This window comes from Nicotiana tabacum, chromosome 24, assembly GCF_000715075.1.
Source record: "Nicotiana tabacum cultivar K326 chromosome 24, ASM71507v2, whole genome shotgun sequence".
Lineage (NCBI taxonomy): Eukaryota > Viridiplantae > Streptophyta > Magnoliopsida > Solanales > Solanaceae > Nicotiana > Nicotiana tabacum.
Window position 1 is genome coordinate 60,509,828 of NC_134103.1, and position 72,089 is coordinate 60,581,916.

The following is a 72,089-nucleotide window of genomic DNA, read 5'->3' on the forward strand; positions in this document are numbered from 1 at the left end:
CTCCACTGTTGCTGCTGATTGGGCCCTGATGGCGATGCACTAGCTGAAGACTGAGCAAAGGACTGTGATGGCCCTGACGACCCTCCTCTGAAGGCTGACCTACCGCCACCAGAAGAACCACCAAAGTTGCCTGTAGACCAGGCCTTATTACTACCCTCTAGCTCCATTATGTTCCTTAATGTGTGGGTCTCTGTGGCTTGAGCGAATGCCACCATCTTTCCATAGTTCATATCAGAATTCAAGGCAGTTATAGTGGCCTCATTAATTACCAAGGGACTAAGACCCTGCACAAAGCGGCGCACTCTAGCCTCCATAGTGGGCAACATGTAAATAGCATACTTAGACAGGTACGCGAATCTCATATGGTAATCCCACACACTCAGGCTACCTTGCATCAAGTTCTCAAACTCAGCAGCACGGGCTGCCTTAGTCTCGGCAGGCAAGAAATGATCAATGAAGGCATCGGCAAACTCACCCTACCTTACCGGAGGGCTCCCTTCTTCACAGGACTCCTCCCATAGTTCAAACCAAGAATATGCCACCTCTTTCAGGCGGTAGGAGGCCAATTCCACTGCCTTTGTCTCAGTAGCACGCATAACTCGGAGAGACTTATGCATCTCATCAATGAAGTCCTGGGGATCCTCCTCTGGGTTAGTACCCGTGAACACTGGAGGATCCAACTGGAGAAACATGTTCACCCTGGAACTAGTAGAATCCCCTGGCTGACTGGAAGCAGTGGGTGCAACATTTGATCTTTGGGCCTGGGATGCCACTATCTTAGCCAACATCTGTATGGCTCCCCTAAGATCAACATCAGAAACACCAGAATCGGAAGCTGGAACTGGAGATGGAACTGGAATATCAGTTGGAGGAACCGTTGCACCCTCAGTAGGTGTGGGGACAGGTGCGGTCTGATCAGTTATAGTAGAGTCGGGCAGTGTAGTAACTAAAGGAATATTCTCGCTCCTCGGGTGCTCACCCGCATCATCCATTATAGGATCAACTGCCACTCCTGGGGTGACATTGGCTTTTTGGCCAGTTCTTGCCTTCTTCTTAGGTGCCATGTACTGAAAATTAGAGTAGCTCAGGAGTTAAAGAAGGAACAATCTTACAACCAGCTTTATCGCACGATCGAGAACATGAAAGAAGGGTATTATTCCTAAATGTCCATGTAGCCTCCAACTTATAGATGTGGTCGACAACACACCGATAAGAAGGACTCTACTAGACACGGCTCCGAGATATCCTAGGATACTTTAAAACCTTAGGCTCTAATACCATGTTTGTCACACCCCAAAAACCGAGGAGCGCGACCGACGTTCAACCGAGTGAACCCGACCGAGCAAGCTTGTTTGATTTCCTTCTACCCAACTCATCCATGAATGGAGATAATACATATTTTCATTAATTAGACTACAACGTGATCATGTCTACAATATGAATTCATTACCAATAGTTTTTATCATTTTTAAAGTCTCAATTCCACACATTTTTCATAATCTAAAGTAGAAATAGTAATTCAAATACAACACAACAAGTTTGACTTCCCAGCACCAATATACAACCCACACTATGTCTACGGAGCCTTTATAGATAAAGAAGAGTATTATGATAATGCCGGCAACAAGGCCCCGGCTATACCTCAACCATAATACATAAAGAACAAAAGATACATGACTGCGGGATGAAGTGGGGCTCACCAAGTCAGCTGGGAAGAAGGTGTACTGCTATCACTGATAAATATCTCCTGCTGTGGAACCACCTGCATCCATTTAAAGATGCAGCGCCCCCGGCAAAAGGGACGTTAGTACCGTCGAATAGCACTAGTATGTATAACTAAACACCCTCTCAATAGAACAAATAATACAAACAAGAATATCATAATATCAATGAAATCCTTAATCAACATCAAACCTCAATTTAGGATCAAAACAGTGTTCAAATAAATTTACATATCTCACGTTGGGAGATTTCTAGTGCCGATGTTCCATTATTCACAGTACCATTATTCACAATACCAATATTTATAAAATCAATACCACCGTACTCTCAGCACGGAGTCCGATCACGACCCAGTCGACTAGGCCATCTCATTAGAGACATCAACCACAATTACTCTCAAATCAATACCATTGTCTTTAATACGGAGTCCGATCACGACCCGATCGGCTAGGCTATCCATTAGGGACATCGACCATAATTATAATTTCAAGTACAATTTCCAGCACAATCACCACCATGTGTTCGGCATAGTGTCCGATCACGACCCGATCGGCTAGGCTGTCTTATTCGAGACATCAACCTTTTTGTATCAATCATCGCATTTCGTATTACTTTTATATATTTTCATTTCATTGGCACTAATGGCCATAATTATAAGATCATTCTTGGCACGTTGGCCATATTTAGCACTTCATGCTCACCCCTTTCAATTTCAAATATCACCATCATCAACAACAACAAATACAATTCAAATCAAGGTGTGTGGTACACATGTGAGCAATTTAGAGTCTAAGGCACATAGAGATATTTCACAAAATTTGGCATAATAGCCTTCGTTTGAACTTGACTTGAAGTCAAAACATTATTAATGCACAGCCCATACTTTTAACACATCCTCAATTGATAACATAATATGAATAAAGCATTTGGGGTACTTGTTGAACATAACACCCGTTCGGGCGAAGGCCTCCTGCAGCAACATTGCCGCATCTACGGGATCAGCCAAAACGTCCTCCTCGGGGACAGTAACAGAGCCCTACGGAAGACCAAAATTCAACAAAAAGAGAAGTTATCCAGTTTTCTTACACGCGAGGTAAAAATAAGATTAGTTTGAGAATCAACTTACCATGATATTTGGCATTCCACCCGTATTTGAGGGCCAGTTCATTCCACCGGCAGGTCTTAGGCATAGTAACATCCAAAATCTTCTGGACCCACTGGTCCAAGCTTTCAACCCTTAGTGGTGTCCATCGAGTTGCTGAAATAATGAAAAGAGAAGGATCGGTAACAGCATGAAGAAATATTTAATCACAGAAAAGACAGACGTTGAACTTACGTGTGCGAGTCCATGACTCAGGAAAGGATGGAGTTGTGGTCGGGATGATATCCCTGGTGGCAACTATAATGAACCGCTCCATCCATCCACGATCGTTGTCATCATCCATGCTGGTGAGCAAAGCGTGGTGACCTTGTTTGCTAAAGTCTATCATTCCCCCACGGAAAATCTTGGGGGATTAAAGGTTTATCATTCGAGCCAAGAAAAGCTCTTCCCTCGTCTCCTGGCATAACCGTCGAGATAGGCTACCGTCCGCCACACACTCACCTGTGCCAAGAATACTTGATAGCGGAAGCAAAACTCCAAAATTACGGGGTCAAGTCCCCCGCTCAATGAGAACGCGCCTAAAGTGAAGGGGTACGTGTAAACGTACGTAAAACCCTTCTTAGGGAAGGTTACCCTCTCCGCCAGATCGGGAGCGATGATGTTTAAATCTTGGCAACTACAGTCTTCCTTCACAATAGGAATGCTAGAAGGACAGATGGAAGAAGGGTATACACCAACAGAAGGAAACTTCTCTTCAAAGTCCTTGGTTGTATGAAGCCTTCTGGGGATAATGGTGCTCCCCGTAGGAGGAGGAGCATCCTCGGTGCTTTCCTTGTTCTTTGAAGAGCTGGAGTTCTTGGAAGTGGAGGCCATGGTTAGCAGAAAGAAGTGAGGATTTCTCTAAAGAAGAAGGTTAAAGAAAGATGAAAGCAAGAGAGAGTTGAGTAAGAAAAGTTGAGAGAGTTCGAAACATTATGAAGTGTAAAAGAAAGAGAATGAGACATAGAAGTAAAGGAATAGGCAGCTAAAATCGTGGCCATGATTACCTTGAGAATCGGTGAAAGTATTACCGAATCGTGGAGTGACGCGTGTTCGGGGCATTAAATGTGGAGAGACGTGCATCTAATCAAGTGTCAGAAACTTTTCAGAGGAGATTAGAAAGTTTCCCGCCAAAAAAGGTATCTTCACCAACTTCCCGATGACACAAGAATGTGCCACCGGAAAGCAGGGGGGCTATATGTATAGGAAAAATTAGTTCATATTAAATACTCGTATAATAGAGCAACACATGGAACCGGAGACAGATGAAAAGCGAGATGGGTGGAAATCAATACTGGGGGCAACAGGTTCGGTTGGCACCGGGAAACCCGAAGGGATATTGCTCATAAAGACAAATGAATGCATACCACTCGATAGCATTCAATGAAGAATATTCTGCAGTATTAAATACATAGTCCGTAATAGAAAATATGTCATTCATAGCCTACCGTTACACATTCTTCAATGGCCCCCATAATTGTCATTTAAGAGGAGCTTGATCCTAGGACCTTGTTCCCTAAGTGCAACTATAAATAATAACTTTAACAACCATTGTAGGGGCGAATTTTCTAACAAACTTATATTATATACTATTCAAAAACTCAATAATACTTTATTCCTTGCTTACTAATACTTGTATTACTGCCTTCGGAAGCTCTGCTCCCGGAACCAAAGTTATCTGCTGCTTTATCTCGATTTTTTTTTTTAAATCAACTAGGCAAGGTGCCTAGGGTAGAGAGAGAGAGAGAGAGAGAGAGAGAGAGAGAGAGAGAGAGAGAGAGAGAGAGAGAGAGAGAGAGAGAAATTACAAGTGTCATAAGTTTTACGTGGTGTAGGAACATAAACATTGAGACTACATAGCTCTTATTATCATAGTTGAGTAGTGATCTTAACCATGATATTACATATTGAACTATGAACAAGCTATTAATAAAAACTAGCCATAATAACATAGTATCGAGATTAATCCCAGCTATGCATGTGTCATGGCCACTGATATAACAATGCATGTATTTCATTGCCCACAATTTCCTCTTCAATCCAGATATGATTAGATTATCATAGTTCTGCGCTTTCATGTAACTTGCCAATATGCTACAATGGAAATATTTTATTTCCACTTCTCTAGTGCCATCTTTATGGTGTTGCTTACACTGTTGAATTCCTTGATTACTGGTTTGAATCCAGCCATCAGCCGAGGAGCTAAAGACATCCATAATGTGTGCTTTGTCTTGGTGAATACCTGCATATTCAAGAAATACTGCAAAACTACACGCAACATACATCAATTCCACTGAACAAAAATGGATGATGACAGCCTTTTTGAACAAAATTGCACGAGATCTTCATTGATTCCTTATAGAGAAAATCTGGGCAGTGCTTCTCTTTGTAGTGTCAGTTTTATCTTCACATCAATTGAGCTGAACTGCAGCTTGTTGGATTGAATACTAGGGTAGTTAAATGTAAAATCTAACCTTCGAAAGTTGAAGGTAACAGTAACTAATTCAGCTCCTAGCCTCTTGGTAATCATCCTTGCTTGTATGTTTTTGCCTATCCTTGGTTCCCTCCAATGGAATGAGTATCTAGTACTAATACCACCAGTTGAAGATTATTCAAAAGATAAGGCACGGAAACTGTAATTTTTCCTGCAAAAAAATAAAAAGAGTTCGTGTAAAACAGAATCATTATCCTCTCCTCTGTACAGATTCGAGGATGATAATGATCATGACTGCTTCCTCTTCTCCTTGTACGCATATCATCCATTCCTCCTACTTCTTCGTAACATTCACTCTCAAATAAGGACATTGTAATTTATCATCATTCACCAATCTTCGTCCTTGTACCTCCAATTGTGAGAAACAGTCAGCCTCAAAATTACCTCTATCTAGTGCGTAATTAGCTAAATAGTCAGCCAGTTTATTTCCCTCTCTCATAATATGCAATATCCTTATGTTGTATCTCCCCATAATATCTTTGATCTCCTCTACATGTATTGTAATTATCCATGGCACATTCTAAATTCCCTCCACCACATTCTTCAACAGTATGGAATCAGTTTGCAGTATAATGTGTGTGTAACCATGGTGCACACAGAACTTCAGTGCTTCTAAAATAGCCACAGCTTCAGATTCAGTGTTAGTACCCTCACGGATCTCATTTCCTTTGCATGCAGGACATCACCATATTCATCTCTCAACACAAAACCAAAAGAACTCTTTCCCGGATTTTTCCTTTATCTCGAATTCAACGCAAGTCTTGTATTTTATTTAATTTATTTATCATTTTGAGATCAAATCGATTCGCTTGTTTATAAACCACGTTACAAATTCAAATGTACCGTTTTACGGGTAAACATGTGTCATCAAGACCTTGATGGAATTTTGAGTCATGACAACTGTTCAACAACTCGATCACTTCTACAAGACCTTCGTATAATTGTGAGTTTAAAAGGCTCAGCAAGATCACGCACTCGCCCTCTCATCTTACCCATAGGACATGTCTTTCGAAATCATTGGTAATGCATAAAAGTAATATAAAGAAGGTACAAGCAATATACAAGTATGAAATTGAATAGATATCATAAACCCAGATACACACCTAAAGTCTAACTGCTGCTGAAATCTGTAAAGCTATTGATAACTGCTATGGTGCATTGGGTCCGCTCACCCATATACTTTACTCATCTTCGGAGTGTTGGTTGCATGTTAGACCCGCCTCTTGTGGTGCATTAACCACCCATCTTACCCGGTACTAGCTCAGTAGTATAGAAACATATAGTTGTTAGCTAACAAGTGAGAAGTCGTGCCCAAACTATGTGTGCTAATAACTAAGTAATAAAGAATGTTAAACAGCTAAATAATACCACGAATATCTCACGAAACTGCAAAAAGTATGTCTGAAGCTCCAACCTCAATCTCGACCAATAAACACCATTAAACCACCAACATTATTATAAACGGTGTATAAGCAATGTATATATATCGTATACTAGAGGGAGGGGGGGGATTGTCGCCTAAAATGGAGAGAGTGAAACAAGTTTGGTCTTATGGTTTAGCTAAAATTTGATATTAAATTGCTCAAAAAATTTAAACTAGATAAATTGAAGAAAATGATGCTATTTTTCGTGTTCGAACTAAAAGGAGGAGACCAAATGAAGGAAGCTTGAAAACAGGGGCCTTTTATACGAAAACTTGGCCAAATTTTATGCTTTTTTATTTTTAGAAATTTAAAAAGTTCTAAATTGAGTGATAAAAATTAATGGACTCACTTCAATTATCTTTGATTTATCTTAGCTAAACAATAAGCAAATAGAAACCTAAAAGCGCTTCTAAGATGCAATTACTATTGTTTGGAGCCAGAATGTGTAAATTCTATCTTTCAAGTCTACATAATACTCGAAAATAAAATAGGAATCTCCAATTCAAAATGCATGGCATTTACAAGATAGCTTAAACTAATATTTAACTATTATATGCAACTTTCTACTTACTGGATATGTTAATTATACTTACCTTTTCCAGTATATTTGTCCTCGGGTCTTGAAACGAAATAGCAATAGATTTACCTCGTTTCCGCATTTTCTGGAGACAAAAGCACATATTCAAGAGAAAAATTCACCATGCACCCAACATTTTCCTCTCCTTTAACACAGTTTCGGACAAATTAGTTTGAGCAAATCTCAGGCTAAGCAGAAATAAGAGATCTGTCGGGCACACGAATCAAATTGATATAGAAGGTTGTGATATTCCTTGATTTTTATAAAATTTTCAGGCCCTTTATCGATTAATAGAAGTCTTAACATTCAAACTCGTTTGAGCACCACAATGCATGTACAAACTTGGAATGTAGCAACACATATATATTTAGCTTTCCACCAAGCACTGCTTTGTTGGATAATAGACAAAATTGAGAGGCCATCAGTTAACAGGACATACACAGTGTGATGTGGTCGGGGAAACCAGTAACGCCAACTAACTGGAACTGGAAATCTCCATGCTTACAAGTTCAGTATTTAACGTAACGATTATAGGGAAAAGGGTAGCAAACATTTGCCAAGAGCTGAAATGGCTAAGCTTTTCCCAGGTATGATTGCTCTGACTGGTATGCAGTCCTTTCAACAGCCATCCACCACTCATCTTCTTCACATGTTCTATCCTGCTTTCAGTGACGAAAATTAAAAGAAGGTAGTAAGACTCATCTAGTTCGTGCAACAGAGGAAAAGACAGAAAAATAAATTAACAATGCACATCAGTTTTATTCCATTAGAGGCCCATTTTAACCAGCCAATTCAATCCTCTAGAGTTGCATCACATATTGATAAATGCCCATCACTAGCAAGTTAACTCGCAAAGTCTTAGTTCTGTTCTGACCCAAGCACGACTAACATTTGCGAACTGAACGGCACTATTGACTATTTATATAAAAATAAAAAATAAATAAAAAGAGAAAGGGAACTAAAAGAACGGGAGAAAATCCCAACCCTTTGCCTTGTTCAACTACTGAGCTTCAGTATCACCTAAAGTTGGGGGGTTTTGCTCAATTAGATCCTATCGTATCAATTTTCCCTGAGAACTGGAACTGGAAATCTCCATGATGAGAAGTCACACCTGTGGAAGCTACTGTTCCTAGAAATAAAAAATGTATATCTAAAAATAAAATCCACAACATGAAGTTGGAAGGTGAAGATAAACAACCTCAGTAAGATCCAATGTTTTTTGTACGTTCTCAACGCTGTCTGCAACTCTTATGGCTTCAAGCCACCATTCTTTCTTGCAGCTGCTGAAAATGCTTTCGTCACTGTTTACAGTTGGCTGCTCCCAATCCAAATTATGTCCAGGCAGATTGACGGAAATGGATGAATGAGGTATAACATTATCCGGGACAGGTCGCAAGGGAGATCGGTAGCCTTTTAACATCAATAAAGGCGACTAGTCAGTCTTTTTTTAGCCAAAAGGTTTAACTGATGAAGGAAACAAGAATATCATTTACCTCTGCAATCAGGATCGTGGCACTTCTGGTAATAAACAGCCCTTCTCAGATCAACTACGTATATAACTGACACCACGTGCAAAAAGCATAACAGAACCATAAGGGGGAACAACATTAAAAAAAATGTCAATGCATAGAATCTATCTAAACTAATCTGTAAGAGATAATCAGAGGACAACTATATCCGATGTTACCAATAATGAAAATGGAAACATGTCCTGCAAGGTGCCCTTGGATGAGAAATAGAAATAGCAGAGAATGACAGCTCAAAAAGATGTGACTACTACCAAAAGTTTTTCCTTGCAAAAGTAAAGTTTGTGATGCATTACCATGATTGCTTTTATGTTGTCTGCCAATTCTTTCACAGTATCTATTTCTAGACATGCTGTAGACCATCAATGCATACTCAGAGAACCAGTACCAACTTCGGATTTTTCCTGGAAAGAATGTAATAGAGAAAGTAAGCAGTAATCCTTAGTTTTGCACTTTAACACATGTGAACTACTAAAGCTTTTAAGCATTGACAAATACAAAACTAGAACTACAACACTAGCTTTGACACCCAGACATCAAAACAATGAAGACAGTCATGGCCCAGTAAGGCCGCCAGGTAGTTCGCAGCAATTACTATGCCTCAATCTAAAGCTAGTTGGTGTCGGCTATATGAACCCTCACTTTCCGTATTGCTCCTTTGAACACGTTTCATTCTAATGTTCAATACTTTAGTTACTCTACTTGAGGTTCTCTTTATTTTCGAATGACATAAAAATATGTAACAAGATATAAAATCTCTAAGCAGAAGTTGGACTTAGTAAGTTTACAAACATGACTAAGCTTCATCCCATTACCAACTAGTTGGTCTTGCCTGTATGAATATTCTTCTTCCATTGTGTTCTTCTTTTCGCTAAATCTATACAGATTCCAAGAGATTGTAGGTTCTTTGAGTCAACTTTTTTTTTAGGTCTTTCGAAAAAACTTTATTCTATATGATTCCAAGAGATTGTAGGTTCTTCAAGTCAATTTTCTTTGTTTGTAGGTCTTTTGAGACAATTTTCTTCTATGTGATATTAGAGCTACCTTGTCCACCAGATTAACGCCTTCAATCATCCTGATTTCTCCCCTATGGATCAGTATCCAGATATCCACATAGAACATGACCAAACCATGTCAAACGGCCCTCTGTCATTTTATCCTCTATCAGAGACTTTACTTGTATGTGATCATTTATAATCACCTTAATGCCTTCAATCATCCTGATTTCTCCCCTATGGATCAGTATCCAGAGATCTACATAGAACATGACCAAACCATCTCAAACGGCCCTCTGTCATTTTATCCTCTATCAGAGGCTTTACTTGTATGCGATCATTTATAATCACCTTAAAATTTGTATTTCTGCAACACTCATCTTATGGATATGTTAGAGTCTTAGACCGTGAAAGCCCAACATTCACTCCCATATAACGTTATTGGTCTTACAACAGTTTTATATAACTTGTCTTTGGTAAGTATCCTCCTAATGCATAACACTTCGGAAATGCTTCACCATCTCAACCATCCTATTTTAATGTAAACCAAAGACATGTTTTAGATGATACAAATCATACATAAATGTTAATACGAGGAACTACGCATTTCCTATATAATAAGGTTCCATGGACTTCTCGCAACGTCGCGGGCAGTGTACCGCCTACGTAACCGCGATCCGAACATTTCACCGGATCATTCAATCATTCGGAGCAACGAGTGGTGCGTACAAAGAGCAGGGACGTAGTCAACTCGAGCTGATAACTTATGCTTAGTAGGAATTCCTCGCTGAACACCAACAATTGTGATGATCTATCTCCATCACAATTAGGGGTGTTCATGGTTCGGTTTGGTTCGGTTTTTCCCTAAAAAGAAACCAAACCAACTAAGTCGGTTCTTCAAATATTGAAACCAAACCAAACCAATTAAGTCGATTTTTTGGTTTTTTCGGTTATTTATCGGTTTTTTTCTTAAATATGAGACATACACTACCAAACACATATTCCGAAGACTACATTTTCAACGTAACGCTATCAAACCAATTGCTCTATGAGAAATCTATCATTTACCAAGATATATTGATGATAATTGAATCAACTAGTGATGAATAATTTAAGTACTCAATTAAAAATCGATTATTTTTAACATGAAATAAATTCTTGTACTTAGCAAAAGAAAACTACCAATCAAACTAGAATGTAAAGGCAAAGAATTAGATTATTATAATAGCAAAAAACTAGACTAAAAATATAAACGACTAATATGTACCATAAAATTTTAGAAACTTTATATAAAAATATGCATATATATAGGTGTAATAATAAATTTAAATAACTACTTCTATAGTCGGTTTGGTTCGGGGTTTTTCGGTTATTTTTTGATTAAAACCAAAACCAAACTAAATTTGATCGGTTTTTAAAATTCAAAACCAAAACCAAACCAAACCTAAAAAGTATCGGTTTTTTTGGTCGGTTTGGTTCGGTTTCGGTTTGGTTCGGTTTTTCGGATTTTTATGAACACCCCTAATCACAATGAAATGTCAAAGATTACCCGAGCTTGTCGGCCTAGGCTATAAATTCGTTGAATACATCAGTATAGCGCGCGTGCGGCCTAGGACATCTAAGGGCATCACAAACCTGTTATTGCCTCAAACTTCCGCGCTTAAAATGACAGTCTCTCTAAGAAGCTAGCCGCAAAGGGCTACCTCCACATAACTAGTTAGCAGGCTAAGGCTTTGTTTGATAACGAAATTAACCAGACAAATCATTTCACCAACTAAGAACGCCCACGCACCACCACTACCCATAGAATCAAGAAAGAGCTCTCAATCTGTCAATCCTTACTATATCTGGACCTGGTAAGTTTTTCTGTGTTGAGTCAAATTAAGCCACAAGCTCTATTCCCGCCCTTCCGCTAATTCTTTAAGTTTTAGCCTTGCGACCGTACTCTCACCGGAACCCAAAAACATTGATTTCTCGTAAGATGTTGGCGGAGTCCTAAAAGCAACATCAAACGATCCTTGATCGACATTGTTTATGGTTAAGACTCGGACAGTATCTGATTGTCTTCGAGCCCCCAATTTTCATTCTTGATTAACGTAAACATCTTTATCAAATGATTTTGCAGTTGTTCGTCTTTCATAAATCTAAGAATTTCACCTTTGACTATGAAATATGAATGCCTCAGACTATCACGGTTAATCATTGCTCTGATCCCGCAAGTCAGTGTAATAGGACCGAAATCCTATAATGTTATCCATGCTAATGTATATAAAGGGTAAGCTCGCTTTGGGCATCTCTAATTTCTTCAAATTAACAACGCTTCAGGCACGACCCGACCAATAAAAGCCAGAAGCGCATCACCAGCAAAAGGGACGAGACGACCAGTGTACACCTAGGGAGGACCGACCAGCCCATCCCGAAGTCCAACTACGAACTTTTTAATTGCAACTTAAATATACGCAGCTGCTGGCATCAGACTTGCCCTCCAATGGATCCTTGTTGAGAGATTTGGGTTGTACTCGTTCCAGTTACCAGACTCAAAAAAAGCCAGATATTGTTATTTATCGTCACTACCTTCTCGTGTCAGGATTGGGTAATTTGCGCACCTACTGCGGATGTGATAGTCATTTCTCAGGCACCCTCTCTGGAATTAAATCCTAATTCTCCGTTACCCATCACCACCATGGTAGGTATTAGGGGCTTGGCTCATTGACTCGACAAATAATTAAATCCCTAAAAAGTTTTAAGTGTTAACGAAGGCCAAGTCAAGTCTACACTTGATTGTCGCACAGTGGGCGAACCTCGGGCAGAAACTCGGGCGTAGAAAATCGACCTTGTGACAACTGGTATCAAAGCACACATTACGGGGGCAGACTTAGTCGGATGACGGGCGACACGAACGTAGAACTTTTGCAAAGGGTGGTACAGTTGTAAAACTTTTTGGGCAGGCCCTTGAAACAGGCGAAGATGCTTCAGTTCTTGCGAGAATGGCACGTTTAGAGGCAGATCATGCGGCGAGGCATGAGGCTGCCATGGCAGAAATGGAAATGATTTACAAGGAAAAGGAAGAACTGCGTAGGGAAGTACTCCTACTTCGAATGGCATTGCAAAACAATGTCCCTAGAGGTGAGGAGCTTGAAAGAGTAAAGATGCCAGAACCAAAGGCGTACAACGGCATGCGGAGCGCGCCAAAGAGTTGGTAAACTTCCTTTGGGATATGAAAAATTATTTCCAGGCAGCAAAGGTGTCGGACAATGAGAAGGTGTCAGTCACAACTATGTATTTCGGCGACGATGCCATAGTTTGATGGCAGATAATGGCTGCGGAAGTGGAAAGTGCAGGACTGCCACGAATTGAAACGTGGGAAATGTTGAAGAAGGAATTAAAATCCAATTCCTTCCAAGCAACTCGTCATGGATGGCAAGGGAGGGCTGCGACGGTTGAAGCAAAGCGGCAATGCAAGGACGTATGTCAAGGAGTTTACTTCCTTGATGCTCAATATAGGCAATATGGCAGAAGAAGACAAGTTGCACTATTTCATGAACGAGCTGAAGTCGTGGGCGCAAAGAGAGTTGAGAAGGAAGAATGTCCAAATTCTCTTCTCTTCTTTGCTATGGCGATGGCAGATGGGTTGGCGATGACCCTAAGGAAAATTTGCGACGGTTGAAGCAAAGCGGCACTGCGAGGACGTATGTCAAGGAGTTTACTTCCTTGATGCTCAATATAGGCAATGTGGCAGAAGAAGACAAGTTGCAATATTTCATAAGCGAGCTGAAGTCGTGGGCGCAAAGAGAGTTGAGAAGGCAGAATGTCCAAATTCTCTTCTCTTCTCTGCTATAGCGATGGCAAATGGGTTGGCGACGACCCTAAGGAAAATTCACATTCCAAGTTCAAGGACAAAGTGAAAGAATGGAAGAAAAACGGGAAGGGCCATACTGCCGTAGTGAAGGGAATACCAGGAAAGGAAGGCAAGTGAAGACTTCCTATGGTATGGCGAAGGGTGGCAAGTCCAAATGCTGCTTTACATGCAGTGGGCCACACTTGAAGAGAGACTACCCATTACAAACACGGGCGAATGCTCTACTTGCTGCGGAGTTGAACAAAGAGAAGAACGCAGGATCGGGAGTAAATGCCACAGCAGCGGTAGGAGAAGGAGAACCAGAAATTGGGGCATTTTGTGTACCTCATCAAAATACTAGTCCCAAGGTGAATGTGTCCTCGACGAGGACGGCGAGTTTGAAAGGGTGTGGGTGGTTTGTCAGGGGCTTGGTTCTTTAACTCGGCACATGGCATGGTGGCGGCAAGGGGTTGGCATGATTGACCTTGTCATAGGCCTATGTGCAGGATGAATCAATCATGTACGCAATGTAGGTGGTATTGCCTAAGTTGCAAAAAACAACATGGGCAGACTGGTGCGCCATGGCATGGCATGGGCGCCGGGCGGCTAGGGCAGTGGCACACTAGCTTGTGGCATGTGCCAAGGTAGGATTAAGTGTGGGCAAATCAAGGCAGGCTAATGGCAAAGGCTAGAAAGTACAAGCAACGGCAAGGCAAGATGAAAGCTAAGGAATGGCACAGGGGAAACAAGAGTTGGCACGACAAAGTGAAATGCGGGCAAAACATGTGCGGGTGGCAGTAGCATCGGACGTGTGCGGCTAAATCATGGCAGCAATTTGCGGGCATGGCATTAGGGCTGAGCAATGTCAAAGGACCAAGACTGGTGCAATACCAGCCTTGGGCGCGCGCAGCAGCTCAGCACAAAACGTACATGCACTACACATGGAGCAGTTGGGCGATTGTAATTGCTTGTGACCAGATTCCTAAAGTCTTGCAGTACCTTTGTAATTTCAAATTTGAATGCCTAGGCAGTTGGGGATGTCAACTACACATTAGTTCTTATTGGCCTTGAGCCCGACAAGTGTCGTAAGCCTATTTATTGTAAACCAAAGGCTTGCACATGTGCTATAAATGTATTGCCTCGGCCTTAGATGAAATCAGATGGTGAAAGATTGTAATTTCACTAAGGAACACTAAGAAGAAACGTGAGGGTTTCGAGAGAGTGTTTTGTGATTATGCCTAGTCGAAGTTGAAGATGAGTTGTGGCCGACTTGTGGTTATAACAAGTGAGGCGTCCTTTGTATATTTTGATATTATTGCAAAGGTCGGGAATTTTCCCATATCTGATTGTGTCTTTACTTTGTTGTGCTAAAAATAATCCGTCCTTAAAAGGTTTAAATGTTGACAAAGGCTGAGTCAAGTCTACACTTGACTGCCGCACAGTGGGCGAACCACGGGTAGAAACTCGGGCATAAAAAATCGACCCTGTGACAGTAGGCCATTATTTTACCACCGAAAGTTGATTGGGAAAAATTTGAATGATGCATCGCTGGCACGATAGTCGTGCGATACGTCGAGTTATCATGAATCATTGCAGCAAAGGAATCCTCGCAGCAACAGGCAGAGCCCGCGTCAACCTTCTATCTAATGAATGCATCCCTTCCAAACTTCGGGTTTTATTGCATGTATTAACTCTAGAAACTACAGTTATTCGAGTAGTAGATACCATCAAACAAACAATAGCTGATTTAATGAGTCATTCATTGTTTCAGTGTCTGAATTAATTCATACTTACTGTCATGGGCGGCTTTCCAGCCATGCCCCATGACCCCTTGGACGCGCCCCGTGGCGTCCTGGCCAGCCTCCCAACGCCCGTCGCCACGGTCGGCCCCGTGGTCTCGGCAGCTCCAAGTGACAAGCGCGCATGTGCCTCTGTCGCCCCACCGATAACCATCGCCAGCGCCCAGCCACAGGCAAAAGCCAATAGCGCCGCGCGCGCAGACAATGCCGCGCGCGCAGACCCTGATGCTAAAGACAAAGTTGCTGCCAACGGACTTGCTGCTGCTTTGTAGAAGACTAAGTCCTTTTCATTGTAAATATAGAGTAGTTTTGCTGCATTTTCTTTAAGTGTGATTTTCCAGCTTTCATAGGTCTAGTCATGTAACTTTGGTTTATTTTTTTAAGCATTATTAAGGGGGACCAAGCAATCAAAACTTTCAAGCAAGCAAACAATTCTCTGTACTGGTGTCTCTCCCCCCGACACCGTCTTGTTTTCTGTAATAGCTTTCATTCAATGCAATCAAGCTTTCTTTCATTCTCAATTCTCTTTTCTGCTCTCTTTCAATTGCTCATGACATTGGTTTTCCCGTACGGCACTGACAATCTAGTCTAGCGTACGGAGGGGACCTCAGTTGGCGGACAGCAACCGTACTGACATCGGTTGCCTAGCCTTACGTCGCCCTTCCAAGGAACTTCAGGAAGGCGCCGCGTAACATTACACATGCATGACCTAATGTTTGAGACAAGCATATGATGACTGGCAGGATCAACCAGGTAGCATTCCCCATCTCCTAACAAACATTATCAACTATCAAGTGGCTATACTCTTTGTATAACTTATCCATGAACCAATTGACCCATCGAAATACATAACTGAAAAATGTAACCAGTATTGTGATAACAGTCTAAATCAGTAGCCACCCAAAATATTGGTAGGTGCCTAGGAAACACCCCATGAATGCTCTCTCCCTATCTACTAAGAAAAAAGACAAGAAAGGGAGGGGGGTCCAGTCACAATTTGCTGGGTATTTTTGCAAAACCTTTACATGAAGGGATGGGCAGCTAAATACGTAATATACTAATACATTTATAGAACTTCCTGGTAGGAAGAAATATGGAGATAATTGCAATGGGTACTTACAATATGTACACATAGGACAACGTAAAACACAAGATATAAAAAGAAACAAACTATTCATGTGCAACACAATCATTTATTCAACAAAAGCACGCATGCTAGCGGTAAAAAAGAAAAGGGCTAGAGGGAGAAAAGAAATTCAAGTCATCCATGGTTGTCTGCTCTAAAGAAGCTGAATATTTGGGTGCCACCTGGTATATTTCCGATTGAAGCAACAGACTCTACAAACATATCCAAAGATGGGAATGGTGATTTTCCCATCAAATAAGTTCTTGAAGGATCACTTGTGAAGTCCAGTGAAACGCCAGAATGCAGTTGGAAACTCTCGGTACTCTGCATATGAGACAATATTGAGCCCTTTAGAGTGGAAGGAATCAGAGCTTTCCCCTAAATTATGGCAGCAGTTGCAACCCAAGATCTGACTACTGCCTCGGGTGTCAGGATAGAGTTCATATTAGTAGTCAATGAACTTATTTCTTTATTTCAAAAAAATAAAAATCCAGGAGGGGCTAAAATAAAGTCCAAAACACGAAAAACGTATTCTGAAGTGAGGAAAACTAAGTGCTACTAGTAGTACGTAAGTGGAGCTACCTCCGTATCAAATTGAAGGGCCTTCACGCAATCTAGATCCATTTTGCAGATCAGTAGCTTCTCACAATCAGCATCTATCTTGCAAATCAAGGATGCCATAAATACTTCTTCCTTAGTCTGTCATATATTGAAAAGTCTCTGGGTTAAACTACAAGCACATATCACATGTAAAGCATACTAAACGGTTTTCATAGATGGTTTTTAACAACCGTGGACATACTTCCCATTTCCTTGTCTAGAATATTTTGCACCAACATATATTGAAATGTAACTCGTTGTAGAACTATAGGGAGCAGCAGATGCAGAGTGCATCACATATTAATCATTTTTGTCTCTTGGAGATGGACACACTGACGCGTCACATTCAGGGGAAATGACATGGTGCATGTTATTTGCAGAAGACATAATACTGATTGACGATACGCGAGGCGGAGTTGACACTAGGCTGGAGGTTTGGAGACAAACTCTAGAGTCTAAAGATTTCAAGTTGAGTAGGACTAAGACAGAATACTTGGAGTGCAAGTTCAGTGACGGGACCAATGAAGCGGACGTGGACGTGAGACTTGATACACAAGTCATCCCTAAGAGAGATAGTTTCAAGTACCTTGGGTCTATTATCCAAGGGAATGGGGAGATTGACGAGGATGTTACACGCCGTATTGGAGCAGGGTGGGTGAAATGGAGGCTCGCATCCAGTATTTTATGTGAAAATGTGCCACCTAAACTTAAAGGTAAGTTCTACATAGTGGTTTTTAGATCAATTATGTTGTACGGGGCAGAGTGTTGGCCAGTCAAGAACTCTCATGTCCAGTAGATGAAAGTAGCACAGATGAAGATGTTGTGATGGATGTGCGGGCATACCAGGATGGATAAGATTAGGAATGAAGAAATTCGGGCCAGGGTAGGAGTAGCCCAGGTGGAAGACAAGATGCGGGAAGCGAGGCTTAGATGGTTTGGGTATGTGAAGAGTAGAAGCACAGATGCCCCAGTAAGGAGGTGTGAGAGGCAAGCCTTGGTGGGCCGAGAAGAGGTAAAGATAGGCCAAAAAAGTATTAGGGTACAAGGCAGGATATGGCGTTGCTTCAACTTATAGAGGATATGACCCTTGACAGGAAAGTGTGGAGGACGAGAATTAAGGTAGAAAGCTAGTAAGTAGTTGAGAATGTTTCTTTCCCATACCAGTAGTATTAGTGTCAGTTTGTATTCTATTATTGTTAGATTCAATTACTACATTGTGTTTCTTTCGCTTCGTTTTCTTATTATCTTGGTGTTGTTACTGCTTGTTACTACTAATTTCTTTTCATCTTTTCTTGAGTCAAGGGTCTACCGGAAACAGCCTCTCTACCTTCAAAGTAGGGGTAAGACATGCGTACACACTACCCTCCCCAGACCCCACTTGTGGGACTATACCATATCTTTTATTGTTGTTGTTGTGCTTCTCGAATCATGAAAAACCACTTTTAGAAGCCAGCTTTAGCCGGCTTTTAGAGCAAGTATTATATTATGTGTACAACTGGTTTAAGCAAGACTGCACTCTATGAATTCACTTTAAAACTCCTACATTTCCAATTTAGATGACACTCTTTCAATTTTGGATGTTCCAACATTTTCGACACCATTCTTATAATAATCTTGATCTACATAACTTTCACAAATTAAGAATTCAAATTCAATTAACTACTCAAATTTTAAAATTTCATCTCGTTCCACTACCATTAATATAAATATACAAGTTAAAGTAACATCTTAAACTCATACCCTATCAAATATCACCATACAAATTGGAACAGAGTAAAATTTAGCACTTTTAGAGGTAAAGAGGGCAACAACCTCCAATATGTCATAACAAATAATAACCCTCTGCCTAACTTTATACTGGTCTCCTCCCACCCTGATGCAATATAGCAGGAGAAGATATTCCCCAAATAGAGAGAGGAATATAAAGATTTAATCATTTATGTGGTGCTGTTTGAGTACACTACACTGTAATGTTAAAAAGTTTTGTGTTCTTTCATTGATTTGTGTTTTCCTTTCATTTTTTATTTTTTATTTTGAGTACCAGACACTATAGTACATAAGAGACCAGGACTCACTGTAATGACTTTCAGGTTCCTTTTTTTCTTTTTCTTTTTTGATAAGTAAAATTGGAATGATTTTTAGGTCATCTTTTCCGATGACTTAACAGCTTATAATACATAATCTTTGTTATGTAAGGAACTTTCTGCAGGTTTCTGGTTCATCTATAAAGTAAAGGTTTGGCTTCTCCAATCATATAAATTGCTTGGTAGAAAAATAAAAGATTCATTTAGTCCTGGAACAAAGGCAGCTAAACTGAAAAGTTCAAAGGAAAATTGACTTTATTGTCAATATAAGTAGCAGCCATCCCTAAGAAAACCCAAGAAATCAGCCAACCTAGACGTAGTGGATGTCAGTAAAAAGTTTTATTCAATAAGAGATGACTCATTGGAGATCTCCACTGAAGTAGCTCGAGTCATATCCCTCTGAACTCTTCTCCATTATTCCAACAGATATTAGGTATAGGTTATTACATATGCGAACACTTCAGGATCAATCAGTTAAACTGCTGACGGACACATCTATGGCAATCTTTTTGCAATAGAAGCCAAAAACATCAGTTCTCTTGTATGATGTCCCATGCAATGAACCTACCTGATCAACCATCTTATTCTGCAACCTATCTACCTTTACTTGTTAAAAGTTAAAACGGCAAAGACCTTATAACTTGTGTGCTCTCATGTACTTCATAGAAAAGCAGAGCTTGTTTTATTTGACAAATTTATTGGAAAATGGTCAGCAACTAAAGCTCCAGAAATAGACAGTGAGATGCGAGATTATTGAATTATGCTATTTCCATTGAAGGTTAAAATCAGCTTGTTTAGAGGATTTCGATGATATGGCTTCTAATTAGATTCATAACTTTTGTTAAATTACCTGTAGAAAAATGTTAGTGGAATGCTTCTAAGCAGTAAGCAAGTGGAGCAATGACATGTACATGAAGCACAATATCAAAATAAGATGCTAATATGATCCTAGTAGTTATGTGGTTTAACTTTACCTGCATTTAAGTTTAAATGCTATAGATCTTTTCTCAACATCATTTAATACCAAAAATCTTTTTTGTAGCTAAAATCTGAGATTAATCGTACAGTACAAGTTACCACTCACCTGGTTAATTGACTAAATCATTCACGCAGAAGACAAATTGTCCACCTAATAACATAATCAACCTAGTAATGAACACCATCAGAGTAAAGAGTTACATACCATGTCCTTACATTTAAAACGTCCACTTGGCAGAAGCACCGAACTCTTCCCTGCTTTAGATGACAGGGCTAGGCGAAAGCAGCGATTTCTAGAGTAGACAGCTTTATCCACAAACAGTTGACATGGATTATCAATTGAACTTGAATCCTTTGAGACAAAAAGCTTTTTAAATCTTCCATCACTTTCACTTAAGCTACTGATCCTTGAGCATATCTGACAATAGGCCACAAGAACTGATAATTGATTCAGCATTCAAGAAGAGAATAACAAAAAATTTAATGACCAATAATTTGTAGTATTCTTTTGAAAAAGATATGAATAATGCAAATGCTGTTAGACATAAGAATTAATTAAAGAAAAAGTGGGATCCAAGTTGAGCACCTAAAGTTTGACCTGCACACAATGACAAATTGAAATTAAACAGGGCCAAAGCAGGATGAAGCCGATGAGTATAATACCTCTGTAACAAATGCACCTGCATGCAAGTTGTCCTTGAAAGCAGCCTTTGGAAATCGAATAATTAAATGACGAGAAAATTTTTCTGCCAGCAAAGCGCTACGTCAATATCAATTATGATAACATAGAAAATTCGTAGTACCATATTACTAATATGTTAACAAAGAAGTTTTCTGCATCAGATCCTGTGATAATTCTCCCATATGCTACTATTTACTGCAGTTCCTAACCACATCGTGTGCCTCATTTGATCCACCAAAGTAACTTCATCCACAAAATAATCAGATTTGTCTAAAACTGCTTCCTCTTTTAAATGCAGATTTGTTTTAGTAATATGTTTGTGCATCAACTAGAAGATCCTGGGATATAGAAAATCAGTATGAGATCTAATGAAAATGTGATCCACAAAAAGAGAACATTTTCCTGTGGATATCATATCAAGTTGGGAAATAAGCAAGGAAAGAGTTCCAAAGTTTCACAAAGTAAGGTGTGCTGAAGACAGTTATTCTTCAATATGAACATCTTAAACCCACTTCAGAGGTATTAATCTGTCACCAAATAGTGATGCCGGTATTAAAGCAAGTCAGAGTAAGGCGAAAGCAAGACGAGAAATATTACAGTGACATATAGGTGCATCACAACCCATCCTGATGTTCCACCTTAGTCAAAAAAGTTCTCGTTGCCATATTGCCAAGTGGGATCCTAATTTCACATGCATAAAAATGAGTTGAATTAATTATTTATAACTTCACCAGGCTTTCATGCCAGATATTCTAGCTTATTACCACTGAAATGAGTGGAAAAACATGTTTCCCACCAAGCACTAGGCTATTGTCAGAAAAGTACTTTGCAACAGTGCGAGTCCATCGGCTGATCGTTCACCACCTACATATCATATCGACAACATACTGCACGCAGCTGAAATACTAGATAGAACAGTCCACTAACATTCTACCTTCATTGGAGGAATCGAGCTCCACAACCCAGTCATCATTTCCTTCAAGACAGTAATTTTCCTTGACTGCATCAAAGATGACCTGTATCAGAAGGTCCACCATTTCATCTCCATTTTTATCTGCATTTTCTCTCTTGTTGAACTCCAGATCAAAGTAGAGGTGGCATGGCAATCCCTGAAAATAGGACATAACAGTTGACAACAGTCAACAGCAGCATTCTTTTTTTATTGATCAGATAAAAAAAATAGAAGTGGCAGTAGAGGTGGCATGGCAATCCCTGAAAGTAGGACATAACAGTTGACAACAGAAGCAGTTCTTTCTTTATTGATCAGATAATACACACACACACGCGCGCGCGCGCGCGGATACACACACACATACAATCTAAGATACTGTTGTCCCAAGTTATATTTGAATATACAAGTGCTTGTAATTCCTCATGTGACAAAATCAAGGGAAGCTCAAAAGTTTCGGGGATGACTTTTCACTAAGCCATTCCACAGTGGTGATAAATTACAAAAGATTACCTCCTGAATTACTTCATAGTGGTGCCGAAATTTAGGATTCATAGTTTCGTACCTAATCAAAATTATAAACACAAATGAGTTTTAGGACATGGAGGAGGTATAATCTTTTGCCATATTTTAAAGCAGATACAGCTGAAAACTTACCTTCTCCAGAACTCTTTATATGTGGAAACAAGGAATCTCCTTTGACCATTCACATGATCCTGATAACTGAAAACACGAGCATTTGATTGCTCTTTGGCATACTTCATCGCTTCATCTTGCCTTGGAAATGTGGCCCATATATCTTGTCTAGTTAAACACAGGGAATAATATAATTTATAAAATAAAATAAAAAACTTTTTAGCAAAACACTTACCATCACTAATGGGTAAAAGAGGTAAAAGAATCATTTGCAATTACCTTAATTTATTTTGCTCGTTAAGATCTACACAGATTTCATTCAAGAGGCGCAATAGACGAGCTGGTCTTTTTGGAGGAACTCCATGAGGAGAACCATAAAACACAAGGGGAGAGAACTGCCATCCCTTCTTAACACTTCGTATCTTTGCTGTTGATGAACCCAACTACAAGAAGAATCTTAAAATTTCAGTTAATAGTTCCACCCCACCGTGTTATATGGCATAGAATGTGCTTGAAAACTAAAATACAATTTAAGGAAACTATGTGAAATAAGAAACTGAAGCTCATTATCAATGGGAAAGAAAAAGGAGCCTTGAAAGTTCAGAAAAGAAAAAAGAAGAAAAAAAGAAGCAGTATGTACATTCTGTAGGCAGAGCTCAACATCTGTAGCATTTTGGAGGCTCTTTCCCTTTGATCTTGACGAAAATATATCCGAAGGGGTTGATGACTTTTCCCGTGTATCATCTTGCTTCACAGTCAGCTTTCCCTTTTTCCTTTCACTAATCGCTGATTCTAAAATTTGCATAAGAAAAATTGACAACCACAAAATAGAGAAATATCAAAATTAGCATTCACTTAAAATGTGGTCAAAATAGCAAGGAAAGGCATAGTAGCATCCCACTTTCAGATATCCTAAATACCACAAGGAAACCAGACTAAGCAGCACATATTTAAAAAATTAAGCTTTGAGGATTTCATTATTTTTGCTGCTGAACTAAAGCAGTTCAAATTGCTATTCTACGTGCTTTTAAGCCTCATTTGCAAATAGAGCATAATCAAAGTCAAAGTCTTGTAAACCATTTTAACAAGCAACAACAGACATACAATCCAGAATTAGTCCCAAAAATAATTGTAAAGACAGATCGTATGCGGTTCCAACACAACCCTTTGGCTAAGTCGTGCAATTGTAAATCAAAAAAGAAGAAATTTCACTACAATTTATTGCAAAAGAAAATATAAAAACTTTTGACGAACTATGACAACGAAAATTTCAAAGCAGTCAAACTTTTTTTTTTGCATAAAAATAGCGGTTTAGACCTCTGGAGAAGGAAACAATATACTCTCCTAAGAGAAAAGAAAAGTTTGGAATAGTTGAAGTGTAATTGGTACTAGAATAAAAGGGAATAGAAGAGGGATTACGAGGGGGAGAGATGCCGCATTTGAAGCATTCAAATAAACGATCGACGTCGTCCATCCGATTATTTCACCGTAGGGCTGCGGCGGCCGAGAGACCATTCGTCTCTCAGGAGTGTCGGTATTTCCTTTGAGCGGGAATTGGGTTCTTCACAAGTTATTTAGAAAGTACCAAAATACCTTAAACCACCCCTAAACTTCCTCACATTATTAGTGTCCTTCCCCAACAATGCCCCGTCCTAATTACCCACTACACTTAACTATATGAATTCAGAAACCCCCAATCTGCTGCCTGCACGGATATTCATTGTTCGGTTTGGATCGATTTTTCCAGAAATTAAACTAATTAAGTCGGTTCTTAAAATGTTGGAACCAAACCAATTAAGTCGGTTTTTTAGCGATTCGATTTTTGTCAGTTTTTATCGATTTTTCAGTTTTTTCGGTTATTTGTCGGATTTTTTCTTAAATATGAGACATACACTATCAAACACATATTTCGGCGACTACATTTTCAACGTAACACTATCAAACCAATTGCTCTTTGAGAAATCTATCATTTACCATGATATATTGATGATAATTGAATCAAATAGTGATGAATAGTTTAAGTACTCAATTAAAAATTAATTATTTTTAACATGAAATAATTCTTGTACTTAGCAAAATCAAACTACCAATCAAACTAGAATGTAAAGGAAAAGAATTAGATTATTGTAATAGCAAAAAACTAGACTTAAAATACAAAACGACTAATATGTACCATAACATTTTAGAAACTTTATATAAAAATATACATATATATAGGTGTAATAATAATTATAAATTGCTACTTCTATAGTCGGTTTGGTTTGGTTTTTTTTGGTTATTTTTTTTTTATTAAAACCAAAACTAAACCAAATTTGATCGGTTTTTAAAATTCAAAACCAAAACCAAACCAAACCTAAAAAGTATCGGTTTTTTGGTCGGTTTGGTCGGTTTTCAGTTTGGTTCGATTTTTCGGGTTATTATGAACACCCCTAGCTACATGGCATAGCAAGTGGTATTAAGTGCATTATGGTGCGTGAGAGAGCTCTCAAACAGCAAAAACAGGCCCCCGAATAACATCCCAACGGCTACCATCCCTCTTTTTCCTATTTATAACATCCTCTATTGAAGCCAAACTCAAGTTCATATAATTCCCTATAATTCTTGATTTTCTTCTTTATTGGTTAAATTACTTAGTCCCATTTTCAGATTTCTGTCCTATTTTTCTCCACCATACCCCACATTAAAGATGAATACACTTTGTAGATGTAGGTCTCCAGCATGTATAAAATTTTCTTGGTCAAATGTTAATCGCGGCAGGAGATTTCTTGGATGCAGAAACTATAAAGTATGAATATAGTGAGATTAATGCTATTTAGAAGGTTCAATTTTAATATATTTTTATTGGGTTTATTATATATTTTTTTTCTTGTCTCTAATTTTCGTCCATTGTCACAGGTTAAAGGTCGAGTAGCTTGTAAATTTTTCGAATGGTATGACCCAGAATTTCCAGAACAAGCAAATGTTGTTATTTTGGGTTTGTTGAATAAGAGAAATAAACAAGAGCAAGAGTTGAAGTGGAGAAAAACTTTGAAGATTTGTCTATGTATCAGTGTGCTATGTAACTTGATGTTGTATTTTGGTTGGGGTCCAATTTAATACTTTCATTTTTTATCTTTAAATTGCAAGAAACACATTGTTTCAATATTAGACTATAGACCTACGTTTTCAAAAAATTGTGTAGCAATCTTATTCGGTGAAATTGGTAGAATAAAAAACTGAAAATCAAGAGAACATAGTACGTAGCACTTGGGTGGGATTAAAACAAAAGATAAGGACAAACTATACACAAAAGACCACACTGTCTCAACTTCAACAACTACTTTAACATGACCACTTTCTTCTTGTTTGCTTTGGTCTTCAACTGAAAACATAAATCCATACAGTTACACTTGAGAAAGACAGAGGGATGAGCAACTAACATCCAAGCAATAATTATACCCTTACTGGAAGTTTAGACATTGCAAGAGTCATTTAACAAAAAATAATTGGACAGCATCACAAGTGCTTATAAGATACTACAAACACCAACACAAAATGATTGTAAATCACTACCAGCACCAACACAAAGTGCTTACAAAATACTACTAGCAACACCACCAAAGCTTCTATAGAATACTGCCAATACTAACACAAAAATTAGCTTAGCTAAGTTAATCTTAGAAATTTATGTTGTTATCTTCGAAGGAGAAGTTTCCGTTTGTGATCTTGTTTGAATTTCAACAGCCTTTGATCTTGTTTAGACTCCGTATATAGCACTTTGTATTTGGAGTTCTCTTTGAGTAATAGCTTGCTTTCCTTTCCACTCCAAAGACTTGCTGGACTTATATCCAATATCACCTGTAACTTCTGCAGAATTTATCACTGCAGTTGTGAAAATTACCCTGTTGCTAGACATATCTTGCTACAATTAAAAGAGATATTTTATGACTGCTAAAGCATAACTAAAGATAGTAGCAATAATAAAGTTAGAGTAAGAAGTAGAAACACTTACATTAACACAACTATAACCAGTCTTAGACACAAATACACCTTGTCCTTTAACCTTCGGCCTCTTATACTTAGTTCTACTTCCCTTAATACCTTCCCTGTTTGTAGATCCCTCTTGAGTATCAATAACACTTCTCTTCCGTGTACTTCCGGTTGATGATTGTTGGGAAACATTACACTAAAAGGTAATAAGTTAAGTAAAAAATCTATCCAACAATTCAATGTAAAGTAATATAGATAAGTTTTACCTCTGATGTTATTGTTGGGGATGTTGGCCTGGAGGGACAACTTCTTTTATTATGTGCACTAGACTTGAAAATAGAGCATGTCATTTCTATTCCCATTTTGGATAACTTACCAGCCTTTTTAAGTTATCCTTCCTCTTTTCTTCTATTTCTCTTTGGCCTACCAGGCATTTTTTGAACTGCAGGTGGCCCAATCTTTGGATTTGAGGTAACTAGCCACATTATTATACTGGGACAGGTTGTATAAAGTTTGAATAAGCCTGCAGATAGGTCTCCTTTTTGTACCATGTTGCAATTGACTCAGATGCATCAATCCTCCTGTTGTGCATTGTTGTTATGGCATGTGCACATGGAATGCCTTTCAGTTGCCATGACCTGCAGCTACAATATCCTCTCTACATGTAAATAATAAAATTAATTTTACCTTCCTTAATTTCAAATCCATTGTCTCCATTCCAATACAGGTGAATCTTACACTTCATTGACTTCTCCACATTAGTGTTGAATACCTTCATTGCCATTGGAGATATCATGTCTACCCAAGTTTCAGCAAATGCCCTCATCTTAGGTACTCTAATCATGACCTTGACTTTAATTTCTTCTAGCATTGACACAATTGTCTTGTGTCTAGCTCCCAATATCCAAGCATTGAAACTTCCCGACATATTATTGTCCACACTGTCACATTTGGAGAATTCTTGGAAGTAGAATTTGCACCATCTTTCTTTATTATATGAAATAAGATCTTCAACAATATTGTGACCTAATGTATTTAACTCATCTAGCTTGGTTTTAAGCTCGGCCTCAAATGTTGCTCTAACACAACTCTAAAACTTCTTTCTTCTCTCAATACCCCTCCACTTCTTTGACCAATTTGATAGAATATGTCTTGCACATATTCTGTGCTCACAAGCTGGGAATACTTCTTCAGCGACACTAACCAAGCCTTGCAAAAAAAAAACAGATATAATCAATAGCTGCAGAAAAAAGATTCTCAAAAAAATCAACAGAATCATACTGAAATAGAAAGTGCCATACCTTTTGCATGTCACTGATTATAGTGACCTGAGTTCCATCTCCAAGTTGTAGGTCATCTTGTAAGATCCTCATAAACCATCTCTGTGTATCCTTTTTCTCAGTCCCAACAATAACCCATGCAATTGAAAATATTTGATTGTTTTCATCTTTAGCAATTGCTACCATTAACTAGCCTTTCGATATTCCTTTTAGAAAATAACCATCCAGCCCTATACACTTCCTACAACCCTCCGTGAACCCCTTCTTCATAGCAGCAAAGCATATATAGAAGCTTACAAACTCTTTTTTCCATATTCTTGTTCAGTAACCTTAACAACACATGTGCTGCCGGGATTTGTCTGTAGCAGCACATCCCTGTAGTCAAATAACCTGCCAAACTCAGCAACATGATCTCCCATAACCTCTTTCAACATAATTTTTTTTGTCTTTAAACAAATAGCCTTGCCCACATACACATTAAAATCTTCCATCATAAGATCTTGTATTTCCCACCCGTTAATGGTAGGTTGTAAAATGATCCCCTCCTTATAATGCTTGGCCATATATTTGGAATTGCAAAGAAAATTAATATTGGTCTTATGGCATTTATGCCCTGGATTATATGTCTTGCTGTAAAATTTGAGCTTCTACCTTCCTTGCTAGCAAATATCATCCAAGGACAACCAGGCTTGCACTTCACCCTAACTCTACTTGGTTCATTCTTGTATTTGTCCAACTGAACCCCTTTCTTTACAGCATACTCGGTTAAAGCCTCTCTAAACTTACTCACATTTTCAAATACTTGACCAATTTGCCAAATAACCGTCTCACAATCTGGATTATATATTACTCTATTGCTTTTTCTCCTTTCCCTCAAGTTCCCTCCTCCTACTTCAACATCATTGACAGCTTCACCATCAGATTCACTAGCAAAACTATCTGCATCTAATGAGTCATAATATGGCTCATCATCATCACCTCTCAATTTATCTTTTAATTTTTTTAACTTTATCAATATCTTCATAACCTTCGTCAAGAATAGCCTCACCTATAAACCCATCTGATTTTTCTTTCTTTTAATTTTCCCCCTTTTTATTGTAAGCCTTCAGATCTTATTTCACAATCCTAAGTTCTTCATGTATATCACTTCCATAGTCATCGAAAAGTTCAAATTCAGATTTAGATGAAGTATTGGAATTTTCTACTTCACCATTGACAGCATCTTCTCCTTGTATATCATCATTGACAACATTGAAAACATCTTCTCCTAGATCTAGATCTATAGTTGGTGTTGCAGTAATTATTGGTGGTTGGGGATTAAAAATAGGGTCACATTCCCTGCTGCCCTTATTTTATTTATTCACTACCACCTCCTCCCCCACTTGTCACATGTTGATTAATAGGCCCCACATCCCCAAAGTTATCTACTGCATTATCTCGATTTTTTAAAAATCAACTAGGCTTATATATATATATATATATATATATATATATATATATATATATATATATATATATATATAGAGAGAGAGAGAGAGAGAGAGAGAGAGAGAGAGAGAGAGAGAAAATTACAAGTGTCATAAGTTTTACGTGGTGTAGGAACATAAACATTGAGACTACATAGCTCCTATTACCATAGTTGAGTAGTGATCTTAACCATGATATTACATATTGAACTATGCACAAGCTATTAATAAAAACTAGCCATAATAAGATCGTATCGAGATTAATCCCAGCTATGCATGTGTCATGGCCACTGATATAACAATGCATGTATTCCATTGCCCGCAATTTCCTCTTCAATCCAGATATGATTAGATTATCATAGTTCTGCGCTTTCATGTAACTTGCCAATATGCTACAATGGAAATATTTTATTTCCACTTCTCTAGTGCCATCTTTATGGTGTTGCTTACACTGTTGAATTCCTTGATTACTGGTTTGAATCCAGCCATCAGCCGAGGAGCTAAAGACATCCATAATGTGTGCTTTGTCTTGGTGAATACCCGCATATTCAAGAAATACTGCAAAACTACACGCAACATACATCGATTCCACTGAACAAAAATGGATGATGACAGCCTTTTTGAACAAAATTGCGCGTGATCTTCATTGATTCCTTATAGAGAAAATCTGGGCAGTGCTTCTCTTTGTAGTGTCAGTTTTATCTTCACATCAATGGAGCTGAACTGCAGCTTGTTGGATTGAATACTAGGGTAGTTAAATGTAAAATCTAACCTTCGAAAGTTGAAGGTAACAGTAAGTAATTCAGCTCCTAGCCTCTTGGTAATCATCCTTGCTTGTATGTTTTTGCCTATCCTTGGTTCCCTCAAATGGAATGAGTATCTAGTACTAATACCACCAGTTGAAGGTTATTCAAAAGATAAGGCATGGAAACTGTAATTTTTCCTGCAAAAAAATAAAAAGAGTTAGTGTAAAACAGAATCATTATCCTCTCCTCTGTATAGATTCGAGGATGATGATCATGACTGCTTCTTCTTCTCCTTGTACGCCTATCATCCATTCCTCCTATTTCTTTGTAACATTCACTCTCAAATAAGGACATTGTAATTTATCATCATTCACCAATCTTCGTCCTTGTACCTCCAATTGTGAGAAACAGTCAGCCTCAAAATTACCTATATCTAGTACGTAATTAGCTAAATAGTCAGCCAGTTTATTTCCCTCTCATAATATGCAATATCCTTATGTTGTATCTCCCAATAATATCTTTGATCTCCTCTACATGTGTTGTAATTATCCATGGCACAGTCCAAATTCCCTCCACCACATTCTTCAACAGTATGGAATCAGTTTGCAGTATAATGTGTGTGTAACCATGGTGCACACAGTACTTCAGTGCTTCTAAAATAGCCACAGCTTCAGATTCAGTATTAGTACCCTCACGGATCTCCTTTCCTTTGCATGCAGGACATCACCATATTCATCTCTCAACACAAAACCAAAAGAACTCTTTCCTGGATTTCCCCTTTATCTCGAATTCAACGCAAGTCTTGTATTTTATTTAATTTATTTATCATTTTGAGATCAAATCGATTCGCTTGTCTATAAACCACGTTACAAATTCAAATGTACCGTTTTACGGGTAAACATGTGTCATCACGACCTTGATAGAATTTTAAGTCATGACAATTGTTCAACAACTCGATCACTTCTAGAAGACCTTCGTATAATTGTGAGTTTAAAAGGCTCAGCAAGATCACACACTCGCCCTCTCATCTTACCCATAGGACATGTCTTTAGAAATCATTGGTAATGCATAAAAGTAATATAAAGAATAACAGGTACAAGCAATATACAAGTATGAAATTGAATAGATATCATAAACCCAGGTACACACCTAAAGTCTAATTACTGCTGAAATCTGTAAAGCTATTGATAACTGCTATGGTGCATTGGGTCCGCTCACCCATATACTTTACTCATCTTCGGAGTGTTGGTTGCATGTTAGACCCGCCTCTTGTGGTGCATCAACCACCCATCTTACCTAGTACTAGCTCAGTAGTATAGAAATATAGAGCTGTTAGCTAACAAGTGAGAAGTCCTGCCCAGACTATGTGTGCTAATAACTAAGTAATAAAAAATGTTAAACAGCTAAATAATACCACGAATATCTCACGAAACTGCAAAAAGTATGTCTGAAGCTCCAACCTCAATCTCGACCAATAAACACCATTAAACCACCAACATTATTATAAACGGTGTATAAGCAATGTATATATATCGTATACTAGAGGGAGGGGGGGGATTGTCGCCTATTGCCTAAATTGGAGAGAGTGAAACAAGTTTGGTCTTATGGTTTAGCTAAAATTTGATATTAAATTGCTCAAAAAATTTAAACTAGATAATTTGAAGAAAATGATGCTATTTTTCGTGTTCGAACTAAAAGGAGGAGACCAAATGAAGGAAGCTTGAAAACAGGGGCCTTTTATACGAAAATTTGGCCAAATTTTATGCTTTTTTATTTTTAGAAATTTAAAAAGTTCTAAATTGAGTGATGAAAATTAATGGACTCACTTCAATTATCTTTGATTTATCTTAGCTAAACAATAAGCAAATAGAAACCTAAAAGCGCTTCTAAGATGCAATTACTATTGTTTGGAGCCAGAATGTGTAAATTCTATCTTTCAAGTCTACATAATACTCGAAAATAAAATAAGAATCTCCAATTCAAAATGCATGGCATTTACAAGATAGCTTAAACTAATATTTAACTATTATATGCAACTTTCTACTTACTGGATATGTTAATTATACTTACCTTTTCCAGTATATTTGTCCTCGGGTCTTGAAACGAAATAGCAATAGATTTACCTCGTTTCCGCATTTTCTGGAGACAAAAGCACATATTCAAGAGAAAAATTCACCATGCACCCAACATTTTCCTCTCCTTTAACACAGTTTCGGACAAATTAGTTTGAGCAAATCTCAGACTAAACAGAAATAAGAGATCTGTCGGGCACACGAATCAAATTGATATAGAAGGTTGTGATATTCCTTGATTTTTATAAAATTTTCAGGCCTTTATCGATTAATAGAAGTCTTAACATTCAAACTCGTTTGAGCACCACAATGCATGTACAAACTTGGAATGTAGCAACACATATATATTTAGCTTTCCACCAAGCACTGCTTTGCTGGATAATAGACAAAATTGAGAGGCCATCAGTTAACAGGACATACACAGTGTGATGTGGTCGGGGAAACCAGTAACGCCAACTAACTGGAACTGGAAATCTCCATGATGAGAAGTCACACCTGTGGAAGCTACTGTTCCTAGAAATAAAAAATGTATATCTAAAAATAAAATCCACAACATGAAGTTGGAAGGTGAAGATAAACAACCTCAGTAAGATTCAATGTTTTTTGTACGTTCTCAACGCTGTCTGCAACTCTTATGGCTTCAAGCTACCATTCTTTCTTGCAGCTGCTGAAAATGCTTTCGTCACTGTTTACAGTTGGCTGCTCCCAATCCAAATTATGTCCAGGAAGATTGACGGAAATGGATGAATGAGGTATAACATTATCCGGGACAGGTCGCAAGGGAGATCGGTAGCCTTTTAACATCAATAAAGGCGACTGGTCAGTCTTTTTTTAGCCAAAAGGTTTAACTGATGAAGGAAACAAGAATATCATTTACCTCTGCAATCAGGATCGTGGAACTTCTGGTAATAAACAGCCCTTCTCAGATCAACTACGTATATAACTGACACCACATGCAAAAAGCATAACAGAACCATAAGGGGGAACAACATTAAGAAAAAAGTCAATGCATAGAATCTATCTAAACTAATCTGTAATAGATAATCAGAGGACAACTATATCCGATGTTACCAATAATGAAAATGGAAACATGTCCTGCAAGGTGCCCTTGGATGAGAAATAGAAATAGCAGAGAATGACAGCTCAAAAAGATGTGACTACTACCAAAAGTTTTTCCTTGCAAAAGTAAAGTTTGTGATGCATTACCATGATTGCTTTTATGTTGTCTGCCAATTCTTTCACAGTATCTCTTTCTAGACATGCTGTAGACCATTAATGCATACTCAGAGAACCAGTACCAACTTCGGATTTTTCCTGGAAATAATGTAATAGAGAAAGTAAGCAGTAATCCTTAGTTTTGCACTTTAACACATGTGAACTACTAAAGCTTTTAAGCATTGACAAATACAAAACTAGAACTACAACACTAGCTTTGACACCCAGACATCAAAACAATGAAGACAGTCATGGCCCAGTAAGGCCGCCAGGTAGTTCGCAGCAATTACTATGCCTCGATCTAAAGCTAGTTGGTGTCGGCTATATGAACCCTCACTTTCCGTATTGCTCCTTTGAACACGTTTCATTCTAATGTTCAATACTTTAGTTACTCTACTTGAGGTTCTCTTTATTTTCGAATGACATAAAAATATGTAACAAGATATAAAATCTCTAAGCAAAAGTTGGACTTAGTAAGTTTACAAACATGACTAAGCTTCATCCCATTACCAACTAGTTGGTCTTGCCTGTATGAATATTCTTCTTCCATTGTGTTCTTCTTTTCGCTAAATCTATACAGATTCCAAGAGATTGTAGGTTCTTTGAGTCAACTTTTTTTTAGGTCTTTCGAAAAAACTTTATTCTATATGATTCCAAGAGATTGTAGGTTCTTCAAGTCAATTTTCTTTGTTTGTAGGTCTTTTGATTTAATTTTCTTCTATGTGATATTAGAGCTACCTTGTCCACCAGATTCCCGACATCAACTAAGGGTCGGGATCGATAAAGGAACAAGGATAAATTAAAAGATAATTTGATGCGGATCGGCGATCTTCCAAGGGCTGATTCTTGCCCTACGAGAGGGCCGAAGGGTGCGACAACAAAGGGTTCCGGTGAGCGGATAGGTTCGCTCCTGATAAAAGAACTGACCGCAGCCAGAACAAGAGATAGTTGCAGGACAACGAGGTATCGAGTTCCCGAGATTGCACTTATCCCAGGCTGTCACAGTATAATTTTAATGTTAGCATACTGGAGCTGGTATCGGCAATGAGAAACATCAAGGAAGCACGGTTCCCGGGGCCAATGAGATCCGATCCCAACCAGGGGGATCCTAATTTGTGGTGCGAATATCATCAGACTAATGGCCAACGAACTGGGAAGTGCCAACATCTGCGCGGGGAGGTGCCAACGCTGTTGAAGAACGACCATCTCAGGGAATTCCTAAGCGACAAGGCCAAGAACAATTACAGCCGCAGTCAAGATAATGCAGAACCCTCAAGGATAAGAGAAGACCCTCCTCGACTAACTATCAACATGATTTTCGGGGGGAACGAGATCAACGGTGTAACATTCTCGGCCGCCAAGAAGACAAAGGTATCAGTGACTCATAGCAAGAGACTCCGGGAAGTCACCGAAGACGACATCACCTTTACGGAAGAGGATGCCGATGGACTTCTTCTGCTGCACAACGACGCCCTGGTAATTTCTTTTAATGTTCTAGATTTCAAAATTAAACGTGTTTTGGTTGACCCGGGAAGTTCAGCTAACATCATTCAATGGAGAGTGTTGGAACAAGCCAAGCTAACCGGAAGCATCGATCCGGCAACAAAGCTCCTCGCCGGGTTCAACTTAGCAAGTGTGACAACCCGAGGGGAGATCTTGCTGCCCACAAACACCGAAGGGATCATGAAGACTACCTTATTTGAAGTAGTGGACTACGACATGGGCTACACCATAATTCTTGGCAGACCATGGCTACATGAGATTAAGGCCGTACCATCGACATATCACCAACTGCTGAAATTCCCAACTCCAGAGGGAACCAAACAAATAAGTGGAGATCAACCGGTAGCAAGAGAAATGAACGCAATATCGATTTTTAGCAGTAAAGGGAAGGAACTCGACACATAGTAATTACAGGAACCGACGCCTGCTCCCGAACCGAATGAAGATAACATAGGGGAGGAGTCATCGGAATCCCACCATGTACCAAGATATTTTCAGGTATCAGAAGAAATAAAAGCGACCAAGTCCACGACAGAAGAACTCGAACAAGTGGCTTTGTCCGAGAAATTACTTGAGAGAAAATTCTACTTAGGGACAGGACTCAACCCCGAGCTCAGGTCAGGATTTATTGATTTTCTTAAAACTAACATTGATTATTTCGCATGGTCGCACGCGGATATGACAGGTATCCCGCTAGAGGTGGTCATGCACAAGCTAAGCCTGGACTCAAGCATCCCACTGGTACGGCAGAAGAAGCGCCCAATAGCCGAGGTCAGAAACAAATTTGTTAAAGAAGAAGTAACCCGATTACTTGACATCGGTTTAATCCGGGAGGTAAAGTATCCTGACTGGATAAGTAATGTAGTCATAGTTCCGAAAAAGAATAATAAATTTCGAATGTGCATAGATTATAAAGATTTGAATAAGGCGTGCCCGAAAGACTCATTTTCATTGCCATACATTGATCAAATGGTTGATGCAACGGACGGACATGAGTTAATGAGTTTCCTCTTTGCCTATTCCGGGTACAATCAAATTAAGATGAACCCGGAGGATCAGGAAAAATCTTCGTTCATAACGAACTTTGGCAAATATTGCTACAATGTGATTCCCTTCGGGCTTAAAAACGCCGGAGCCACTTACTGGAGGCTCGTGAATAAGATGTTCGAAAAATAAATAGGTAAAGCAATGGAAGTATACATAGATGATATGATGGTCAAGTCTTTGTATGCAGGTGACCATTTAAAACACATCCAGGACTGTGACATGTAATGAGATAACGCAACATAAGGAAAGTGATGCGGAAGATTTGGAAGATGATATAATACCTGAGGAAATTGTCAAAGAAGTAGAGAATTTTGAGAACAAACCAAAGTCCAATTTGGAAGAAATTGAGGCAGTTAGCTCAACCCCAAAAAATGCGCGTTCGAAGTTAGCTCCGGTAAAGTTTTGTGTTTCCTGGTGTCATAGAGAGGGATCGAGGTAAATCCCGATAAGATCAAAGCCATCGAGGACATCCCAGACCAGCTGACAAGCGTGAAGGAAGTCCAAAGGCTAACTGAAAGATTAGCCGCTCTAAGCAGGTTCATTTATCGGTCTTCGGAAAAATATCATCACTTCTTCTCACTTCTGAAGAAGAAGAACAACTTCGAATGGACTCCAGAATGCCAACTAGCCTTAAAAGATATGAAACGTTACCTATCAAGACCTCCGCTACTATCAAAACCAGAGGAAGGCGAATAGTTCCTGATATACTTAACGGTTTTGGAGGTAACGGTAAGTTCCATTCTAGTTTGGGAGGACGCAGGTACGCAATCTTCTATCTATTATGTCAGCAAAATTTTGTCGGGAGCGGAAACTTGTTATTCGCACCTCAAAAAACTGGCCTTAGCTCTCATAATCGTCTCTCGAAAGCTTAGGCCTTATATTCAGTGCCACCCGATAACCGTGGTGACAACTTTTCCCCTGCGAAATGTCCTTCGCAAACTTGAGTTGTCAGGTTAACTAGCCAAATGGGCAATTGAAATTAGTGAATTTAATATTGAATATAAGACTAGGGCTGCGATCAAGTCACAAGTTTTGGCCAACTTTGTGGCCAATTTCAGTCCCGGGTTGCTACCTCTGGCTGCAAAAGAGGCGGTGATGGTGTCAGAAATGACATCAGGAGTTTGGACCTAGTTCACAGATAGAGTTTCCAACGTGAAAAGGTCTGGGCTCGGGGCAGTCTTAATCACTCCCTTGGGAGAGACCCTGAGGCAGGCCTAAAAACTGTTCCCTTGACTAACAATGAAGCCGAGTATGAGGCTTTGATTGCAGGACTTGAACTGGCCCGGGGGCTAGACTCCGAGATCACTGAAATCAAATGGGGGACAGATATAGTCGGGCTGCTGCCACCGGACCCCGGGAAGGTAATATTTCTTTTAATTTTAACTGATTACTTCACTAAATGGGTTGAAGTAGGTCCTTAACAAAAGATCAGTGAACGCGAAGTGGTCGATTTCCTGTGGGAAAACATAATTTGTCGGTTTGGAATACCGAAGGAGATTGTGTGCAAGAATAGACCACAATTCATAGGCTCCAAAGTCACAAAATTTCTTGAAGACCTAAAAATTAAAAGAATCACATCTTCACCATACCATCTGAGTGCAAATGGGCAGGTGGAATCAACCAATAAGGTAATTATTCAAAATCTCAAAAAGAGGTTGGAAACAACCAAGGGAAAATGGCTTGAAGAGTTACCGAGAGTGTTGTGGGCATACCGAATGACGGCCAAGTAAAGCACGGGGGAGTCACCTTTCTTTCTCGTATACGGCGTAGAGGCTCTGATCCCAATGGAAGTAGGAGAACCAACCTTGCGATGCTTCCGAGTGGATTAAAAAGCAAATAATAAGACATTGTTGGTTAAACTGGAGCTACTTGATGAACACAGGGACTTGGCGTATATAAGAATGGTGGATCAGAAACAAAGGATGGAAAAAATACTATAACCAGAGGGCCAATCTCCGCTATTTTAAAGTGAGAGACTTGGTTTTGAGGAAAATGACTCAGAACACCCGGGAGCTCAATGCAGGAAAGTTGGGTCCAACATGGGAAGGTCCCTACCGAGTTTCAAATGTCACCGGAAAAGGGTCATACGAACTAGAGAACCAAGACGGAGTTAAATTACCGAGCAACTGGAACGTGACTCACCTCAAAAGGTATTACTGCTGATGGTACATAGAGTATGTTTTTCAAAAATGAGGGAATCCCCTTGGTGCTAAAGTTTTGCTTTGAGCCTATCAACCTCGGTCAAAAAACCAACCCACTCGGATCTCATGGCGCTGAGGCTAAGATCGAGATCACGGATCGTAGTTATGTGAACCTTATTTTGATCCATGATCTTCTTGTACCTATCTTCTATCTGGGCACGCTTCTCCTCGGCGGCAACAACATCTTTAGCTTTGGAGTTCAAAGTTGCCTCAAGTTATTCACTCACTCAATGGAGGCAGACTCACGCTCGACAACAGCAAACACGTCATCTTGAACTTCAGACCACTTAGCCTTAGCCTATTGGAATTGAACATTTATTTGAGAAGCTTCTTGACTAAGGGCCACTACCTCCTGCTCGCTAAGATGTAGCCAGACCTCAAGATCACTTGCCTCAGTAGCTTTCGCTTCTACTATCGGGAGGCGCGCGACGAGTTGGTTCCTCTCGACAAAAAGTTGATCCCGCTCTGACATAAGTCCTTCTTTGTCAAGGAACAATCTCTGAAGGCCCTCGAAAGCGAGGAAGTTGGCATGTAAAACAAATATCGAAGTTAGTAACCCTGTTTTTATAGACAAATAAAAAAGTAGTAAAAAGAACAAGTAAAATATCGCTGCTGCATTGTGCATGGCGTTATGTAACATACACTCCCCTGAAAGAGAGTGTATCTTCTTCTTATCTTTCCTTGAAGCCAGTAGCTTCAGATAATTGGCGAGTTCCACCGGCCTGGACAGAAGATGGCACTCCTTTGACAGCGAGAGAGAGAGACACCCCTCTTCCTTTGGGGATCTGCAGAAGGGGGTGAATAGTTTGCCTCAAATTCTGGTGGTCAGGGGGCTGGGGAGGTGGGACATCCTCCTCTCGGGCATCTGTGGCCGGTGGGGGAGATGTAGCAGTTGCTAGTGAGGAAGGAACAGTTGGTGTAAATGGAGATGAGGCTGATGGTGTTGTAGGTCGAGAAGCAATTGTGGTAGAGGTAGTGATGTTTGTTGGTTGCTCACCAACCGAAGGCAGAAGAGGCTCGGTACTCGACCTCATAGTACCGGAAGCAGTAACTAGGACCAGAAAGGGAGAATCAACATTCTCCACTAAGTCAAATTCTCCCTAGAGCGCTTGGACATCGCCCTCGGTTGGGGTTCTAAGCTCTCCGAATTGAGCATTCTATTGAGCTGATGAAGATCGTTGTTTCCTTTGAAGGGAAGACTCTTCATCATTGGCCTTCCCTTCATAAACAATGACCACAATGGATGCGGTTGGCTCGGGCGTGGTCTTCTTTATTTTTTTTTTTTTTTACCCCTGGCTGAGGAAGAACGCCGCCTTTATGGTTGCTTGTTCTCTGGTTGGGGACTCCGAGAAGAAGCACCTGTATCGGAAGCGGACTCGAGGGCACCAGTTCAGGTGAGAGCCTCCTGTAACAACCTTGCAGCCTCAGCCGAATCGACCAAAACATCCTCTTCAGGGATGGAAACAGAACCCTGCGGGAGACCTGAATCAAACAAAAGGCAGGATTAACAGATTTTCTTATGTACAAAGGTGGAACGAAGGAAGAGTCAGTTTACCGTGGTTCTTGGCCCTCCACCCGTACTTGGGGGCCAACTATTTCCGCCGGCGGGTCTCTGGCGTAGTGATATCCAGAATCTTCTGAACCCATCGGTCCAGGCCTTCAACCCTTGTTGGTGTCGACCGAGTAGCTAAAATAACGAGAGAAAAAGGGTTAATAATAACACAGGACAATCTTTTTCTGAGAAAGAGGTAGATTTTGAACTTACATGAATGATTCCAGGATTCGGGGAAAGATGGAGTTGTGGCGAGGATGATATCCCTAGTAGCAATAACGATAAATGGCTTCATCCATCCACAATCATTTTCATCATCCATGCTGGTAAGCAAAGCATGGTGGCCACGCTTGCTGAAGTTTATTACTCCTCCATGAAAGATTTTGGGGGAGTAGAGGTTCATCATATGAGCCAAGGTAAGGGGTTCCTTCGTTTCTAGGCACAACCGCCGCATACATGCCAACGTTCGCCACACCGAAGGGCTCACCTGAGCCAAACAGACATGGTACCGGTGGCACAATTCCAAAATCACGGGGTCAAGTCCCCTGCTCAAAGAAAACAGACCCAAAGTTAAGAAATATATGTAAACATACATAAAACCCTTCTTAGTGAAGGTCACTCGCTCCACCAGGTCAGGAGCAATGATATTTAAGGCATGGCAATCACAATCTTTTTTCATAGCAGGAATACTGGAAGGGCAAATAGAGGAGGGGTATTTACCAACAGCCCAAGTTCGAGGGTTTGAAGTGGGGAACTTCTCTTCGAATCTTTGGCAGTGTTTAGATGTTTAGGGATGATGGTGCTCACCGCGGGAGGATCAACATCAACATCAACCTCCTTATCTTTATTCCTCTTCGGGCCTCTACCGAAGAGAAGACCAGAGTTATTGAAAGAATTAGCATAAGAAGCCATAGCGATAAGAAGATGATAAGAGTTTTTTGAAGAAGATCAAAGAGAGGTGAAAGCAGAAGGAAGTTAAGTGCAAAGAACTTAAGGAAGCTTACGAAGTTGTTATAAGTAAAAGAAGAGGAATGATGCGTATAAAGTAAAGGTATAGGCGGCTAAAATCATGGTCATGATTACCTCGAGAACGGGAAATAATATTTCTGAGTCGTGGAGTAACACGTGTTCGGGGTATTAAATGCGAGGAGACGTGTGTCTTATCAAGTATCAGAAACTTTTTAGAAGGGTTCAGAAAATTCCCGCCAAGAAAGAAATCTTTACCAACTTCCTAATGATACAAAGATGTGTCACCGGAAAGCAGGGGACTATCTGTATAGGGTAAAATTAGTTTATATTAAATGCTTGAATGATTACATGACACGTGAAATCGGAGGTATACGGAAGATGAAGCGAGTGGGAATCAAGACCGAAGACAACAACTTTGGTTGGTATCGGGTAGATCCCAAAGAAAACGCAGTCAACAGAGGCAAACTGATGTTTGTCATCGGATGAAATTTAATGAAAAATATTCCTCAGTATTAAATATGTAGCCGTTGCAGAGAATGTTGGCATTCATGGCCTGCCATTACATATTCATCAATGAACCCATTATTGTCATTTAAGAGAGGCTTGATTCTAGAATCTTGTTTTCAGGGTATAGCTATAAATAGGAGTTTCAATAACCATTGTAGACACAAAATCTCTGGCAAAACTTATGCTACACATTATTCTCAAGCTAAATAATACTTTATTTTCTCTCTAATATTATTCTTATCACTGTCTTCGGAAGCCTTTGTAACGACCCGAACGATCGTTTTGAGTATTTTAGCCCTGATCTCATATTTATTGCCTCCTCTATGTTGTATTATGGTTATGTGACTTGCCAGGGTGTCTGGTTTTGGTTCGGGGTGAGTTTTGGAGTGAAATGGGATACATAGTTCCTAAGTTGGAGCTTTAAGTTGAAATAGTTGACCGTAGTTTGACTTTTGTGTAGACAACTCCGGAATGGAGTTTTGATGGTTCTAATAGCTCTGTATGGCGATTTGGACTTAGGAGCGTGTCCGGATGGTTATTTGGAGGTCCGTTGGTCGTTTCGGCTTGAATTGGCGAAAGTTAAAAAGTTAAAGGTTTGGAAGGTTGGAAAGTTTGATTGGCAGTTGACTTTATTGATATCACGGTCAGATTCCGATTCCGATTTTGGAAGTTGGAATAGGTCTGTCATATCATTTATGACTTGTGTGCAAAATTTGAAGTCAATCGGAGTTGTTTTGGTATGAATCGGCATTAGTTTTGGAATTCGAAAGTTCATAGTCTCAATAGGCTTGAATTGGGTTGCGATTTGTAGAATCGATGTTGTTTGATGTGATTTTTGGCCTCGAGTAGGTCCGTTATGTGTTTTGAAACTTGTTGGTATATTCGGACGGGGTCTCGGGGGCTTCGGGTGTGATTCAGATTGAATCCGTATCAAATTTAGACTTAGTCTCTTTGCTGAAGTTCCAGCCTTCTGATGTCATCGCACCTGTGGAGGGATTTGCCGCAGGTGTGGACTCGCAGGTGTGAGTGGTGAAGTGAAGAAGCGGAGAGGGGAAGCCCAGGTCTGGGCTCGCAGGTATGAACACTTGGGCACTGGTGCGCCTCCGCAGGCGCGGACTTGCTTTTGCAGAAGCGGAATTTAGAGGGAGGCCTTGGGCAGGACCGCAAGTTCAGTCATTTTCTCCGCAGAAATAGGCTCGCTGGTGCGAGCAATTGTCCGCAGAAGCGGAACCTTAGGGTTTAAGTTGGAACCGCACCTGCAATGGATTTTCCGCAGGTGTGGCGTCACCTATGCGACTGAGTGACCGCAAATGCGGATTCACTGGGCAAAAAAGGCCTAAGTTCGAGGGTTTGATTTCATTATCGATTTTGGACCTAGAGAGCTCGGTTTGTGGCGATGTTTTGGGAGATTTTCAAGAAAATATTTGGGGTAAGAGATTCTAACTTGGTTTTTGTTATATTACACAAATCCATTGTTATTTTCATCATTTAATTAGTGATTTGAGTTGAAAATTTTGGGAAAATTGTGAAAACTTCTTAGGCTAAATTTTGGGGATTTGAAAGGCGATTTAAGGTCGGATTTGAGTAATTCTTATATGTTTGGACTCGTTATCGAATGGGTGTTCGGATTTTGTAATTTTGGTTGGATTCCAAGACGCAGGCCCGGGTTGACCTTTTGAGTTGACTTTTTATTTCTTTATAAAGATCGTAACTTTATTGTTCAAAATAGTTTCCTATAGTTTATATTTATGGTATGAAGTTATTTTGGCTAGATTTGAGCCGTTTGGAGTTGGATAATCGAGGGAAGGGCTTACTAGTGGTTTGAGTTAGCGTGTTTGGAGGTAAGTGTGTTGTCTAACTTTGTGTGGGGGAATTACCCCTTAGGATTGATGATGGTTTGCGTCAATTGTGATATGTGTGTCACGCCCCGACCTCGGGAAGCGCAACCGGCGCTCAACCGAGATACCCTGATTGAGCAAGCTTGCACAATGCCGTCTACCCGACTCACCCAAAAATAAAGAGAAGATACATTTCATTAATTAGACAATAAGGTCACGCGAACAACACCATTTCATTACCATTGGTTACTCCATTTATAAGCCTCAAAATACATTAAACATTCATAGTTTGAAGTGTAACATGTGATACAAATACAACATTTTTAGTTTGACTTTTCCAACACCAATATACAACCTACACCGTGTCTACGAAGCGTCTAACAGAAACCAAAGAGTGTTATGACAGTGCCGACGACAAGGCCCCATCTATTATGTACAAAGGACAAAAGATACAGGACACCCGAAATGAAGTGGGGCTCACCAAACCAGCTGAGGAGAGGGTGTACTGCTATCACTGCACAATGCCGCCCGTTGTGGAACCACCTGCATCCATAAAGATGTAGCGCCCCCGGCAAAAGGGACGTTAGTACATATGGAATTGTACTAGTATGAAAACTAAACACCCCCTCAATAGAATGAGTAACAGTACAATGATAAAGAAATATGAAATCAATGAGGGCCTCATCAATATTAAAGTAGCAAGTGAGAAGAAAGAATAAATTTCAAGCAAGTTTCAATATTTTAAATTGGGAGATCTTTAGTACCGATACACCACTGTGCTTTTAGCACGGAGTCCGATTTCAGCCCGATCGGCTAAGCTGTCTCACCCTGAGACGTCCACTCACAATACCACCATGTGCGCAGCATGGCATCCGATCTCAGCCCGATCGGCTTAGCCGTCTCACCACAATGCCGTGTGGGTCAACGTCACCTCACATTCCGCTATCAATCATCTCATCCCACTTAAGGAGATTTATCTCAACACATCAATCTCATCCCATATTCGGGGAAAACTCGCACCACCTCACACGGGGATTTTACCTCTCACTCACTCCTACACCGGCACGATTAGTTTCGGGATTAGGTCATTTCAACCTACCCTTCCTCAGTGACTAAATGATACTCCTATGGCATTTATTATTTAAATAATTTACAGCTCATTTCAATGTCTTTTACACTTCTCTTCATTTCATTGGCACTAGTGGCCTCTATTGTAATTTCATTCTCGGCACGCTGGCCGTCTTTTTTTAATATCTCATGCTCACTTCTTTTGATTTCAAACACCATCAAGGATTATCAACAACAAGGCATTTCTATTCAAGACTTTAAGTACACATGTGAGCAAATAAGGGTCTTAGGCACAATGAGATTTCTTACACAATTCGACACGAGCATTAGAATCACGTCTTGAAGTTATAGCATGTTAACACACAACCCATACTTAGATCACATTCCCGAAGGATAACACAATAAGATAAAAGCATTCAGAATAGTCAAATTCATAATGATCAACTCAGGGCTTACAAGAACATCATGGGATTCAATTCTAAGAGAGAAGTTTAGCCAATATAACTCACCTTGAGCGTCCTTAAATTACTACAATGTTCCGAAAATCTTAGCAACTTCGATTTATTTGGAAATATAACAAAATTGAACACAAATTAGGAAGGATTTCATGGTTCCAGCTCATTTGAGCATTTTATTAAGCACTAGGTGTACATTAAGGTTTCAAGGTCCTCTTATGGCGGATTCCTTCATCCCACCACCCAATTGAGATCAACAATCTTCCCACAAACCTTGATAGTACATGCATGCATAATGAACAACTCCCATACCCAAGAATTGCTTTTCTCATTACCTATTTTCAGTTAAATCCCGAAATTGAGGGCTAGGGAGTAGAATCTTACCTATAGGATGAAGACCTAGTGAGTTTTCCTTGTTAATACTCCAAGCCTTGAGCAAGAATTGATGAACAATTAGTTTAGGAACCCCCTCTCACTCTAGAGCACTTCCTCACTCTCAAAATATCAGATTTTTACTTAACAAATGGCCCTTAATGTCTATATATCGAAATAGGGTCGGATTATAAAAACTAGAAAATGGACCGTTAGAACACAGCTCTACTATAACAGAGTGGACCGCAGAATGGATATGCGGTCCGCAAAATGGTCTGCAGAAGTGATGTCAAGAACTGGGCTGTTCAGGTCAGGTCTGCGGCAGGTCTGCTGAATCTGCAATGGATTGTACGGCCCGCGAAAGCATTATGCGGTCGCATATTGGACCGCAAAACGATCCTCCAAAATTGGCCATTTTTCTCTTTCACTCTGCGGCCCGAAGAGTGATTTTGCGGTCGCATAGTGGATCACAGAAATGCCCTGCTCTGCCAAAAATTTTCTTCAACTCTCTAATGCATTGTTCAACCCAAAAAGTCCGTATTATCAACACATAAGCTACCTTGGCATCACAAAAACCCGGGTTCTAAGTGAAATTTTTACGAGGCCTTACAATGTGAAAGCCGTGTATGCAAGGTGACGAGTGTGTATACGGTCTAAATGTGGTAATTGTCCGATTTTAGCTATGTAGATTCATTTCATGCCTTTAATTGAGTTACCGTAAAATGTTATATCCATCATCATTAGTCTATCTTCACATGCTCTACTTGTCTTATCTCTTACTAGTTAATTGCTCTACATGTTTAGTTGAAGTTCTTATTTTCTCTATTTCTTATTCATTATTTAACCGTTAAATTCTTTACTTGAAGTTGTTATTCTTGGAATATCTTGTTGTTGAAATTGGTATTGAGTTATAAGGGCCGTGATTCACATTGAGGCAAAGTGTTAAGTTGTGAAATACTATTCTTGTTGAGTTATTCATTTTTGGTTGTTATTGTTGAGACTCTTGTGTATATTGTGGTTGAGCCATGGGCTATTTATTGTGAAAACACTGTTATTGTTGATTTCTTTGGTAGGTTGTGATATTGGGAACTTGAGGTGTACTTTGTTATACGTTGTGATATTGATACGTATGCGGTGGTATAAGGTCTTGAGGTTGAAATGCATGTAGTGAGATAAGGTGGGCTTGATACGTATGTTGCTAGTAGGGGAACTACTTGAAGCCACGCGATGTGATAAGTTGGGCTAAAACGCAAGAAGCTATTTCGGGAAAAATGATTTTCAAAACTAAATACAAGGCTCCCGTGGTGATATAAGGAAATATTGTGAAATGCTTTGTGATTTGAGACTATGAGGCGGAACCTCGGTATGGATTCTTGTTGATACTTTTCTATTACTTCACTTGTGTTTTGTTGCTTTGTTCCGTGTCATAACATTCTTTGTTTTCTTCCGTGATGCATTATTTGCCTTAGTTCAGTGCAGCTATTTTCGGTGTATTTCTTTATTGTCTCATTTATATTGTTATCATTATTGCACTATTATATACCTATTCAGTTTCTTATTTATTCCAGTAGGGCCTTGACCTGACCTCGTCACTACTCTACCGAGGTTAGGATTGGGACTTACTGGGTACCGTTGTGGTGTACTCATGCTACACTTCTGCACATCCTTTTGTGCAGATCCAGGTACCTCCTACCAGCCCAGGCACCAATGAGACAAGCCTAGTTCGGAGACTTCAAGGTATACCTACCGGCGTCTGCAGGCCTCGGAGTCACCCTCTAGCTAGACTATTTTCTTTTCTTATCCTTTTATAGACACTGATGTATAGGGATGTTCCGCACCATCTTATAGAGCTTGTGACTTGTATTCACCAGATCTTGGGAAGTTGTGTTCTGTTGTGTTACAGAGTTTCTTTATATGATAGTGGTTTAGTTATTTGAAGGTTCTTTATAAATTCTCAGTTAATATTGCATGTATGTTAGGCTTACCTAGTCTTAGAGACTAGGTGCCATCACGACATCATACGGAGGAAAATTGGGGTCGTGACAGCCTTGCTCCTAAAACCAGACTGCATACTATTTCTTTCGATTTGAACGCTAAGTCTTATATTTTCATTTAATTTATTTATCATTTTGGGATCAAATCGGTTCGCTTGTCTATAATCCACGTAACAAATTCAACTGTATCATTTTACGGGTAAACAACTCTACAATTCTCAAGAGGTGCTAAGAATTGCGAGTAATTACATGGTGTAATTACAAGGTTATTTTTTGATTCTTTTTTCTTTTTTTATTTCTATTCTCTTTTTCTTTTTAATTAATTTTTTATTATTTTAACTTTTTAAATTATTTCTTTTCAAATATTATTCTTTTTACATTATTTATCTTCTATTTGGAGGCTAGAGGTGTACCTGTTGCCTACGTTAGGTTGATTAAGGATATGTATGATGGAGTAAAGACCCGAGTGAGGACGGTGGGTGGGGACTCAGACCATTTTCTGATTATGATGGGGTTGCATCAGGGGTCGGTACTAGCCCTTTTTTGTTTCCTCTAGCATGGACGTACTGACGCGCCACATCCAAGGGGAGGTGCCATGGTGCATGCTATTTGCAGATGATATTATATTGATTGATGAGACGCGAGAAGGTGTGAACGCGTAATTAGAGGTATGGAGGCAGACCCCTGAATCTAAATGTTTCAAGTTGAGCAGGACCAAGACGGAATACTTGGAGTGTAAGTTCAGTGGCGAGACTCAAGGAGGGGAAGGGGAGGTGAGGCTGGACTCGCAGGTCATCCCTAGGAGATGGAGTTTTAAGTACCTTGAGTCTATTATTCAGGGGGATGGGGAGATTGATGAAGATATCACACATCGCATTGGGGCAGGATGGATAAAATGGAGACTCGCTTCCGGTGTTTTGTGTTACAAGAAGGTGCCGCCAAAATTTAAGGGTAAGTTCTACAGAGTGGTAGTCAAACCAACGATATTGTATGGAGCTGAGTGTTGGCCAGCCAAGATCGCTCATGTCTAGAAGATGAAGGTAGCAGAGATGAGAATGTTGAGATAGATGTGCGGGCACACCAGGTTAGATAGGATAAGAAATGAGGTTATTCGCGACAAGGTGGGCGTGGCCCCTATTGAGGACAAGATGCGAAAAGCGCGACTTAGATGGTTTGGTCATGTGAGGAGGAGAAGCATAGACGCCTCAGTGAGGAGGTGTGAGAGATTGACATTGGAGGTCCTACGGAGAGGTAGAGGTAGGCCAAAGAAGAGGTGGGGAGATATGATTAGGCAAGACATGATGCAACTTCAGCTGACCGAGGACATGACCCTTGATAGGAAGGTATGACGGTCGAGGATTAGGGTAGTAGAGTAGATAGTTTAGAGTGTTCATAATAGTAGTATTGGCACGTAGTCTCGCTTTCTATTGGTAGTAGGTTTTTATGACTAACCATTGTTTTCTTTCATTTTTGATCACCTTACTATCTTGTTGTTTTTATTTTGCTTTTATATGGCTTTTTGGTACTGTCCCTTCTTGTCTATATTTTTATTAATGTGGTGCTTATGCTTTCCTGAGCCGAGGGTCTATTGAAAACAACCTCTCTATCCTCACAAGGTAGGGGTAAGGTCTACGTATACACTACCCTCCCCAGACCCCACGGTGTGGGATAATATTGGGTATGTTGTTGTTGTTGTTTTCTTTTATTTCCTTATTTCTTATTTCCAAACCTTTACTTCACGTGTTTCTATATAATTTCTCATATTTTATTTCTTTATTAATTATTTTTTATATTTTTTTATTACACTTAGCTATATTATTATTCTAATTTGTCTAACAAATTATACCTCATAATCTTAGAAAGAATAAGTCATCTACAAACTTGACTTATAATGAGTGATGTCATTAAAGTTGAACTTTGTTATTGGATGGGGTTATATGCAAACTTAATTATATAAAATAATAGAATATTTTTTAAGATTTAAATAATATTCTCATTTTTAACCTTTATTTTTATTTAATTTTACGTAATTGATCATATTTTTTATTTTCTTCATTTAGCATAATTATGCTATTATATATTATAATTTTGAAACTACACCTCCTAATATTAGAAATAACGAGTCATTAATAAACTTGACATATAACGAGTGATGTCATTAAAGTGGAATCTGATTGTTGAATGAGTTATAGAGTTATATTTTCCTTTCTTATGAATTATATTTGCTTAAATTATGTTGAAACTTATTTTATGTTATGTTATAATTTTACATAAGAGTATTACATTAATTATTTTTTTTGGATTTTAATTTTATGTTGTATTTTCGGTTCCATTTTTATTTGCTTTAGTAGTATTTACTTATTAATTCAGATTGCATGCCATTCATTTTTCAGTTTGAATAGACAGATTATGTTTTTGTAAAATATTTGAGTAATATTATGGTATTTATATATATACTATATTAAAAGCACGAAGCCCCTTATCGAAATGTGGCTCGCCTTTTTTATCCTTTAAAAGAAGATCTCACACTAGACAAAAATGGTCATTTAATTATTTACCTAAAATTTAGTACTTTAAAGTTTACTAAAATTTTAACTACAAATCTTTCCTTATTTAAGTTATGTGAGGACTCCCAATACATAGGAATCTAAAATTAATAAAATTTTAGTTATACAAAATCTTTCCCAAATAAGATATATTCTTCATATGAATATTAATTTGCACGTTTATCTACTTTGACGAATGATTTTTCTTCTCTATTAATTAGATGCTTTTGAAAGCTCTTGATTTTGAGTTGATTTGGTCCCCTTTTTCCTCTTGTACACCATCATTCTTTTTTTTTTTTTTAATTTATAAATTCTACTTTTGTAGTGCTATAAACAGAAATTCGGTTACAATTGACCAAATAACTTAGCTAATGTATTTTAATTAAGCTTTGTATCATAATAAATTACTCATGTATTATAGGTGAAAATTATTACTAACGACGATATAAATATATTTGGAATATATACCCAAATAAAAAAAATTATCTTAGGATATTTTTCTAATATTTGAAAGGAGATGTTTGCACGTATATATGCAGAAACTAGATACTTATGTAATTTTTAAAAAATGTATATGCATTAGTATGGGGTTGTAATGACCCGATCAGTCGTTTTGAGAATTAACGTCCAGTTCGATGGTTTCAGGCCTCGAACAGTTTTGTATTATGTGTTATGACTTGCTTGTGTAGTCGAGTTCGGATTTCAGATGATTTGGGATCAATTTGAAAAAAGGATTCTTGTTTTAGAAGTTTAAGCGGTAAAAGTTGACCGGAGTTTGACTTTTGTGTAAATGACTCTGAAATGACATTTTGATGATTTCAATAGCTTTGTATGATGATTTTGGACTTAGGCGTGCGTCCGGATTTGGATTTGGAGGTCCGTAGGATAATTTGAAGCATTTTGGCGAAAATTGGAAAGTTAAAGTTTTGGAAGGTTGAGAGGTTTGACCGGGAGTTGACTTGATTGATATCGGGCTCGAATTGCGATTCTGAGAATTTAATTAGCTCCGTTATATCATTTGGGACTTGCATGCAATATTTAGCGTCATTCCGGGTTGTTTTGATATGTTTCGGCGCGAATTGTAGAAGTTGAAAGTTCATATGTTCATTAAGTTCGATTTGAGGTGCGATTCGTAGTTTTGTCGTTGTTTGATGTTATTTGGGACCTCGAGTAGGTCCGCGTTATATTTTGGGACTAGTTGGTATGTTTGGACGGGGTCCCGGATGTGACGATCCGACCGGTCGTTTTGAGCTATAGCACGTCTTTTGGTGATTTGAGACCTTGAGTTGCTTCACTTAAGGTATTATGACTTGTACGTGTGGTCAGAATTGAATTTCGGGAAGTTCGGGATTTATTTGGAAAGAAATTTTAATTTCGGAAGCTTTAAGTTGGAAGAATTGACTAAGATTTGACTTTTAAGTAAACGACCTCGGAATCGGGATTCGAAGGTTCCAATAGGTTTGTATGATGATTTCAGACTTGGACATATATTCGGGTTGAGTATCGGGTGGTCCGGGAGTATTTCGGCACCTATTATGGAAAGTCGGCATTTTGAAAGTTTAAGAATTTCTTAAGTTTGACTTGAAGTAGATTTTAATGTTATCGATGTCCTTTTGGTGTTCTGAGCCTTGGAATAGCTTTGTTATGTCATTTGTGACTCGTGTGCAAAATTTGAAGTCATTCCGAATTGATTTAATACGTTACGACACAGGATATAGGATTTGGAAATTTGAAAATTTATAAGTTTGATTCGATGCGCGATTCATGATTCTGATGTTGTTTGACGTGGTTTAAGGCTTTGACTAAGTTCGTATTGTATTTTGGGATGTGTTGGAATATTTGGTTAAGGTCCCGAGGGCCTCGGGTGGATACCGGATGGTTTACGGATCAATTTTTGGACTTAAGGAAGCTGGAGGATTCTGGTTGCTGGTGCAATAGCCTCTGCGGAAGCTTCATCACAGAAGCGGCATCGCAGAAGCGAGGCAGTGGACCGCAGAAGCGGCTAGAAGGGAGATAGGAAGAGGCCGCAGGTACGAAGAAATTCCCGCACTTGCGTAACCGCAGAAGCAGCCCAGGGGTCGCAGAAGCGGTAAGGAGTGAGGCAGGCTGGAGGCGCAGGTGCGAGGTTTGTGCCGCACCTGCGAGACCGCATAAGCAGATTCTTAGTCGCAGGTGCGACTCCGCAGAAGCGAAGTCAAGGGGGCTGAAGGGAAACCGCAGAAGCGGTATTTTGGATGCACCTGCGGAACCACAGAAGTGGTCAAGTGACCGCATGTGCGAAAGGCCGCTGGGCAGTGTGTTCTTTAAAAGAACGGGATTTGGCCCATTTTCTTTCATTTTCCACTTGGTTAGGGCGATTTTGGAGAGCTTCAAGGGGAGATTTTCGTCAAGCAACACAAGGTAAGTGATTCCCACCTATTACAAGTTAAATACATGATTTTTATAAGGATTTAAACATGGAAATTAGTAGAAATTATGGGATTTTTGGTAGAAAACATAGAATTTGGTATTTTTGGATTTTGACCACGAAATTGGACATGGAATTGAGAATAAATTATATATTTGAGTTCGTGGTGTTATGGGTAAGGTTTATCTTCAAGAATTTTCGAAATCCTAGCACGTGGGCCCTACGGTTCATTTTATCGACTTTTCGAGCAGAGTTAGAAATTGTTTAAATTGATTAATTATGGGTATTAGAATGTATTTTGATTGGTTTGCACCTTGTGTGAGTAGTTTCGGATCAACGGGCTTTGGTTTGAGGTGTTAGAGAGGCCTTGGAGCCGGTTATGGAACTTCAGAGCGAGATAAGTCTCCTGTCTAACCTTGTGAGGGGGAAACTACCCATAGGTGATAATTATTGTTATGTGCAACTAGTTGTGGGTGCTACGTACGCACGAGGTGACGAGAGTCCGTACGTAGCTAAAACATGTTTATGGCCGGGTAGACTTAGGATCTTATTTTGTAGTATTTGAATTATTTGAACTCATATTGCTGGCTTAATTAATTGAAGTTATAAATGAAATTGATTTTAGAAATAAATATATGTACACTAGGCCAAGCCTTAAAACTTTGAGTTGTGGGCGAATTATTTGAGAAATGGTAAAAATTATATTCATTTGATGCTCGTGTGTTGTATTGTAAACACGTGTCTCGTAATTCAGTGATTTCTTCCCTTTTCTTGTGGAGCGGGCCGAACGCCTCGGCAGTATATAGATGCATTTATGGATCATGCCGCACATCCCTCGACAATGTACACATTATTCTGGATCGGGCCGAACGACCTTGGCAGAATCATGCGTTATATCGCTATTAGTCTGAATATTCACGAGCTAAACTTTCTAGTGATGCCCGGCATTTTATGGTATTTCTTATTTATTTTTTATTGATACTTGGTATGTTCTGGGATATTAAGGAAGAATACATGATCGAGAAATTTATGCTTTAAAAGAAATAAATTGGAAAATTATGAGATTGTAGATTTACTTCACTATAGCTGTACACTTCATATATGTTATGAAATATTATACTATTATATTATTTGGACCTCTAGTAAGTGTCGATGTCGATCCCTCGTCACTACTTCTCCGGGGTTAGGCTAGATACTTACTGGGTACGCGTTGATTTACGTACTCTTGCTGCACTTTTGCACTAAATGTGCAGGATCTGACAAGTTCATTGATGATCACCTTGGCGCGTAGGCGCACCTGTTGAGGGGACTTTATGTGAGTTGCATTCCGGGCTACACATCGCAGTCCACCGAGCCTCCATTGTACCATTTATTTTATTTTGTCTTATTACATTCGGGACAGATATTGTATTATTATTATATTTCTTAGAAAATGCTCATGCACTTCTGACACCAGGTTTCGGGGGTTCCTACGGTTTGTTAGTTGTGTAAATATTATCACTTACTATGTAAAAATCTATTTCGTACGATTTGATTAAAGGAAATTTTTTGATTTCAATTACTAAAATGAGTAAGTAAGTTGTTAGATTACCGTTGGCTTGCCAGACGGCGGTGTTAGGCGCCTTCACGACCTTTAGGGGATTTTGGGTCGTGATACCGGGGGCCTCGGGTGTGTTTCGGAGGGGCTATGGGCCATTCCCTCCTATTTTGGAATGCTGTTGCTGGTGTCTGATGTCCTTCTATGCGATCACGTAGGTGCAGCCGTGATCGCGAAGGCTGTTTGGTAGCTGGTACTTTTTCCTCTTCGTGTTCGCATGATTTTGTCCGCGATCGCATTCATGTGGGTGTTTCTTTGTGTCATGAGCCCAAAATCCAACTAGTCGTGATGGCATCTAACATAATTATTTGGTAAGCCAACTAATAACTATCCAAATTAATGAGATTGATTAAGAGAAGAAATGATAATACAACTGCTTTTATACAAGAATTTCTCAAGGACTGGTAGTACAAATCATGAGCTTCGAAGATTTAGATTTTTACAAGACTGAACTGAAATAATTACAACATCTGTTTGAAATGTAAATGAACAGAATTCGAATCTAATGCTACCAAGGGCATGTGATAGCCATAGCTGGAACGCAGGTACATCTTAAGATCCAGCTCCCACCGTACTTAGCAACATTAGCATCCAACATCTGCACGCAAGGTGCATAAGTATAGTTTGAGTACAACCGACCCCATGTACTCAATAAGTAACAAACCTAACCTTAGGTTGAAAGTAGTGACGAGCTGGGACATGGGTCAAAGTCCAACTCCAATAACCATCAACAGTTTATAACAATCATAATAAAAATAGTGCAAAAAAAAAAATAACCCAGATGTATGATGGTCAACTCGTTCATAGTTACGGAAAAATAGGCATGATTTTCAAATAAAACAGTAAAACCCAAATCTTTTACCGAAAGCACCAAAATATGAGTAAGTTTGTAAAACCGTGATTTCCTTCCCAAAAGTTTTCAGCAGGTAAATGTTTCATTATCAAATGGCATGAGAAAAGTACATCTCTATGCCTACATTTCAATGTGTATGAGAAGTCATGAATGACGTGATACCGTACTCGCACTCGCTCTCGGCACTCCCACTCAGTAGGTACCTGCGCTCACTATGGATAAGCAGACTCTAGAGGGGCAATTCCTGCCCAAGCGCTATAATAAGCCAATCATGGTATGAATCAAATAAATATGCTGCGACGTGCAACCCGATCCTATAAATATCCTCACAATCAGGCCCTCGGCCTCACTCAGTCATCAATCTCTTTAGTCTCTCGGGCTTACAAGAAACATAATAATCAACCCAAACAGTGATTATATGATGTATAAATAAAGGACAACAGAGACTAAGATATGATATGCAAATAATAGCTGTGATTGCGTATAAATTTTCAATTAAGAAATTAATTCAACATGTAACATGACCTCTGTGGGTCCCAACAGTGCCATCATGTGGCCTAAGCATGATTTCTAAAATGGATCACACCTCAATTACTCTAGCACGTAGAGATTTCATGGTTACAGATAAGATTAGGTAACTACACAGTACCACAAAAATAACTGAGTCACAATTCACACGGTGCACGCCCACACGTCCGTCACTTAGCTTGTGCGTCACCTCAACACAAAACACATATCATGCATATTCAGGGGTTCATACCCTTAGCACCAAGTTTAGAAGTGTTACTTTCCTCGAACAAGCCAAATCCAATACCAAGCAATCCAAACGATGCTCCAAAAATGCCATCTTGCGCGTACCGACCTCCTAACGGCTTGAAACTAGCCAAAAGCAACTCAAATACATCAAATGAAGCCCAAGGAAATAATTCCAAATGATAAAGGTCGAATCTTTAATCAAAAGCCCAAAGTCAACCAAAAAGGCAAATCCGGCCCCGCACCTCGAAACCCGACAAAACTCATAAAATCCGACAACCCATTTAGTTACGAGTCCAACCATACTAGTTTCACTTAAATCCGACTCCGAATCGATATTCAAAACTCAAGAATTTGATCTGTGAAAATTTAGTGAAAACCCCCCAACTTTCTCTTTTGAAATCATCAACCAAATGCTAAAAATAAAGATAGACTCATGAAATATAAACAAAACCGAATAGAGAACACTTACCCCAATCCATATGGTGAAAATCTCCTCAATCCGAGCTTCATAGCTCCAAATATGTAAAAATGGCCGAAACCCCCGAAATAGAGTACTTTATAATCACTCAAATCAATGAATCACGATTGTGAAGAAGAAAATGCACTGCCTTTGAAACTACACTACGTGATCGCGAACAAACCTCAGCGATCGCGATAGACAACCAACACTTCCTTCACATATACCCTACGCGATCGGGTAATGTCACGACCCAAACTAACCCTCCGTAAGTTGTCGTGATGGCACCTAGTCTTTACGACTAGGTAAGCCTAATATTATGAAAAACAAATAAAAAAAACACACAACATTTTAAAGATAACCAACATATTGTGAATAGCCAAGAGTCGTACCACTCGGCATATACAAAATATTTTCCCAAGACCCGGATTATCACTAAGTCACAAGCTGCTATAATCTATGTAGCTCTATACAAAAGTCTGAAGGTAATAAAGAAAGTCTCTAGGCGAGGGAGCAGAAGGGGACTCCGAAGATCTGCGGACGCAAGCCGAAGTACCTTGAAATCTCCTAGAATCAGCAGCACGCTCTAACCCCAAGGCTCATAGCTCGTACCTGGATCTGCACATGAAAACATGTGCAGGAAAGGGCATGAGTACACCACAATGGTACCCAGTAAGTGCCAAGCCTAACCTCGGTCGAGTAGTGACGAGGTCAGGTCAAGGCCCTACCGGAGTAAATATAATAAATTAAACAGTAAAAGATATAAGTAAAATTTACGGTAACACAGTTAAAGAAATTCTCGAAAATTTAACAGTTAAGGGAGTCCTCGACTCAGAACAAGGTAAACACAGTGGGGAATCCCCTAGGATACCGTCCCGTAGTTCCAAATGAATATGCAGTACAAGGGGATCTCCCGGAACACCTCCGTAGTCCCAAAGTAAATATGCCGTGATGGGGGATCTCCCGGAATACGTCCGTAGTCCCAAAGTAAATATGCAGTGATGGGGGATCTCCCAGAATACGTCCGTAGTCCCAAAGTAAATATGTAGTGCTGGGGGATCTCCCGGAATACGTCCGTAGTCCCAAAGTAAATATGCAGTACAAGGGGATCTCCCGGAATACGTCCGTAGTCTCAAAGTAAATATGCAGTGCTGGGGGATCTCCCGGAATATGTCCGTAGTCCCAAAATAAATATGCAGTGCTTGGGGATCTCCCGGAATACGTCTGTAGTCCCAAAGTAAATATACAGTACATGGGGATCTCCCGGAATATGTCCGTAGTCCCAAAGTAAATATACAGTACAGGGGTGTCTCCCGGAATACGTCCGTAGTCCCAAAATAAATATGCAGTACAGGGGGATCTCCCGGAATACGTCCGTAGTCCCAATTTAAATATGCAACGCAAGATGAATTGACAGGTATGACATCGAGTTATACAGTTTATACTGAGCACATATAAGGAAAGTAGGGACTTAACTAAGCATGGCACACAGAATAACAAATAGGCAGTTAAAGCACGTAAGCATGCTTCCCTAGTCTAAGTTTAACAATTAAACGTATTAGTGCAATTTAATAAGGAAAAACAGTTTATGATTTAAAAGGGAAAAATGGGATTTTTGCAATCATATCCCGTATACGTACTCGTCACCTCACGTACATGGCACCCACACATCAATTAATATCAAACATCTTACAGGAAAGTCCCCAACATAAGGTTAGGCAAGCCACTTACCTCGAACCGCTCAAATCACCTCGACAACACGTTCTTGCCACGAGTATCCGACTCTAAATAGCCCGAATCTATTCAAATAAATTGCATAATGTAAATATAACTACAAGTAACTAATTTAGCTAATTAATTCGAAGCTAAAGCATGAAATTAGGAAAAATGCCCAAAAAGTCTCCCCGGGCCCACGTCTCAGAATCGGGTAAAAATTACAAATTATGAACACCCATTCACTCACGAGTTCACTCGAACAAAAATCATCTAAATCCGACGTCAAATTCCTATTCAAATCTCAGATTTATCAATTGGGAAACCCTTTTCCCCCATTTCCAAACTTCTACCCTCGATTTCCTTAATTAGACGAGGAAAACAACAATAGATAAATGTATTATGATCAAAATAGAGTTAGAATTAGTTACCCAATAGTTCTCCTTCAAAATCTCTCGAGAAATCGTCTCCCACCGAGATCTAAATCGAATTTTGTGTTATGAAATTTCAAACCCTCGAAATACTCTTTTCTGCCCAGCGATTTCCGCACTTGCGGACCTAGGATCGCACCTGTGGACAATCCATCGCAGGTGCGAAGTCCACTTACTTGGGCTGGGTTTGCACTTACGTGCATGAGTCAGCACCTGCGGATGCGCTTTTGCGCTCAGTCGTCCGCTTCTGCGGAACCTTGGGTCCTTCACACCTTCGCATCTGCGACTGCCCTTCCACAGATGCGGCTTCGCTCCTGCGGCTCACTCGTTGCATCTGCGACCACTGACTCCCTGGCATAAAATTGCACCTACGATCCCAGCCTCGCTTCTACGAGGCCGCACCTGCAGACTCCCCACCGCAGGTGCGAAAACACCAGAACTAGCAACTCCAAAAATTCCTCTAAGTCCAAGTTCATTCCGTTAAGCATCCGAAACACACCCGAGGCCCCCAGGACCTCAACCAAACATACCAACCAATCCTAAAACACCATACAAACTTAGTCGAGCCTTCAAACCACGTCGAACAATACCAAAATCATGAATTAAGCACGGATTCAAGCCTAAGAATTTAAAAATTTCCAAATTCTACAAACGACGCTGAACCATATCAAATCTAGTCCAAATGACCTCAAATCTTACACACTGGTCATAAATGACAATACGAACCTACAGCCACTTTTGGAATTCCATTCCGAGCTCGATATCAAAATTTCCACTATCGGCCGAAAATCACCGAAAAACTAACTTTCGCCAATTCAAGCCTAAATCTACTACAGACCTCCAAAACACATTCCGGACGCGCTCCAAACCCCAATATCACTCAACGGAGCTAATAGAGTCGACAAAATTCCATTTCGGATCTATCTTCACACAGTTCCGACTATGGTCCAAACTCTAAGGCTTAAACTCACAACTAGGGACTAAGTTTCCCAAAACTCTCTGAATTCCATAACCAATAACTCCGGCAAGTCCCAAAAGCAGAAACAAATATGGGGAAAGCAGATATTAGGGGATCGGGGCTCAAATTCGCAAAATGACCGGCTGGGTCATTACATCCTCCCCCTCTTAAAATAATCGTTCGTCCTCGAACGAGTATAAAGACATACATGAAACTGTGAAAAGATGAGGGTACTGGCTGCGCATAACCTGCTCGGTCTCCCAAGTCGCCTCCTCAACCGGGTGACCCCTCCACTGGACCTTTACTGAAGCAATATTCTTTGACCTGAGCTTTCTGACCTGCCTGTCCAAAATGGCTATTGGCTCCTCAACATAAGATAGATCTTTATCCAACTGGACTGAGCTGAAATCCAATACATGAGTCGGATCACCGTGATACTTCAAGAGCATAGACACGTGGAATACCGAGTGAACTCCTGCTAGGCTGGGAGGCAAGGCAAGCTCATAAGCAACTTTCCCAACTTGCCGCAATATCTCAAAAGGACCAATGAACCTCGGGCTCAGCTTGCCCTTCTTCCCGAACCTCATGACGCCCTTCATAGGTGATACCCGAAGCAAGACCCGCTCACCAATCATAAATGCCAAGTCACGAACCTTCCGGTCCGGATAACTCTTCTGCCTGGACTGGGCTGTACGAAGTCTCTCCTGAATAACCTTCACCTTATCTAGGGCATCCTGGACCAAATCTGTACCCAAAAATCGGGCCTTGCCCGACTCAAACCATCCCATAGAGGACCGGCACCGCCTACCATACAAAGCCTCATACGGTGCCATCTGAATGTTAGACTGGTAACTGTTGTTGTAAGCGAACTCTGCAAGTGGCAAGTATTGGTCCCATGACGCTCCGAACTCCATCACACAGGTACTGAGCATATCCTCAAGAATCTGAATCGTGCGCTCGGACTGCCCGTCCATCTGAGGGTGAAAGGCTGTGCTTAACTCCACCCTAGTACCTAATTCCTGCTATACGGCTCTCTAAAACCGTGATGTGAACTGTGTACCTCTGTCTGAAATAATGGATACTGGAATACCATGAAGGTAGTCAATCTCTCTGATATAAATCTCAGCCAACCTCTTAGAAGAATAAGTGGTCAACACTGGAATAAAATGAGCTGACTTGGTCAGCCGATCAATGATCACCCAAATAGCATCGAACCTTCTCAAAGTCCGTGGAAGTCCAACTATAAAGTCCATGGTGATCCGCTCCCACTTCCACTCTAGGATCTCTAACCTCTGAAGTAATCCACCCGGCCTCTGGTGCTCATATTTAACGTGCTGACAATTGAGACACTTGGCCACAAACCCAACTATATCCTTCTTCATCCTCCTCTACCAGTAGTGCTGTCTCAAATCCTGCTACATCTTCGCGGCACTGGGATGAATGGAGTACCGCGAGCCGTGGGCCTCCTCGAGAATCAACTCCTGAAGCCCATATACATTGGGCACACAGATCCGGCCCTGCATCCTCATCACACTATCATCACCAATAGTCACATCTCTGGCATCACCTCACCGAATCCTGTCCTTAAGAACTAGAAGATGAGGATCATCATACTGGCGCTCCCTGATACGGTCATAAAGAGAAGACTGAGCAACCATACAAGCTAATACCCGTCTAGGATCTGAAATATCCAATCTCACGAACTGGTTGGCTAAGGCCTGAACATCTAAGGCTAAGGGCCTCTCAGCTGCCGGAAGATATGTCAAACTCCCCAAACTCTCTGCCCGGCGACTCAAGGCATCGGCCACTACATTGGCCTTCCCCGGGTGGTATGATATAGTGATATCATAGTATTTAAGTAGCTCCAACCGCCTCCGCTGACGCAAATTAAAGTCCTTCTACCTGGACAAGTACTGCAAACTCCAGTGATCAGTGTTGATCTCATAAGGAATACCGTACAAATAATGACGCCAGATCTTCAGGGCGTGAACAATAGCTGCTAACTCGAGATCATGGACCGGATAATTCTTCTCATGCACCTTTAACTGTCTAGACATGTAGGCAATCACCCTACTATCCTGTATCAATACCGCTCCAAGGCCAATCCTCGAGGCATCACAATAGATAGTGTAGGACCTCGAACCTGTAGGCAATACTAATACTAGGGCTGTAGTCAAGGCTGTCTTGAGCTTCTGAAAGATCTCCTCACACTCCTCGGTCCACCTGAACGGAGCACCCTTCTGGGTCAGCCTGGTCATAAGTGCTGCAATGGATGAAAATCCCCCCACAAAGCATCGGTAATACCCCGCCAAACCAAGGAAACCGCAAATCTCCGTAGCTGATGATGGTCTGGGTCAACTCTGCACTGCCTCCACCTTCTTCGGATCTACCTTGATCCTATCACAAGACACTATGTGGCCTAAGAATGCCATTGAATCAAGCCAGAATTCGCATTTAGAAAATTTTGCATACAATTTCTTCTCTCTCAAAGTCTGAAGCACGGTCCTCAGGTGCTGCTCATGATCTTCCCGAGACTGGGAATATACCAGGATGTCGTCAATAAACACAATGACGAAGGAATCAATATAAGACCGGAACACACTTTGCATCAAATGCATAAAGGCTGCTGGGGCATTGTCAGCCCAAATGACATGACAAGAAACTCATAGTGACCATATCTGGTCCTGAAAGCAGTTTCCGGGATGTCCGACTCCCGAATCTTCAGCTGATGATAGCCAGAACACAAGTCAATCTTGGAAAACACCCTAGCACTATGTAAGTGATCAAATAAATCATCGATGCAAGGCAAAGGATACCTGTTCTTCACTGTAACTTTGTTCAACTGCCGATAATCAATACACATATGCATAGAACCATCCTTCTTCTTCACAAATAAGACCGGAGCACCCCAAAGTGATACACTGGGCCTGATGAAACCCTTATCAAGCAACTCCTGCAACTGCTCCTTCAACTCCTTCAATTCAGAAGGAGCCATACAGTGAGGAATAGATATAGGCTGAGTGCCTGGCAACAAATCAATGCCGAAATCAATATCTCTATCGGGCGGCATGCCCGGAAGATCTGCTGGAAACACATCTGGAAAGTCCCTCACTACTGGAACTAACTCAACTTTAGGGGTATCAATACTGACATCTCTCATATAGGCCAAATACGCATCACACCCCTTATCAACCATTCGCTGAGCCTTAAGAAATGAAATGACCCTGCGGGGAGTATACTCTAAGGTACCTCTCCACTCTAATCTCGGCAAGCCTAGCATAGCCAGCGTCACGGTCTTAGCGTGACAATCAAGAATAGCATAATGAGGCGACAACCCATCCATGCCCAAGATAACATCAAAATCTACCATATTGAGTAATAACAAATCGGCTCTGGTCTCAAAACCACTAAGAGCAATCAAACACGACCGATATACGTGGTCTACAATAAGAGAATCTCCCACAGAAGTAGATACATAAACATGGGAACTCAAAAAATCCCGAGATATCCCCAAATGTGGAGAAAAATAAGAAGACACATATGAATACGTAGAGCCTTGGTCAAATAATACTGATGCATCCCTATGACAGACAGGGACGATACCTATGATGACTGAATTTGAAGCAACAGCCTCTAAACGGGCTGGAAGGGCATAGTACCTGGCCTTGCCTCCCTCTCTAGGGCGACCTTGACCTCCCCGACCTCCACCTCGAGCTGGCTGAGGAGGTGGGGTGGTAGCTGGTTCTGGAAGAATGGCTGGAGGGCCCGGTGGAGCACGTGGAGGCTGATAAGTCTGTAGAGGTGCACCCCTCCTGGATCTGGGGCAATCTCTAACCAGGTGACGAGTGTCACCATACTCAAAACAACCTCTCAGAGGATGCGATGGCTGAGACTGACTCGGACCTGGCCTGCTGGACTGCCCGGTAATAGCACATCGAGTAGGAGGCATACTGGATACTGGTGGTGCATAATAGGGCTCCTGAGGTCTAGGAGGAGCTGGAACACCGCTGGTTGCTAGAAGAGCTGAATGGAAAGGGCGACTCACAAAACCCATACCATAGCGTGCTGCTGGTGCATGAGCTCCTGAATAATAACCAGTCTCTCGAGACCTCTTGGCCTCTCTCTCCTCTCTGTCCCGGGCAAACATGCCCTCCACCCTCCTAGCAATGCTCACTGCCTGCTGATAAGTGATGTCCATCTCCAACTCCCTGGCCATACTGGTCCGAATACTGGGGTGGCCATATTTGAAAACTGAGTCCAAGTGAGTGAGGCTGCCTCGTCTGGACTACTCAGCTCATAGGCACGCCACAACTTATATGCCGCTCCCCTTAGCTGGAAAGCGGTGAAAGAACCCCACTCGTCTCCACAATGCCCATAGTGTGAAGAATATAATGACACTCCTCAAGAAAACCCAGAGCATCATCTGAAGCTAGTCTGCTGAAAGTAGGTGGGTGGTACTTCTTGTACCTCTCAAGTCTGAGCTGCTCTGCCTCAGAAGCAGCTACCCTGATCTCATGCTGAACCGGAGCCACTGGGGGAATAGAAATATACTCTGGGGCCTGATCAACCTGGACCCTCTGCTCAGGAGTGCGGGCTGCAGGAGTCTATGCCCCTCCCCCGGCCTGAGATGTAGCGGGAGCTATCGGAAATAGTCCAGCCTTAGCCAGAGTGCTGAACATGCTCAAGAACTGAGCTAAAGTCTCTTGGAGGGCTGGAGTAGCAATAGGGATCTCCGGTGCTGGCCCTCCAGCTAGAGCTGCTGGGGGCTCCTCTAACGCAGCTCTCACAGGTGCTCGGGCTGCACCGCATGGTCGTCCTCTACCCCGACCCCGACCTCTGGCGGCTCTGACAGGGGGCTCGGGTGCCTGATCGTCGATCCTCCCAGTATGGGTCCTCACCGTCTGTGAGAAAGAATAGAATAGAATTTTAGAATTTTTGGTGTCAATAACTCGCAAGACAAGGAAATCAAAGAAATATGATTGTTCTTAACAGTTACATAGCCTCCCGAAGATAAGTACAGAATGTCTCCGCACCGATCCGCGAGACTCTAATAAACCGGCTTGTCACTCACGACTCCTATGAACCAAGTGCTCTAATACTAACTTGTCACGAACCAAACTAACCCTCCGTAAGATGTCGTGATGGCACCTAGTCTTTACGACTAGGTAAGCCTAAAATTACAAAAACAATATATAAAGAAAACACAACATTTTAAAGATAACCATCATATTGTGAATAGCCAAGAGTAATACCACTCGGCATATACAAAATATTTTTCCAAGACCCGAAATATCACTAAGTCACAAGCTGCTATAATCTATGTAGCTCTATACAAAAGTCTGAAGGTAATAAAGAAAGTATCTAGGTGAGGGAGTAGAAGGGGACTCTGAAGATCTGCGAACGCAAGCAGAAGTACCTTGAAGTCTCCTAGAATCAGCAGCACGCACTAACCCCAAGGCTGATAGCTCGTACCTGGATCTGCACACGAAAACATGTGCAGGAAAGGGCATGAGTACACCACAATGGTACCCAGTAAGTGCCAAGCCTAACCTCGGTCGAGTAGTGACGAGGTCAGGTCAAGGCCCTACCGGAGTAAATATAATAAATTAAACAGTAAAAGATATAAGTAAAATTTACGGTAACACAGTTAAAGAAATTCTCGAAAATTTAACAGTTAAGGGAGTCCTCGACTCAGAATAAGGTAAACACAGTGGGGAATCCCCCGGGATACCGTCCCGTAGTTCCAAATGAATATCCAGTACAAGGGGATCTCCTGGAATACGTCCGTAGTCCCAAAGTAAATATGTAGTGCTGGGGGATCTCCCGGAATACATTCGTAGTCCCAAAGTAAATATGCAGTGTTGGGGGATCTCCCGAAATACGTCCGTAGTCCCAAAGTAAATATGCAGTACAGGCGTATCGCCCGGAATACTTCCGTAGTCCCAAAGTAAATATGCAGTACATGGGGATCTCCCGGAATACGTCCGTAGTCCCAATTTAAATATGCAACGCAAGATGAAATGACAGGTATGACATCGAGTTATACAGTTTATACTGAACACATATAAGGAAAGTAGGGACTTAACTAAGCATGGCACACAGAATAACAAATGGGCAGTTAAAGCACGTAACCATGCTTCCCTAGTCTAAGTTTAACAATTAAACGTATTAGTGCAATTTAATAAGGAAAAACAGTTTATGATTTAAAAGGAAAAAACAAGATTTTTGCAATAATAGCCCGTGTACGTACTCGTCACCTCACGTACATGGCGCCCACACATCAATTAATATCAAACATCTTACAGGAAAGTCCCCAACACAAGGTTAGGAAAGCTACTTACCTCGAACCGCTCAAATCACCTCGATAACACGTTCTTGCCACGAGTATCTGACTCCAAATAGCCCGAATCTATTCAAATAAATTGCATAATGTAAATATAACTACAAGTAACTAATTTAGCTAATTAATTCGAAGCTAAAGCATGAAATTAGGAAAAACACCCAAAAAGTCTCCCCGAGCCCACGTCTCAGAATCGGGTAAAAATTATAAATTATGAACACCCATTCACTCACGAGTTCACTCGAACAAAAATCATCCAAATCCGACATCAAATCTCAGATTTTTCAATTGGGGAACCCTTTTCCCCCATTTCCAAACTTCTACCCTCAATTTCCTTAATTAGACGAGGAAAACAACAATAGATAAATGTATTATGATCAAAATAGAGTTAGAATTAGTTACCCAATAGTTCTCCTTCAAAATCCCTAGAGAAATCGTCTCCCACTGAGCTCTAAATCGAATTTTGTGTTATGAAATTTCAAACCCTCAAAATCCTCTTTTCTGCCCAGCAATTTCTGCACCTACGGACCTTGGACCGCACCTGCGGTCATGCACCTGCGGACAATCCATCGCAGGTGCGAAGTCCACTTACTTGGGCTGGGTTTGCACCTGCGCGCATGAGTCAGCACCTGCGGATGCGCTTCTGCACTCAGTCGTCCGCTTCTGCGGAACCTTGGGTCCTTCACACCTCCGCATCTGCGACTGCCCTTCCGCAGATGCGGCTCCGCTCCTGCGGCTCACTCGTCGCATCTGCAACCACTGACTCCCTGGCCTAAAAGCGCACCTGCGATCCCTGCCTCGCTTCTGCGAGTCCGCACCTGCGGACTCCCCACCACAGGTGCGAAAACACCAGAACCAGCAACTCCAAAAATTCCTCCAAGTCCAAGTTCATTCTGTTAAGCATCCGAAACACACCTGAGGCCCCCAGGACCTTAACCAAACATACCAACCAATCCTAAAACACCATACGAACTTAGTCGAGCCTTCTAACCACGTCGAACAACACTAAAATCATGAATTAAGCACGGATTCAAGCCTAAGAATTTAAAATTTTCCAAATTCTACAAACGACGTCGAACCATATTAAATCTAGTTGAATGACCTCAAATTGTACACACAGGTCATAAATGACATTATGAACCTACAACCACTTTCGGAATTCCATTCCGAGCTCGATATCAAAATTTCCACTATCGGCCGAAAATCACCGAAAAACTAACTTTCGCCAATTCAAGCCTAAATCTACTACAGACCTCCAAAACACATTCCGGACGCGCTCCAAACCCCAATATCACTCAACGGAGCTAATAGAGTCGACAAAATTCCATTTCGGATCTATCTTCACACAGTTCCGACTATGGTCCAAACTCTAAGGCTTAAACTCACAACTAGGGACTAAGTTTCCCAAAACTCTCTGAATTCCATAACCAATAACTCCGGCAAGTCCCAAAAGCAGAAACAAATATGGGGAAAGCAGATATTAGGGGATCGGGGCTCAAATTCGCAAAATGACCGGCTGGGTCATTACATCCTCCCCCTCTTAAAATAATCGTTCGTCCTCGAACGAGTATAAAGACATACATGAAACTGTGAAAAGATGAACGCGATGAATACCAGCCCCCTCCCTATGCGAACGCGTGCATACTCTCGCGAACAGGGAGAGTAAAGTTTCATAGCAGACCAAAACATCTTACGCTATCGCTGCCAAGCCTTCGCGATCGCGAAGAACGCCAGAAGCAACAGGTAACAACAAAAACCATCAAATGAAAAACCATTCGAAATGATTCGAACTATGCCCGAAACTCACTCGGGCCACCCGGGACCCCGTCCGAATATACCAACAAGTCTCATAACATATTATGGACCTACTTGAGGCCTCAAATCACACATAACAATAAGCTCCGAAACCTTCTAGAATTATCCAAATGCAAATCCGGGCATACGCCCGAGTCCAAAATTACCATCCGAACCTAACGGAACCATCAAAACTCCGTTCCAGGGTCAAATACACAAAAGTAAAACTTGGTCAACTCTTCAAACTTAAATCTTCAAATATGAAATTCATTCTTCCAAATCATTTTCGAAAAACTTGAAAACCAAAACCGACGATTCACACAAGTCATAATACATCATACGGAGCTACTCATGCCCTTAAACTACCGAGCGAAGTGCCAATGCTCAAAACGACCGGTCAGGTCGTTACATCCTCCCCCACTTAAACATATGTTCGTCCTCGAACGTGCCAAGAGTTGTTCTAAAGCCGTTAATCACTGTGTAACCTTACCATGCACATACCCGGGGGGTGATCCCACATCACCCTAATTCATGTAAGCCTAACGACACAACCAAACTGAAGATCTTAATCCAACCTTAGCCTATAAACCTTGGAACCCTATTTCCAACATCCGGAATTCCCTATAAGACTCGAATCTCGCATCTACATACTGCATAAGTCTGAATAAGCTGTATCAAGCCATAACCATAGCCCAAGACACAGTCATATGATATACCACATATCTCAAATACTCATAGCAATAATTTCAACCACAATAACTGCTCGAAACAAACCTGGTACCAGTAATAAACCTCATATCAAGCAAGACCTCGTTCTAAAACCTTTGTACACTGCCGATGAGAAAGAAACACGCAGAAATTCCTAACCACTTATCATATCAACAAGTCATGGAGCTCCCTCTCCTTCGACAAGAATTGTAGTCAATTTCTAAGCCGATCAGCGACACTATCCTTCCAAATATACCACAAACAAATCCGATAGCACCCATTCTAGGTCCAATGACCTTACTTTATCAAGCCCAACTATCTTATTGACATGACACACCAATACTACCTAGAATCATAACCTGTGCAATCTGTGCACCTTTAAGAAATAACTCAAATGTACTCAAACATGGAAAAATCACTCAAATGAGAGGATCATCCGCGAGCTCGGCAAGTACCACCACGACGCAATGCTAAGAATCCATCACACACCGTAGGACCACAACACATGAATCTAACACAAAGGATTATATCCCAACATAATCCAGCTGTAATGCGTGACGTCATCCAAATACTGGTCCATATGAAATACCTCAAGCCACCATGCTCAAAATCAACAACCGCGCGCAATTTGACATCAAGTACCTAAGGTGCATGACCATAACCACGGAGGAGCAAATACCATTCCGCTCGAATTTCGCTACATGACTCAAACAGATTCACACCATGTGTGCATATAACCAAGAAATCAAAACCCCTCGTAGCATAGAAGAGTAACTCCTAGAACATATCAGTACATGAATAGGCTCAACTCTAACCGAACGCCACACCCCTCAACACTAATAGTTCTGAGCCAACAAATCCAACCCGGTGTAAAATACACATCCTCATTAGGCCTACCAATGGCCCCTCAGATCAACCCTGGTCATCCACACAGAGATAAATAACCCTCTAAAAGTCCACAATGACTGAACCATAACACATACTATCAACTGGCTAGCTTTGGTCGCATCTTCACAGTCCACAACCACGAAACAATTTGCTTCTGAGAACTCCTAGTCTCCAAATCCATAGAACTCACGAATCACCATATCTGATCCCAACTCCACCGCTCGAATGTCTAACACATCTCTCACACACGATCATCCCACGAGGAATACTTCGATAATCCTTCCGTGCCACATAGAAAAATCTAAATATCATCAGTCGCTCAACCAGTCGAGTAGCGCAATACCAATGAAGCATCCGTAAGTCAAAACACAGTCCACCTACTGAAATGTACACTCTCTTCAGGCAATACCAAATAGTAATATCATTCACCTAGTCATCTGGAACCGTCCATGTTGCCTAAGAATCCATGACCTTTCCTTCAAAACTGAACCGTGACCTTGCACATGCAAATCTCAATCCCACACAACACACCGCATCCATCATGCCATCATATAAAAAGTACGAGAATCTCATAATCAACTTTGAGTCACAAGCTGAATATGTACCCGGTCAGCCGGAAACCCTCCATTTGATATCATCCAGGAGAAAATCACAATAAACAACATGCTCCTCACGCCGGTGTGAAATATCCGCCTCGAACCGTGGTAGAGATCATCAAGAAGTCTTCAAAACCCATTTGCACATATCTAAGCTATCAGAGCTGAATCTCTCTAACTCAACCAAGCCACGCGGGTCGCCAAGCCTAAGAGTATTGCCACAAAAACACCTGTAGAAACTCACTACATTATAAGTACCCAAAGAACCTATCATATCCATTACCGTGCTGATCCAAGTTACTACCACGTTGTCCTATTTCTCCGAGATCCTCCCGAATTACCCTTAAGTTGACACTTCTCCTTTCCAGAACACCACGATCCTTACCCGCAGCTCACCAAAAGATATTCTAGCATAAAACCACACCACCCTAAGGCCCATAAGCCGCTACATTTCCTCTTAAGAACCCCAAAAGTACCACAACCGAGACACCCACTTTGAAGAGACCTTCCATAAATCCAAAACCTTTTCCTTCACCTTCTTGATACTGAAATGTAGAATCCATAATGATATAGAAATACTGCGTGTCTCGACACCATCTAATGTAAATCTCATATCCTAGCCATAAACAAATCCAGAAAAATTCTCAATTGCTACATATAAATCTTGAATCCATTAGAACCCTTTCAAGCATCATCTGCTCTGCCCGAATCTCAATTGCACCGCCCAAACGGGCCGAATGGCCTGTGCCCCATTAGCACAATAACACCCAAAGAAGTAATCCACACCTTTAAGCAACCGAGCAATTTCCCACTCCACGCGCACTACATCCTTCACGAATAACAACTCAATCATCCCATGATTCCCATATACCCATAAAGTTTAACATAACCCATATCCAGAAATTTCTTTACTCGATTCATCCTCGATCTCAACCTCCGTAAGTCACATCTGATCCATAAGTATGCCTCAAACCGAAGCCAGCACAACACATAACCATGTAATCAAATCGGTGATAGAAGACTCCCCCACTTGGCTCAAAGCCATAGAATAGAACATCTGATAAGTCATCATACCCATACTCTATTACTACCATAATACCGCAGGGAGATTCAACTAAATCCTTCATAAGCTCACATAACACAAACCATATAGTACCTCAAATCATCTACTTAGCTTGCATACATTCACGTGACGGTCAGGTCAACTATTACAACTGATCCAAACTCAAATCGCACAAATATAATCCACTGGTAGAGAAGAAAGCCTCCACACAACATCATAAGGATCACACATCTGTAGATTACCCCGCAGGGGATAACCCACATACTTAGCTTCAAATTGGCATCTTGCTATACCCTTTCACAGCCACGATTACTACTCCATCACTTAATCTTCCTGAGTCTGAACTCACAACAAGACATGAAAATCTACTTCGTTCCATAATTAAACAACATGAAAAATCTTCCAACACATTCCACTCGAGACTATACGTTACATCAAGACAGAAGTCAAGCACCCAATAGTCCTTTTCACATCCCAAGCAAACTCTTCCCGTCACATTCAAACCACATGAACACATCCCACAATCATATCATACTCATCATATGGTCATCCAACCACTCATCGAGCCACAAAATTCCACTAATAGGGACACTACCAAACTTATAAGTCTAAAAGCACGTGCTCACACAACTGAAATTCCCGTGCTCAAGCTACAATGAAAACCCGGCCTCACGTCCTCCAGACTGGCCCATTATTAGCACACCAAAATCACATCTCACACCTCATCCATGGAATCACAAACCGTTGATGCACTGTTGATACCGAGCGCTCACATGCGCATACGAAAGCGTGGAAGGGATTTAAAGAGTTACGCTTCAAGCTGAATCAATGCCGCACGATAAGGAAAGAAAGATGAGAAGTTTATCCTAAATGCCCTGTAGCCTCTTGAAGATAGGTATGGATGTCATCATACCGATCCGCAAGACTCTACTAGACACTTGCTCATGACTCGTAGAACCTATAAACCTAGAGCTCTGATACTAACTTGTCACGACCCCAAAATCCAACTAGTCGTGATGGCACCTAACCCAACCCGTTAGGTAAGCCAATTAATAACTATCCAATTTAATGAGATTGATTAAGAGAAGAAATGATAATACAACTGCATTATACAAGAATTTCCCAAGGACTGGTAGTACAAATCATGAGCTTATAAGATATAGATTTTTATAAGACTGAACTGAAATAATTACATCATCTGTTTAAAATGTAAATGAACAGAATTCGAATCTAATGCTACCAAGGACAAGTGATAGCCATAACTGGAACGCAGGTACATCTTCAGGTCTAGCTTCCAACGAACACAGCAACATCAGCAGCCAACATCTGCACGCAAGGTGCAAAAGTGTAGTATGAGTACAACTGACCCCATGTACTCAATAAGTAACAAACCTAACCTTAGGTTGAAAGTAGTGACGAGCTGGGACAAGGGTCAGAGTCAAACTCCAATAACTAATAACATCTCATAACAATACAATTTAAAGCAGAACAAGTAATAACTCAGAGGTATGATGCTCAACTCGGTCACAGTTACGGGAAAATAGGCATGTTTTTCAAATAAAATAGTAAAACCCAAATCTTTTTTTGAAAGCACCAAAATATGAGTAAATTTGTAAAACCGTGATTTCCTTCCCAAAACCTTTCAACAGGTAAATATTTCATTATCAAATGGCATGAGGAAAGTATATCTCTATGCCTAGATATCAATGTGTATGAGAAGTCATGAATGACATGATACCGTACAACATGAGGAAAATGCATCTCTATTGTCACGCCCCGAACCTAGGAGCGAGACCAGCACCCGGTGCCTCACCTAACCTGGCGTACCAAATTGCGGCTAAGGGACTCTGAACATATAATGTCATACTTTGTCCATGGAGCCACCTTGCAAGACAATTTTCAAAGCAAAATATAAAACTGAATGGAAACTAGAGCTAACTAAACATCAATATAAAGCTAGGCCGACAAGGCCGTCATAGCTACTACAGCTGACAAACCATCAAATATACATACCAGGCCTACAAACCCAACATACTGCACTAACCAACAGGATATGTCTACAAGCCTCTACTGATAGATGTACTATGATCGGAACAGGGCCCCGACCTACCCATAACATATATACAGATATACATAAGATGTACACAAAAACTCTAG

The 72,089-nt window shown here is 40.5% G+C and overlaps 2 protein-coding genes and 1 long non-coding RNA gene across 5 annotated transcripts; 1 reads left to right on the forward strand and 2 right to left on the reverse strand.

Moving 5' to 3' along the window:
• Positions 1-7,586: 7,586 nt before the first annotated feature.
• LOC107776893 (uncharacterized) lies at positions 7,587-24,203 on the reverse strand. 2 transcript variants are annotated; one of them, XM_016596843.2, is made up of 14 exons: positions 23,991-24,203; positions 23,212-23,363; positions 22,851-23,014; positions 22,593-22,739; positions 22,449-22,500; positions 21,921-22,095; positions 20,968-21,050; positions 20,510-20,722; positions 17,225-17,341; positions 16,825-16,966; positions 9,181-9,288; positions 8,852-8,917; positions 8,557-8,768; positions 7,587-8,020 (listed from the first exon to the last, which is right to left on the reverse strand). In XM_016596843.2, exons 1-14 carry the CDS (start codon positions 24,043-24,045, stop codon positions 7,931-7,933), a joined length of 1,776 nt encoding a protein of 591 aa, XP_016452329.1. In that variant the 5' UTR covers positions 24,046-24,203; the 3' UTR covers positions 7,587-7,930. The 2 variants fall into 2 exon arrangements, with proteins under 2 accessions (XP_016452329.1, XP_016452330.1); XM_016596844.2 differs by having other exon boundaries at positions 7,587-8,017; positions 23,991-24,201.
• A 1,790-nt stretch (positions 24,204-25,993) lies between these two features.
• LOC107776894 (uncharacterized) lies at positions 25,994-29,215 on the reverse strand. Of its 2 annotated transcripts, XR_001646071.2 has the most exons (4): positions 27,842-29,212; positions 26,807-27,749; positions 26,563-26,736; positions 25,994-26,417 (listed from the first exon to the last, which is right to left on the reverse strand). It is a non-coding gene; the product is annotated as an uncharacterized LOC107776894 (long non-coding RNA). The 2 variants fall into 2 exon arrangements; XR_012706683.1 differs by having other exon boundaries at positions 25,994-26,736; positions 27,842-29,215.
• A 5,148-nt stretch (positions 29,216-34,363) lies between these two features.
• Positions 34,364-35,227, forward strand: LOC142178171 (uncharacterized). The gene has a single exon (XM_075247501.1). The coding sequence runs from the start codon at positions 34,364-34,366 to the stop codon at positions 35,225-35,227; it is 864 nt and encodes a 287-aa protein (XP_075103602.1).
• The last annotated feature ends 36,862 nt before the right edge of the window (positions 35,228-72,089 follow it).

Excerpts from the sequence above, each read along its gene's own strand:
- LOC107776893 (XM_016596843.2), bottom strand. The coding sequence starts at position 24,045 with ATGGACGACGTCGATCGTTTATTTGAATGCTTCAAATGCGGCATCTCT. Across the intron at positions 22,501-22,592 it reads TATAAAGAGTTCTGGAGAAG|GTACGAAACTATGAATCCTA; the intron begins GTAAGTTTTCAG and ends AATTTTGATTAG. Across the intron at positions 17,342-20,509 it reads GTTTTAAATGTAAGGACATG|ACTAAGGAAGAAGTATTTAT; the intron begins GTATGTAACTCT and ends AATATATGACAG.
- LOC142178171 (XM_075247501.1), top strand. The coding sequence starts at position 34,364 with ATGAGAAACATCAAGGAAGCACGGTTCCCGGGGCCAATGAGATCCGAT.